This window comes from Bufo gargarizans, chromosome 4 (assembly GCF_014858855.1).
Source record: "Bufo gargarizans isolate SCDJY-AF-19 chromosome 4, ASM1485885v1, whole genome shotgun sequence".
Lineage (NCBI taxonomy): Eukaryota > Metazoa > Chordata > Amphibia > Anura > Bufonidae > Bufo > Bufo gargarizans.
Genome location: NC_058083.1, coordinates 530198255 through 530258111, shown reverse-complemented (window position 1 = coordinate 530258111; position 59857 = coordinate 530198255). Strand labels below are relative to the sequence as shown.

At 46.2% G+C, this 59857-nt stretch overlaps 1 protein-coding gene and 1 long non-coding RNA gene across 2 annotated transcripts; both read left to right on the top strand.

Moving 5' to 3' along the window:
- Positions 1-36904: 36904 nt before the first annotated feature.
- Positions 36905-39934, top strand: LOC122934885. Its single transcript, XR_006388740.1, has 3 exons — positions 36905-36945; positions 39644-39788; positions 39901-39934. It is a non-coding gene; the product is annotated as an uncharacterized LOC122934885 (long non-coding RNA).
- Positions 39935-40035: 101 nt separating this feature from the next.
- LOC122934744 (oocyte zinc finger protein XlCOF6-like) lies at positions 40036-55729 on the top strand. The gene is made up of 5 exons (XM_044290421.1): positions 40036-40068; positions 40152-40275; positions 41420-41517; positions 50275-50332; positions 52134-55729. Exons 2-5 carry the CDS (start codon positions 40191-40193, stop codon positions 54047-54049), a joined length of 2157 nt encoding a protein of 718 aa, XP_044146356.1. The 5' UTR covers positions 40036-40068; positions 40152-40190; the 3' UTR covers positions 54050-55729.
- The last annotated feature ends 4128 nt before the right edge of the window (positions 55730-59857 follow it).

Sequence of the window (59857 nt, the reverse complement as noted above, 5' to 3'; positions counted from 1 at the left end):
AGTCGATTCGCATAATACTTTTTTTGAATACTGTACGGAGCGAGCGCTCCTTACCATATTAGAATGTATTGGCTCCTATGATCCAATGTTATTACTTCGGGAAGTCGCGCGAGACTTCACGTAATAACTTCATAAATTAATTTCTACTGTAAAAAAACATTTCCCGAACTCGGGTTTAGTTTAAGGTACCACTTGGAACCAAATCCGAGTTCGGGAAATGTTTTTTTTACGTGTGTGTGTGTGTGTATATATATATATATATATATATATATATATATATATATGTATAGAAATGATGGAAAATGGGCAGCACTCCCGTCTTTGTCACGCTCCATTGAGAGAGCTGAAATGCATTGCTTTGGGGTGTAAATAAACATCACTGAGATTTCACCACAAGACCGGAGTGCTGCCCATTTTTCATCATTTCTACCTTACTGCTCCTGGTCCAGGAACGTTTGTGGATTTTCACCTGGCATCAAGAGAATGCCAAGAGTGTGCAAAGCAGCAATCAAAGCAAAAGGTGGCTACTTTGAAGAACCTAGAATATGACATTTTTTCAGTTGTTTCACAGTTTTTTGTTATGTATATAATTCCACATGTGTTAATTCATAGTTTTGATGCCTTCAGTGTGAATCTACAATTTTCAGTCATGAAAATAAAGAAAACTCTTTGAATGAGAAGGTGTGTCCAAACTTTTGGTCTGTACTGTATATATATATATATATATATATATATATATATATAAAATCCAAATAAGTATTACGCAGCACTGCTTAGATAAAAAAGTGAAAAAATTTGATATTTATTCAACACATGTTGATAAAGGCAACGTTTCAGCTCTCTCACAGAGCCATTCTCAAGCCAAGTTGGCTTGAGAATGGCTCTGTGTGTTACAATCCTACAGGCTCACCTGAGTCAGAGGACAGCTGGCTGGAGGTGGGAGCCCAGTGGCAAGGACCGCAGGCAGGTTATAGTTGCAGGAAATCAGGCAGAGGCGTAATCGGTTGGCAGGCGGTGGGTCAGGGCAGGCGGCAGTGAGCGTGGTCAGACAATCCGGATCGGGTACGGTGGTAGCAGTTCAGTTGGTAGGGACAAGCAGAAGAGTAGTCGGGGACAATTCCAAGGTCGGCAGCAGTCGAGTTGGTAGCAGTAGCAACAGAGGAACAGGAGTAGATGCAGCAGGATAGACCAGAAGAACAATAACCAGCAGGGATCTGGTGCAAGAGGCTGGGCTTATAAAGAGGAAGTAGCAGGTGCAAGGAATCACAGAGATTAACAAGGCAAGGCTGGAACAAGGTAGATCAAAGAGTTAGTAGAAGGAAAAGTCCAGAAGGGTTGGTAGTCTAGTGGCTAGAGCTACTTCCTGGGACATGGCCGGTCATGGGTTTGAATCCTGACAGTACTCCCCCCCCCCCCTCCAAGGTGACCTCTGGGCACCGCAGATGATGGTTTATCGGGATGTCTTTGGTGGAAAGCTTTTACCAGTCTGGGGGCATGGACATTTTCCTCCGGCTCCCAGGAGTTATCCTCGGGGGAATAGCCCTTCCACCCAACTAGATACTGCAGCCTTCCACGGTGGAGTCTGGAGTCAAGGATCTTGGCCACAATGTATTCCTCCTGGTCTTGTACTCTTACCGGAGGAGGAGGAGGGGGGTGGCGGCCTGAGAAAGTGTTCTCAACATGTGGTTTCAGGAGAGAGCAGTGGAAAACTGGGTGCACTCGGATGGAGTCGGGAAGGTCGAGTCGGAAGGTGACTTCGTTGATTCGAGCCGTGATCTGGAAAGGACCCATGTATTTTTGGCCCAACTTCCGGGAGGGAACCTTTGGGCTTAGGTTTCTGGTGGAGAGCCACACCTTGTCTCCTACCTGGAATTCCGAAGCGGGTTTGCGGTGTTTATCCGCTGCCTGCTTGAAGTGGCTCTGGGCTCGATGTAAATTGTCCAGAATATTTTCCTGTGCCTGGTGTAGACTTGCAAGACGTTCAGCCACAGCTGGGACTGTGGTGGAAATGGGCAAATGAGGGATGAAGGTTGGGTGTAGGCCGGTGTTAGCGTAGAACGGGCTGTATTGGGTAGAATTGTGCTCCGCATTGTTATAGGCAAACTCGGCCGTGGAGAGGTGGTCCAGCCAGTCATCCAGCAGATAGGTGACAAAACAGCGCAAATACTGCTCGAGGATTTGATTTGTTCTCTCGGTCTGCCCATTGGATTGGGGGTGGAATGCAGAAGACAGGTTCACCTTGATCCCAAGGGCTTGACAGAAGTTTCTCCAGAACCTGGAAGTGAACTGTACTCCCCGATCCGAAACTACATCATCCAGGGCCCCATGTAGCCTAAAAACCTCTCGGAGTACCAGATCGGCCGTCTGTTTGGCGGTAGGTAGGCCCTTGCAGGGAATGAAATGGGCCATTTTGGTGAGACGGTCGACGACGACCAGAACGGTGTTCATACCCTTGGAGGGAGGAAGGCCACCCTTGAGAGTAAGGTTTACAGCTCCAGGTGGGTAGGTGAGGAGGTGATCGTTCTCATACCCTTCCTTGAGGGAACCCAGGAGTTGCATACGCTGGGTTTGTGGGTTTGCAACCAAGGGATGCCTAGGATCACCGGAAACTTAGGGGAGGTGATCAGTGAGAAGTGAATGGTTTCCTGATGATCGGGTTTGACGAGGAGTTGAAGATCAGCGGTTTGGTGCGTAACCGGCCCAGAAGAGAGCGGGGTCCCATCGACGGTTTCCAGATCGATGGGGGCTGCCCTGGTTACCAGTGGTATGTTGTTCTCATGGGCGAAGGTCAAGTCCATGAAATTTCCGCCAGCCCCCGAGTCAAGCATTGCAGAGCAGGGAAGCTGTCGTTCCCCAATGGTGATAAGGATGGGTACAATGAAGTGGGACCCGGTACCTGTAATGTCCATGGTTTCAGAGGCCAAGGGTGAGATTGTGGCTTGTTGTAATTCCCGTAATTTAGTGACAGCGATGGTTCGGCAAGTCTTATTGGGGCACTTAATAGCGAAGTGCCCTGGCTCGCCACAGTAAAGGCAGAGGCCTGCGGCCAGTCGTCTCTCCTTTTCAGCAGCCGATAGAGTCTTGCGCAGTGTGTCGACCTGCATTGGTTCGGTGGAGGGTTGGTGAGCCGGCTGAGTCGTTGGAGTGAAAGGGTACGCAGGCCTGTTATCTAAGGACCAGAGTCTTTCTCTCCTCCTTTCCGCAAGTCTCCGGTCAATTCGGATGCACAGTTGGACGAAGTCATCCAGATCGTCTGGGGCGTCTACCCTGGCAAGTTCATCCTTTATAAGTTCGGAGAGTCCGCGGCGAAATTGACTTTTCTGAGCAGCGGGGTTCCAGGTGGTATCCGTGACCCAGCGGCCGAACTCTGAGGTATACTCGGCTACAGAGAGTCTTCCTTGCCGTAGACTGTGCAGCCTAGCCTCGGCAGTCGCGCAGCGGTTAGGGTCGTCGAAAACTTGGCTCATGGCTGCGGTGAAGTTGTCTAGGTTATTTAATAAGGGACTGTGAGATTCCACATATGGGGATGCCCATGCCAGGGCCTCGTCAGTTAGAAGGTTAATGATGAACAGGATCTTCTTTCTGTCTGAGGAAAAGGAGCCCGGCTGCATCTGAAAGTAGATACGGCACTGGTTGAGGAACCCCCGAAACTGGCGCCGATCGCCGTTAAACTTTGACGGGAGAGGCATGCGGGTGTCTGTGACCGCGCCGCGTACGTCCAGTAGTTGACGCTGCAAGTCAATAATTTCCCTCTGTTGGCTCTGGATTGCGCCTTGAAGTTGAGCCATTTCCTTTTGGGCAGAGGTGCCAAACTCCTGAAGTTCGGAGACTTGTTTGCGCAGGGTGGCCATCGCAGACTCCATTATTAGGCTGGTTATTCTGTTACGATCCTACAGGCTCACCTGGGTCAGAGGACAGCTGGCTGGAGGTGGGAGCCCAGTGGCAAGGACCGCAGGCAGGTTGTAGTTGCAGGAAATCAGGCAGAGGCGTAATCGGTTGGCAGGCGGTGGGTCAGGGCAGGCGGCAGTGAGCGTGGTCAGACAATCCGGATCGGGTACGGTGGTAGCAGTTCAGTTGGTATGGACAAGCAGAAGAGTAGTCGGGGACAATTCCAAGGTCGGCAGCAGTCGAGTTGGTAGCAGTAGCAACAGAGGAACAGCAGTAGATGCAGCAGGATCAAGTCCAGAAGAACAATAACCAGCAGGGATCTGGTGCAAGAGGCTGGGCTTATAAAGAGGAAGTAGCATGTGCAAGGAATCACAGAGATTAACAAGGCAAGGTTGGAACAAGGTAGATCAAAGAGTTAGTAGAAGGAAAAGTCCAGAAGGGTTGGTAGTCTATCTTATCAACATGTGTTGAATAAATATCACATTTTTTCACTTTTTTATCTGAGTGCTGCGTTATACTTATTTGGATTGTGTTTGGACCTTAGGACCAAGGTCAATACGCTGGCACCTACATCACCTGAAGCTGGGAGTGCTGCCCTGTGATTTTATATATATTGTGGTAAGGTGAACAGAAAAGTGTATGGTAAAGTCCTGGAAGGGGTGTATATCCCACCCAGCTTCCTCAACTGTGTGAGGTAAATAAAATCCAGAAGGTTAAAATGGTCTCAGCAATGTGTAGGTTGCTGAGGCAGTTTTGTAAAGTTTATGGGCTGGATTTTATTGGACTGGGAGAAGGTAGGATTGGTAGAGGGACCTCCCCAGTCCAGCCCATTCCGGGACAGGTTTTCCCCTAGCCTGAGGGATCCCAGATGAAGCCAGCTAGGATCATCAAGGGGAAATAAAGCACAGTCCAGGCTGTCAGTCTGAGGAGAGGAATGCCTAGAGAAAGTCTGGGAAGCTGGCTGCCCTGCTGGCTAGAGAAGCCAAATTCTCTGTGTGAACTGTGTTCAGTAGGTGAGTTAGGAACTTCACTGTATTAGCCAGGGCCCAGATGGGCAGGTGTTTATTTTAGTTTGGTTGATGTTTTGTGGTGTTGGACCTTCACCTTACCCAGTGAATTATAACTGGGGTTGCCTGTATTACCGGAGTGTAATAAATAAAACAGCATTTGGACTTTAACCCTGTGGTCTGCAAGATAATCTGTCATCGCTGCTCAACTTGAGAGTGTAACCCCTTACAATATATATATATATATATATATATATATAAAAATAAAGAATTCCGCAGCACATCCAAATCGTAAAAAAGTAGAAAAAGGCTTTATTCACCAGACATGCGATGTTTCAATCCTCTCAATGGTATTTTTATCAAGCAGTGACAAAGTGGGCAGTGCAGTTGTCACGGCTGTAAGTGAGCAACAAGAGCCTACACAGTGAATAGCAACTGACCGGACCCAAACTAGGGAGGATAAGGGAGGATAAAGGGTGACCCCTGTCAGACCCTAAATGCTCTCCCTAAGCTGCTAAGCACATGTCCAGATCCAGATGGTGGATCGAGACATGCCCGTGTACCTAAGGCTGATGACCACTGAAACCTCTACAATAGTGGAAGGGGCACGGCCACCGGTGCCCTGCTCAGTACGGTATGGATGGAACCGGGGTCGCCTCGGATCCAGTCAGCAAATAAACAGAAACACACAATGTCTGAACACTTATCTAAAGGAGCTGCAGCTGCAGTGAAAACAGATCCAAAGACAGCAGACAATATCTGAAGTACTTGCTTCAGCAGAACACAGATCCAGTGAAAAGATATCACACAGGTGAAGATACTCAAGCGAGAGATACAGCTCAAATGAAAAGTATAATCCGCACCTCTACAAAGGAGGAGGGGTGATTTAAAGGCAGCGAAATCAAACACAGGAGGGACAGCTGGGAGGAAGGAAACAGAAAGTAAAGACCTCATCACAGGGGCGGAGAAACAGGGCAGAGGGAACTCCTCCAAGCTCTAGTAGTGACATCATCACAGGGGTGGAGAAACAGAGCTGTGAGAACGTCTCAAAGCTCTGGTAGTGACAGTACCCCCCCCCCCCCCTCTACGGGTGGACTCCGGAGACACCCAGGACCCACCTTCTCAGGATGAGCCCTATGAAATGCCCTGATGAGGCGAGTGGCTTTAATGTCCGACACCGGAACCCTCATCCTCTCCTCAGGACCATAACCCTTCCAATGAACGAGGTACTGAAGAGAACCGCGGACAATGCGAGAGTCCACAATTCTGGAAACTTCAAACTCCAGATTGCCATCAACCAAAATCGGAGGAGGAGGCAAAGAGGAGGGTACCGTGGGCTGGACATATGGTTTTAAAAGAGTCCTGTGAAATACATTATGTATCTTCCAAACCCGTGGAAGATCAAGACGGAAGGCAACAGGATTGACGACTGACAAGATTTTATAAGGCCCAATAAACTTGGGACCCAATTTCCAGGAGGGAACCTTCAGTTTAATATTTCTTGTAGACAACCACACCAGATCACCCACATTCAGGTCCGGACCAGGCATACGTCTCTTATCAGCCACACGCTTATATTTCTCACTCATCTTTCTAAGATTACTCTGAATCTTTTGCCAAATGGTAGACAAAGACGAGGAAAATCTCTCCTCCTCAGGCAAACCAGAGGGAGCCCCTCCCGAGAATTTCCCAAACTGCGGATGGAACCCATATGCACCAAAGAATGGTGACTTATCAGAAGATTCCTGACGACGGTTGTTCAGAGCAAACTCAGCAAGAGGGAGAAATGAACACCAATCCTCCTGGTTCTCTGCCACAAAACAGCGCAAATATGTCTCCAGATTCTGGTTGACGCGTTCAGTCTGACCATTCGACTGCGGGTGAAAAGCAGAAGAGAAGGACAGCCGAACCCCCAGGCGAGAACAGAAAGCCTTCCACAAACTGCGTGCCTCTATCGGAAACAATATCCGAAGGAATGCCATGCAATTTAACAATATGGTCGACAAAAGCTTGCGCCAACGTTTTAGCACTGGGTAAACCAGGGAAGGGTACGAAATGAGCCATCTTGCTAAAAAGGTCCACCACCACCAGGATCACCGACTTCCCTGAGGAACAAGGAAGATCCGTGATAAAGTCCATGGAGAGGTGTGTCCAAGGACCGGAAGGTATGGGTAACGGGAGAAGGGGACCTGAAGGCCGTGAACGAGGGACCTTAGCGCGAGCGCACGTCTCACAAGCAGCCACAAAACCCTCCACCGACTTACGAAGAGCCGGCCACCAAAATCTCAGAGCAATGAGATCTACCGTGGCTCTACTCCCGGGGTGACCAGCAAGAACCAGTATCATGATGCTCCTTGAAGAGTTTGTGACGTAACTCAGGAGGCACAAACAACTTCCCAGGAGGACAACGGGCAGGTACCTCAGTCTGGGCAGCCTGGACCTCGGCCTCCAAATCAGAATACAGAGCAGAAACAACCACCCCCTCCGCCAAAATGGGACCCGGGTCCTCAGAGTTTCCTCCTCCTGGAAAACAGCGAGAGAGAGCATCAGCCTTCACATTTTAGATCCCAGGGCGGAATGTAACGACAAAATTGAATCTGGAGAAGAACAGAGACCATCTGGCCTGTCTCGGATTCATACGTCTGGCCGACTCCAAGTATGCCAGATTCTTATGGTCGGTAAAAACTGTGATAGGGTGCCTGGCCCCCTCCAACCAATGGCGCCATTCCTCGAAAGCCAACAACTCCCTATCTCCCACATCATAGTTTCTCTCTACCGGGGAGAGTTTTTTAGAGAAAAAGGCACAGGGTCGCCACTTGGCAGGAGAAGGGCCCTGGGACAAAACCGCACCCACACCCACCTCGGAAGCATCCACCTCAACAATAAAAGGTAAGGAAACATCGGGATGCACCAAGACGGGAGCAGACGCAAAACTCTCTTTAATCTTGGAAAAAGATGCAAGCGCCTCCTCCGACCAACAGGAAAAATCCGCCCCCTTTTTTGTCATGTCAGTGAGGGGTTTGACAACAAAGGAATAATTCAAAATGAACTTTCTGTAATAGTTCGCAAAACCCAGAAAGCGCATCAATGCCTTCTGATTCTCAGGAAGCTCCCACTCCAGCACAGCACGGACCTTCTCCGGATCCATGCGAAAACCAGAAGCAGAGAGGAGAAAACCCAGAAATTGAATCTCCGATACCATAAAAACACATTTCTCCAGCTTGGCGTACAATTTATTCTCCCGCAGAACCTGAAAAAGATGATCCTGATGGGTCTAAACATCAGGAGAGAAAATCAAAATATCATCAAGATACACCAATACAAATTTCCCTATCAAATGGTAGAAAATACTGTTAACAAAATGCTGAAAGACGGCCGGAGCATTCATCAGGCCGAAAGGCATAACGAGATTCTCAAAATGCCCGTTAGGGGTATTAAAGGCTGTTTTCCATTCATCCCCCTCTCTGACCCTGACCAGGTTGTACGCGCCTCTCAAATCCAATTTGGAAAAAACCTTGGCCCCAACAATTTGGTTGAAGAGGTCCGGGATCAGAGGAAGGGGATAGAGATCGCGAATCGTGATACGGTTCAGCTCCCTAAAATCTAGGCAAGGTCTCAGAGAGCCATCTTTCTTTTAAAAAAAAAAAAACAGAGGCAACAGGTGATTTTGAGGGACGAATATGCCCCTTATCGAAACTCTCAGAGATATAAGTTCGCATTGCGATTCTTTCCGGTTGTGAGAGATTGTAGAGGCGTGCTTTTGGCAGCTTGGCGCCGGGAATGAGGTTAATGGGACAGTCAAACTCCCGGTGAGGAGGTAGCTCCTGAACACCGCTCTCGGAAAACACGTCCGAGAAATCAGAGAGAAATGATGGCACCGTTTTAGTAGACACCTCTGCAAAAATCGCTGTGAGACAATTCTCTCTACAAAACTCACTCCACTCATTTATTTGCCTTCCTTGCCAATCAATAATGGGGTTATGTCTAGTGAGCCAGGGTAACCCCAAAACTAGAGGAGAAGGCAATCCGTTAAGGACAAAACAAGATATATCCTCCACATGAGTGTCACCTACCGCTAACCGGATATTGTGAATAATGCCCTTCAGAGATCTCTGTGAGAGTGGAGCAGAGTCAATAGCAAAAACAGGTATATCCTTTTCTAATGTGCAAACCTGAAAACCATGCATGGCTACAAATTGAGTATCAATAAGATTGACAGCCGCTTCACTATCGACAAAAATTTCACAAGAAATGACTTTGCTCCCTAGCGCTACCCTGGCAGAAAGGAGAAAACGGGAACTGCAGGTCAGAGGAAAAGCATCAATTCCTACATCAACTTTGCCCAAAGTAGCAGATGAAGCAGAGTTTGATGATTTACCTTTTGAGGTTTTTCTCTTATTATAACTCTTAGTACAGTTCAAGAATTTCCTAGACGGACAAACATTTGCCAAATGACCTGTGCCCCCACAACAAAAACACACCATTCTCTAAAGACTAAATTCTCTTTTATCAGGGGCAAGTCGACCTAGCTGCATGGGCTCCTCCACAGAGGGAACCGAGAGAGGATGAGGCCCCTGCACACTGAATGAGTCCGCACCACTGCCCCTAGACTGAAAATGGCTGGACAGAGAGGTCTCGTTTCTTTCTCTTAGACGCCTGTCAAGGCGTACCGCCAATGACATGGCAGACTCTAAGGACGTTGGTCTCTCATGGAAAGCAAACGCATCTTTCAATCTCTCTGAGAGACCATGAGAGAACTGACTCCGGAGTGCAGCATCATTCCAACCTGAATCAGCTGCCCATCTCCAAAATTCAGAACAATAAAGCTCCGCAGACAGTTTGTTCTGGCATAAAAAACTTAAGTTAGATTCGGCCAGAGCAACACGATCCGGGTCATCATATGGCCACAAAAAAATCTTTCCACGGATTGAAGGGAGGGATCCCCCGATGGCAACGAAAAAGCCCAAGTCTGAGCATTACCCCTGAGCAGGGAGATGACAATCCTCACCCTCTGTTCCTCATTACCAGAGGAATGGGGACACAAGCAAAAATGGAGTTTGCATGCCTCTCTGAAACGAACAAAATTCTCACTGCCCCAGGAGAATGTTTCCAGAAGTGAGACCTTTGGCTCGCAACAGACTCCATGGGCCGGGGCAGAGCCCAATGCTTGAAGCTGAGTCATAGATTGACGGAGATCCGCTACCTCCAAAGAAAGACCCTGCATGCGGTCAACCAGGTCAGAAAGCGGATCCATGGAGGATAAGGGAGGATAAAGGGTGACCCCTGTTAGACCCTACATGCTCTCCCTAAGCTGCTAAGCACATGTACAGATCCAGATGGTGGATCGAGACATGCCCGCGTACCTAAGGCTGATGACCACTGAAACCCCTACAATAGTGGAAGGGGCACGGCCACCGGTGCCCTGCTCAGTATATGGACGGAACCGGGGTCGCCTTGGATCCGGTCAGCAAAGAAACAGAAACACACAATGTCTGAACACTTAACTGAAGGAGCTGCAGTGAAAATAGATCCAAAGTCAGCAGACAATATCTGAAGTACTTGCTTCAGCAGAACACAGATCCAGTGAAAAGATATCACACAGGTGAAGATACTCAAGCGAGAGATACAGCTCAAATGAAAAGTATAATCTGCACCTCTACAAAGGAGGAGGGGTGATTTAAAGGCAGCGAAATCAAACACAGGAGGGACAGCTGGGAGGAAGGAAACAGAAAGTAAAGACCTCATCACAGGGGCGGAGAAACAGGGCAGAGGGAACTCCTCCAAGCTCTAGTAGTGACATCATCACAGGGGTGGAGAAACAGAGCTGTGAGAACGTCTCAAAGCTCTGGTAGTGACAGCAGTGTACATATTTAAGCAACTTCACATCATTAAACAATCAGCAAGTTAAATACATTCATTAAGGATAATAGATTCAAAAATATTAATACAAACATTATTATCCATATGCTAATACAATCACATCCTGTCTCAGATCTGAATCCAGTGATATAGTGTCGATCCTTCTCATGACAGTTTCAGCATAACCATATATAACACAAAATACTCTAATTGTGGCAATCATAAAGCACAGGTGTAGGTCTTCTTCAAAACCTAAAGTGTACAGGTGTACATTCAGTGAAGTGATGAACTGGGTCACAGGAGCTCACGATGGAGTCAATGCACATGGGTCCCGGCGTCCCTGGCATTACATTGCGCATATCAAAGGACCTTCCCGAATACTCTGATCATGTGATCACCCATTCAGACCGATCGTTCGAATGCGCATGTCCAAGGACCTTGAAACATGTGATCACACCTCCGATCATGTGATTAGATATATCACATAGTCAGAAAGATAATCTAAGATTCTAAGTACTCCACAGTCTTGGATATTGTTGAATGTCCCCCTAGTCTAAACGAGGAGTTCAGCTCATGTGGCTCTTACTGTCATCATAGAGCCACAGGCTAAAATATCCCCCCTGTCCGTCGGATACCATTCCTGGAAATCCAACATGGCAGACCCGGGATCATCCTCTAGATTCCGGGGGCAAACTTATAAGGGTCCATTAAAAAATCTTAGATGTCACCAATCTCTCTGAGATCAATGGCTCCAAATGCCCATCCACATATGAAACCCAAACGTGTAGATAAAACAACTGAACACCACAAGTATCTCATGGCAATGTCGCGCATAGTCAAGTTCATGCGTAAGGTACAAAATACATAATACACAGAAGTCACCTAATGAATCTAATTATTTGCATCTCCACAAGAAAATCTTGCTATACATTGAAGCACAAAATATATAAGGACTTGTAGGATAAATAATTCGGGTCCCCATCATGATTCAGTAAATTGACCTTCCATCGCTCACTCCTGATATAAACAAGCTCAATGTTCACCATAATCCTGAAGGTAATAAAAACAATATATAAGGTCACCCTGTTATATAAACAAGGGGCACTACCACACATAACTCCATATAGAAACAGGCGAGCAGAATCCACAGCGCAATCACTCAGGACAAAAACCAAGGCCTATAATCCACATTTAATCCCTGGGGTCTCAATGTGTTTAATTTGGCAATCCAACGGATCTCACATTTCTTAAGTAAAGCATGTCTATTGCCACCCCTACGCGGAGTGGGAATATGATCAACCAGCATACATTTGAGGTCCCTTTCCTTGTGGCCCATGTCAGTAAAATGTTTTGGGACTGGAAGGTCCATACGTTTTTTACGAATGGTATATCGGTGCTGGTTAATTCTACTTTTAAAATCAACTGAAGTCTCACCAACGTATAATAACTGACATGGGCACCAAAGAATGTATACGACAAATGAAGATTCGCATGTCAAAAAATGCTTGATGTAATATTTTTTCTGTGTCAATGGGTGCAGGAAGAAACTGCCTTTTTGCATATATCGGCATCTAATACAATTTAAACAAGGAAAACTCCCCAATTTGGGGCAACGTAAAAAGGTCTGGCCAGACTCTTTTTGTGGACCTATATCAGTATGAATTAATTTATCTTTAAGGTTCCTGGCTCTCTTATATGACATGAGGGGAGGAAGAAGAAACTCTTCAATCCCCCCCATGTCCACTTTTAAAGACAGGCCAGTGTTTTAAGATAATTTGTCTAACATGTGTACTGTCCTCCGTATAGACAGTAACTAGAGGAATTCTCTTCATTTGTTTGTTATTGTTTTTGTCCCTCTTTGTAAGAAGGTCAATACGTGATTTATCCTGTATAGCGGTAAGATGTTGATCCAGTAAAGCTACAGGATAATCTCTATCTATAAAAGACTGTGTCATACGTTTTAAAGTACCTGACAATTCACCATTGTCGCTCACTATGCGTTTTGCACGGTAAAATTGGCTCAGAGGAAGGGACTTAACCATGGCTCTGGGGTGTGCACTGTTGTAACTTAGTAGTGTGTTGCGATCAGTGGGCTTAGAATATAAGCCCGTTGATAGCACATGATCTCTCAAAGTCACAACAGTGTCCAAAAAATGTATTTGTTCACAGGAATGTTCCAAAGTAAATTTAATTTCTGTATCACTGGTATTCAAAAATTGAAAGAACTCCATGAGTGAGTCCTCTGACCCTGTCCAAATCAAAAAAATATCATCTATGTATCGCCACCACTTCAGAACATGTCGGAAGTGGGGCGATACATAGATGTACATCTCCTCGAGGAAGGAGACCGCCATGTTGGCGTAAGTCGGGGCCACATTAGACCCCATGGCGGTCCCCTTCCTCTGGAGATAAAAATGATCCCCAAATAAAAAATAGTTGCATGTCAGTACCAGATGTAAAGGTTGTAAAATAAAGTCCTGACATTCAGCTGAAAAAGTGGACTGAGTCAAGGCCTTAGTTACCACCAGTGGCGTACCGCCCATAGAGGCAGACCACGCCACTGCTATGGGGCCCGCGGCACTGGGGGGCCCGTAGCGCAGATAAGGCCCCGCCCTCTCATGACCTGCAGCCGGCTATGCGGCTGCTTTTCTCCCCAGGGCCCCCCCCATGTTTAGCTGAATCGCCTCCCAGAGGCGCGGCTAAGGCCCTAGACACCCGCCCCCCTCCTCAGCGCGGCGCTGAGGAGGGGGGCGGGTGTTGAGGACTTAGCTCTGGGAGGCGATTCAGCTAAACATGGAGATGTTAGAGTTTTCATATTTAGGCGGGCACGGCACTAATCAGAGGGGCACCGTTCCTGCATTTGCATACCCTAAGAATCGATTTTTAGAAGAAAGGACAAGACTGACATGGAAAAGAAGAACACAGATGGAAAAAAGGTACTTTATTAAACATGGATCCATGAGAACCTTTTTTCCATCTGTCTTGTTCTTTGGATTGTGAGTCTGGTCATTTCTTCAAAAAATCGATTCTTATGATATGTAAATGACGCTGTAAGGAGCCCAGAGGGGCGTTATTCTTTCTCCACGGTGCCCAGGAACGCCCCTCTGAAGTGCCGTGCCCGGCTAAATTTGAAAACTAATAACGCCTCCAAGTTCATCTAAATCGCCTCCCAAATCCGATCCTCCTCTCGCTGGCATCCCAAATCCCGCGCAGGCGCAGTGCCGGCGATTGCCTGCGCTATGATAAGATGACTGACGGCACTGCGCCTGCGCGGGATTTGGGATGCCGGCGAGAGGAGGATCGGGGTGTTTGCCGCAGAGCGCAGTGCTGAGGAGGGGGGTGTTGAGCACTTAGCCGCGCCTCTGGGAGGCGATTTAGATGAACTTGGAGGCGTTATTAGTTTTCAAACTTAGCCGGGCACGGCACTTCAGAGGGGCGTTCCTGGGCACCGTGGAGAAAGAATAACGCCCCTCTGGGCTCCTTACAGCTTCATTTACATATCAGAAGAATCGATTTTTTGAAGAAATGACAAGACTCACAATCAAAAGAACAAGACAGATGGAAAACAGGTACTCTGTTAAACATGGATTCATGAAAAAAAAATTGGGGGTAAATTGCTAGTGACAGATTCCCTTTAAGGCTACTTTCACACTTGCATTCAGAGCGGATCCGTCTGCATTAACATGAACAAAAAAAAAAAACATTTTTTTTTTTTGTTCATGATAGTGCAAACGGATCCATTTTGACTTTACATTGAAAGTCAATGGGGGACGGATCCGTTTGAAAATTGAGCCATACTGTGTCAACTTCAAACTGATCCGTCCCCATTGACTTACATTGTAAGTCTGGACGGATCCGTTTGCCTCCGCACGGCCAGGCGGACACCCGAACGCTGCAAGCTGCGTTCAGGTGTCCGCCTGCTGAGCGGAGGACAGACGGAGCCATACTGATGCATTCTGAGCGGATCCGCATCCACTCAGAATGCATTAGGGCTGGATGGATCCGTTCGGTGCCGCTTGTGAGAGCCTTCAAACAGAACTCACAAGCGGAGACCCGAACGCAAGTGTGAAAGTAGCCTAACATGGCACCCCAAATAAGGAGACCTGCAGGCTGCAGCAGATATCCCATGTGACAGGTCACCCCCAGGAAACCCCTAACAGTTTCTGTAGGTCATGTATAAATTTATTTAATGGGGGTGTGGCATGGGAGGAGCAAAGTCAGGAAGTGGGAGGGGCCATGGTGGGTAGTGGGCGGGGTTAAGGGGCCCAATTCAGATTTTTGCTATGGGGCCCAGTGATTCCTATGTACGCCTCTGGTTACCACCTCTATACCAAAGTCATGTCTGATTGAAGTATATAAACTGGTGATGTCTAGCGATGCCAAAATGGCATCCGATGATAGGGTGATCTCTGCCAATTTATTAAAAAAATCAGAAGTGTCCTGGATGTAGGACTGAGCTGACAATGCATATTGTCCCAATACCCTATCAAGGAAGATAGAGATATTAGACAGCAGGGATCCACGACCAGAGACAATGGGTCTCCCAGGGGGAATTTTAAGATTTTTATGAATCTTGGGCAATAGGTACAGAAAAGGTGTCATAGGATGTGAAATTGAAAGGAAAGCCTTGAGCTTGTCATCAATGATGCCAGCATTGCTGGCCTCTTGTAGCAAACTCTGTATCTTTCGTTCAATATCCCATCTAGGGTCTGTGTGTAATTTTTGATAAACCTCACAGTCCTCCAACTGTCTATTGGCCTCTGCAATATACTAATGAGTGTCCATGACCACAATCGCACCGCCCTTGTCTGCAGGCTTGATGGTGAGACTGTGGTCATGGATTCGAGGTACAGAAGGTTTTTGTGGTCCATAATCACAGTGACTGGGTGGATTGCCCCCTCTAAAAAGTGACACCATTCTTCAAACGCTAGTTTAATAGCTAATAGTTCCCTATTGCCAATATCATAGTTCTTTTCTGCTGCAGATAGTTTTTTAGAAAAGAAAGCACAAGGACGCCATTTGCCAGGAGACGGACCCTGAGACAGCACAGCCCCCACTCCCACTTCTGACGCATCGACTTCAACAATAAAAGGCTGGGAGACATCAGGTTGGACTAGTACAGGTGCTGAGGTAAACCTCTCTTTTAGAGAGGAAAAAGCAATTTCAGCGGCGTCAGACCATTTAGAAAAATCAGTCCCCTTCCTAGTCATGTCAGTAAGGGGTTTTACAATAACTGAATAATTTTTAATACATTTCCTATAGAAATTTGCGAAGCCCAAGAACCGTTGCAGTGCTTTGAGGTTCTCAGGAAGATCCCAATCTAAAATTGCCTGGACCTTCCTAGGATCCATACGGAAACCTGAAGCAGATAATAAATAACCTAGGAATTGTATCTCCTGAACGGCGAAGACACACTTTTCAATTTTAGAATATAATTTATTCATCCGTAGGACCTGCAGTACTTGTCTGACATGCACCTCATGTGTTTTCAGATCAGATGAATAAATTAAAATATCATCTAGGTATATTACCACAAACCTGCCGATAAGATGACTAAAAATGTCATTAACGAAATGTTGGAAGACAGCAGGAGCATTGGTCAGGCCGAAAGGCATGACTAGATTTACATAATGCCCCTCAGGGGTGTTAAAAGCTGTCTTCCACTCATCCCCTTCCTTGATACGAATCAGATTGTAGGCCCCCCCTAAGATCAAGTTTGGAGAACCACCTAGCACCCGCAATCTGATTAAAAAGGTCAGGAATGAGAGGAAGAGGGTATGGCTCTCGGATGGTTATCCGGTTTAATTCGCGAAAATCTAGGCAAGGACGCAGGCCCCCATCTTTCTTTTTAACGAAGAAAAACCCTGCAGCCACGGGTGAAGAGGAGGGTCTGATGTATCCAGGGGCGTAGCTAAAGGCTCATGGGCCCTGGTGCAAGAGTTCATCTTGGGCCCCCCTTCTCTCAGTGCTTTGTGGCCAGGGGCAGGGAAGCACATACTTGGTGCTGTCTGAGGCAAAAATTGAAACAACAAAATGCCAAATTCTTGATCTAACCACTTCCCTCCAGCCAGAGGTGTAAGTTGACCAGCATGTACTTTCTATAATACCAGTGTCTTCTTATGTGGCACCAGGGTCTTTGGGCCCCCTAAGGCTCCTGGGCCCAGTAGCGACTGCTACCTCTGCACCCCCTATAGCTACGCCCCTGGATGTATCCCTTAGCCAAGCTCTCGGAGATATAATCTTTCATGGCTTGTCTCTCCGGACCCAAAAGATTATATAACCTGGTCTTGGGTAATTTTGCGCCGGGAATAAGGTTAACCGGGCAATCATAAGGACAGTGAGGTGGTAACTTCTGACAACCCTTTTCAGAAAAAACGTCCTCAAAGTCCGAAAGAAATGTAGGTAGGGTAGCAATGGAGGCGACTAAGCAATTGCTATTTAAGCAATTTTCTCTGCAATGCTCACTCCACTCCAATATCTCCCTGGCCTGCCAATCCACCACTGGATTGTGCGCTACCAACCAGGGAAGGCCCAGCACCACCGGAGTGGGAAGCCCCTCCAGAACATAACATGAAAGCATCTCGTTATGGTGGTCCCCTACCCGAAGGTGTAATTTATGGACAATGTGGGTGAGGTTTCTCTGAGACAGAGGAGCAGAATCAATAGTGAAAATGGGAATAGGTCTCTGTAGCGTACAGAGAGACAAACCCATAGTGTGGGCAAAATTGGCATCTATCAAATTTACCCCTGCACCACTGTCTAGAAAAAAAGAAAAAGTCTCCGTCTTAGCGCCAAAAACAACAACCGCTGGCAACATAAATTGCGATGTTCGTATGGAGGAAACATATACCCCCCCGGCTGACATCCTCCACACAGCCTGGGGTTAGTAGTTTTCCGACGGTCTTTTGTTTTTGAGGAAAGAAGGACAGACATTAATGAAATGACCCCTCTCCCCACAGAAAAAACAAACCCCACGGCTACGGCGAACCTCCGGAGGATGGACCTGACGAGTAGTTCCTCCTAGCTGCATAGGCTCGTCTAAGTCCGTACAGACTAACTGCTGCTTGGGAGGGGTTACCAATTGCTCCGGGTCTTTCAATCTGTCCCTAAGACGTCAATCTATTCTGATAGAAGGGGACATAACCGCATCAAGGGAAAAGGGGGTCTCATATAGCGCAAGCGCATCCTTAACCCTTTCGGATAACCCAGAGCAGAACTGACTCCTGAGAGCCGGGTCGTTCCACTGGGTATCCGTAGCCCACCTAAGGAACTCAGAGCAATACTCCTCTACTGGCCGCTCTCCCTGTAGGAGTCTCCGTAATTTTGATTCAGCCAGTGCATCATATATGAGACCCAAGGCACAAAAAAATGCGGGTTCCGTTCCGCCGTCTGTGCCGACGCGATCGTGTATTCATGCTGGGCCGCGCGAGCATCCGCATGCACGCTCGAGAGGAGGTTCGCAAAAGGATACGCGCCCAACGTACACGCATCTTTTTTGCTACGCTGGCCGCTGACGGGGAAAATACCTGTACGTAAATTCTACTAGATTAGAGGACAGGCATGGGTTAAGTGACTAAGGACCAGCCTAGGCCACACAAGTGTCAGGGATTAGGATCATTATATGACCAATGAGGAATAGACACATGGCACTTTGTGATTGGCTAGCAGGTACTTAAAAGGGGATCTCCCTGGCTGGTCAGTGCCCACTGTTCTTTTGACAACCCGGGTGTATGTTGCAGTTCATATTCTCCCAGACTTACCTGTGCATGACCTCTGCCTTCCTCGATTTATCTCTAGACTGCCTCTGGATACCTCATCTTTGCTGAACAGTTTGTCTCGTGTATGACCTTGTGTTGGACCCTGGAAATCCTGACGTCTCATCCCTAGGTACCATGTTACACGGACTAATACTGCGCATAAGAACTTTGGCCTTGTCACTGGCTGTCCTCTTGGTGTTCTGCACCATTACACTGTTCTTGTTATTAGGGTGCAAGTGCTGTTTGATACAGCCAATAACAGTTTATTACAAGGAAATATTTCTACAGTATGTCTTATTTGCCCTTGTGCGGTCCAGTTATATGTTGTAAAGCCCTCTTTGACGTGTATTAGTGGCAACAGAAAACTATATTTGCCGTCCAGCGGTGCAGTTACTGTATATGTTGAAAGCCCTTTTTGCCATGTATTAGGGGCACAAAAGAAAACTATATTTGTCGTTCAGCGGTGCAGTTACAGTATATGTTGAAAGCCCTTTTTACCATGTATTAGGGGCTTTACCAAATCGACAAAAAAAATATATATTTGCAGTTTAGCGGTGCAGTTATATGTTGAAAAGCCTTTTGTGCAGTGTATAAGTGGAAAAAAATAAGGGCCTTTTTGACGTTCAGCGGTGCAGTTATATATTCGTAAGCCCTATGCAAGAACAAAGACTGGAGTACAACAAAAATGCACATCCCAAAAATACCAATGAATAAAAAGCAATGTTTATTAGACAACACTAACACATAGACACATAAAAAATTGTATACAATAGAACTTAGTGTTGGTGAAACGTGAGACCAACACCTAAACAGAGTCCACTAACGTCCAAGAATAAGGACATAGAATTTATGACCCAGCTACATCAATGACCATACATAAAAAATCATTTAAATAATACATCAAAATATAATGTAGCATCAAAAGGATTTAGAAGAGACCAGATCTGGTCAAAATAGGAGAGCCATGACCCACGCGTGGGGCGTCTTTTCTTCATGTGGCACAGGTCCATCTTACCAGCTCTTCTACAGGTCATGGCTCTCATATTTTGACCAGATCTGGTCTCTTCATAATCCTTTTGATGCCACATTATATTTTGATGTAAGATTTATATGTATGTCATTGATGTAGCTGGGTCATATATTATATGTCCTTATTCTTGGACGTTAGTGGACTCTGTTTAGGTGTTGGTCTCATGTTTCACCAACACCAAGTTCTATTGTATACAATTTTTAATGTGTCTATGTGTTAGTGTTGTCTAATAAACATTGCTTTTTATTCATTGGTATTTTTGGGATGTGCATTTTCGTTGTGGTTTTATTGACTGTACTCCAGTCTTTGCTCTTGCATAGTGTACTTTGGACCACTTTTGCACTCTCGATTGTCGATTCATATTTGTGTGCCCCCTCAACTTCATTGTTGCATATTCTGAAGCCCTTTTTGCCGTGTATTACTGGCAAAGGAAAAATATATTTGCCGTTTTTTGGGGCGTTTTAATTTCCTTTTTTTTTTTTTAAATCATCTCTTTATTGAAGTGAGAGGAACCATACAATAAACATGCCAGCAGATGTCATACATGGTACAGAACAATATATATGAATTGCACAGACAGATAGTTCCCCACTCACTTTTTACAATATATTTGTCCCCACCGACCAGGACAAGATACATTGTTGGGGTGTTAGCCCCACTATCTCTCCCCAGACCTCTTCTATTGTCGCTACTGCTTGTTGCCACAGCGAACGTATTTTTGGACACTCCCATATAGCATGCAGGAGCCCAGCCCTTGGGAGATCACACTTGGGGCATTCACGTAAATAATGGGCAGGTGCTTCTCGATACGATAAATTTAAGGCATAAGTCGCCCTATGCATAAGTCTTAGTTGCGATTCTCTCCACTGTTCATTATATGTTGCCCGCCGCCCCAACTCGAGACCCTCCCTCATTTTTTTCCCAATGTTTTGGTCTGACAGTTCACTTTCCCACGGTTTATAGGCCCCTTTTACTAGGCCTATCGTCTGGATATTATGGAGTTTTTGGTGCAGGTCTGCTAGAGACATGGGAGAACCATCTCTGCCTAGCAAAGCAGCAAACCATGCCAGCCTATCCGAGTCACCCAATGAGTTCGCCTGTGCTTTGCAATAGCTTCTAACTTGCTGATAGGGGAGATAATGTGTGTCTGGAAGGTCATACTTTTCTTTCACCTGTTCCCAGGACAGCCACTGGAGACTGTTATGCTGTAGCAGGTCACTGAGTCTCATAATGTTCTTGTTCTTCCATACCTGGAATAAGCTATTCTCCCTGCCTTGGGGAAATGCCGGTAGCGACCACAATGGTAACCTCGGTGATATATAGTAGGGCAGACCATAGATCTTTCTAATCGCCTTCCACGCTATTATGGTGTCTTTTAATAGGACAGCCTGCTTAATTGATGTCGGGATATCCCTTAGCTTGGAGTGCAATAGGGCTTCTAAGTTCTCCCTACCGGCCAGTTCCTTTTCGAATACAATCGCCGAGTAGTGACCTGTTCCCCACACCCAGTCTCGTATGTGTCTAAATAATGACGCCAGGTTATAATGGCGTATATTTGGAAGTTGCAGCCCCCCTTCATACTTTAGCATCGTCAGTTTAGCATAGGCAATACAAGGCTTTTTAGCCTTCCACAGGAAGCGATTAAATGCTCTCTGGATCCTCGTGACATCCGTGTGTTTTAGCAATAGCGGAATTGTTTGGAGAGGATAGAGTAACTTTGGAAAGCTTATCATTTTAATTAGATGTGCTCTACCGCATAGGGACAGGGGTAACTCCTGCCATTTGTCTAATTCCCTTTCTATTTTCAAGAAGAGAGGGGTATAATTTAGTGTGTATATTGAGTTCGGGGTATGCCCTATCTTAATGCCCAGGTAGGTCAGATAGTCCTTCCGAATCTCCACCCCTTTTTTCATTTGGCTCCCCCGGTGAGGTTTATGTCCTAAAAACAGTAACTGGCTCTTGTCCACGTTGATCCTATACCCTGTCACCTTCCCATAAGCAGCTAGTGCTTCTAATATCCTGTTCAGCTGCAGCTCGGGGGCTCCCAGGTATAACAGGATGTCATCAGCAAAACAAATTATTTTTAACTCTCTACTGCCTATTTTGATCCCTTCAAAGATATCTGATCTCAGCAGCCATCTTGCCAGGGGTTCCATTGCCAAATTGAAAAGTAACGGAGATAAGGGGCATCCCTGACGCATTCCTTTGCTGAGTGTAATAGGTTTGGATAAGAAGCCTGGTATATTCACTCTCGCCTGAGGATTGTCGTAAAGCGCCGTCAAGTAGTTCCTAAAATGTCCCCTGATATTAAGCCTGTCTAGCACCATGTCCAGCCATTGCCAGCTAACATTGTCGAACGCCTTCTCGGCATCAATTGCAAGCAACGCTGGACATGGCCCTTCTTTAACCTCCCTATTTGTGCTTAGGGCAGCTGGGACTTTACGAACATTGGTTACCGCTGATCTGCCCTTCATGAATCCTACTTGGTGAGAGCCAATTAGTTCGGGTACACAAATGGCTAACCTATTAGCCAAGATTTTGGATAGGATCTTGACATCCTGATTAATTAAGGATATCGGTCTGTACGCACTTGGCTGAGTTAAGTCCCTTCCCGGTTTCGGGAGAACCTTGATATAGGCCATCTTGCCCGTGCCGGGTAAACTCCCCCCTCCCATAATGCCATTAAACATCCTGGTCAAAGTCGGGACCAATTCTTGGTGCATTGTTTTGTAAAACTCAGCGGGAAACCCATCGGGCCCCGGTGCTTTACAATTTGACAGAGATTTTATGGTCGCCCCTACCTCCTCTTCCCGTATTTCACAGTTTAGAGTTTCTAACACGTCTATAGGTAATCGTGGTAGGTCAACCTGGTCCAAGAGACCCCTTGCTTCCATCGGATCAAAGGAATCACTAGAGTACAACGTCTGGTAGAATTCACCTAGAATTTCTACTATATCTTTTGGTTGGGTACATAACTTCCCTAGCTTATCTTTTAGGGGATGTAACGTTGGTTGCCTAGCAAAGGGGCGCGTTAAGTTGGCTAGTAAACGCCCGGCTTTATTACCCAAGCGAAAGAACTTTGCCCTTTGATAGTCTCTGACCCATTTTTCACGTCTTTCCTGACAATAGTCAAAGTTATGTTTAGCTGTTACCCATAGTAATTTATTTGAGTCAGTGGGATTTTAAAGGAATTCGGTGTACGCTCTCCGTACCTGCACCGTGGCTTCATCAAACTTTTTCCTCTCCTCTCGCTTCTTCCCTATCGTGTATGACATTATTCTGCCTCTCAGTACCGCTTTTGCCGCATCCCAGAATAGGCCCTGATTAGTCATATGATCCGCATTGTCCTGCGCATATTCCCACCACCAACCTTTCAGTCTGTCTATGAATTCCTTGTCTTAGGACAAATTCTCGGGCATTCTCCACGTGTAATCCTGACCTCTGGGAACAGTGTCCATGAGCTCCATTATCACCGGGGCATGGTCCGAGACCAACAGATCAGAAATGTCAATCATCTGAACTCTGGTCAACAATCTTGATGATGTCAAAAGATAGTCGATCCTGGACCATGACCCCTGGGCACACGAGTAATGGGTATATTCCCGGTCTTCGGGATGGTGGTACCGCCATGTATCATGCAGCCCTGTATTCTGTAATAACGGGAGTAACGTCTGGTTTTTATTTTGTTTGATGGCAGTCCCAGGAACCCTCCTCTTCCTATCTTCCTGCTCGCTATGTACTCGATTAAAATCTCTCCCCACCAATAACATTTTCGAGTCTTCCGTCAGGATATCCCTCTCTAACGCCTTATAAAAGACCGCCTGGGAGTCATTTGGGGCATAAACATTGTGCATTACTATCTGCCCTACTGGTGAATCCAGACATAGACGCATCCATCTCCCCTGTTTATCTGTTGACATTGCTAAGATATCATAACGCAGACGTTTATGCAACAGAATGATTATTCCCGCTTTTTTGCCCGTTGAGGGCGAGCCCACCACTTGGCCCACCCATAACCTCTGCATCCTTACAAAGTCCACTTCTTCCAAATGGGTCTCCTGCAGAAATGCAATATCAATTCTAAGTTTTTTAAGATGGCGCAACACTGCCATTCGTTTAGCGGGGGACCGGAGGCCTTTAACATTCCATGTTGCTACTCTCATAGTTGTTTCTTAGTTTAAAGATCTCTGCAGGAGAAACCATTCTGAACAAAAAACCACTGTATCTCACATGGTGACATCTAGATATCTTCGCATCAATTTGTCCCAGACTAGTGAATTGGACTAGAACTATTGGTGGTCCCAGACGGTGCGCCTTCTCAACTATGCATGCACCCCTCAACCCCAAAGCTTGCGGTATCTCCGCCTCACAAATGTCCGCCAGTTGATTCGGAGGGATTGATTCCGGCAAACCGATGATTCGCAGGTTGCTCCTCCTGGAACGGTTTTCCAAATCGTCCATCTTCTCCCTCAGGAACTGATTATTGCGTAGGAGGTCACTGATGCTGTTTTGAGCCCTCCCCAGCTCTTCCTCAACTAGCACCACTCTTTGTTGCACATAGACATAGACATAGAATGTGTCGGCAGATAAGAACCATTTGGCCCATCTAGTCTGCCCAATATATCTGAATCCTATGAATAGTCCCTGGCCCTATCTTATATGAAGGATAGCCTTATGCCTATCCCATGCATGCTTAAACTCCTTCACTGTATTTGCAGCTACCACTTCTGCAGGAAGGCTATTCCATGCATCCACTATTCTCTCAGTTTACTTACTTTTAATCCTTTGCCCCTCTAATTTAAAACTGTGTCCTCTTGTGGTAGTTTTTCTTCTTTTAAATATGCTCTCCTCCTTTACCGAGTTGATTCCCTTTATGTATTTAAAAGTTTCTATCATATCCCCTCTGTCTCTTCTTTCTTCCAAGCTATACATATTAAGGTCCTTTAACCTTTCCTGGTAAGTTTTATCCTGCAATCCATGTACTAGTTTAGTAGCTCTTCTCTGAACTCTCTCTAGATTATTTATATCCTTCTGGAGATATGGCCTCCAGTACTGAGCACAATACTCCAAGTGAGGTCTCACCAGTGTTCTGTACAGCGGCATAAGCACTTCACTCTTTCTACTGCTTATACCTCTCCCTATACATCCAAGCATTCTGCTGGCATTTCGTGCTGCTCTATTACATTGTCTTCCCACCTTTAAGTCTTCTGAAATAATTACTCCTAAATCCCTTGCACCTCGGTGATCTGGGAGGTATGTTGCGCCACTTCATTTTGCAGCTGTTGTAGAGCCGTGGCGACTGTGGCCTCTAGAGAGGCTTTTATATCTGGAGCTAGGAGTTTTGCCACTTCTATGGCCATAGTTTTACACAAGGCTGTTATATCCCCTTTCGGGAGGTGGCCGCATTCCACCTCTTCGTCTTCCGAGCCGGAAGCTTCAGTACTTCTCTGGGTTGACTGAGAAGTCGAGCGGGTAAACCTGTGGCGTTTCTTGGCCACCGGCGCCATCTTGCCCTTGGCTTTCTGATCGTCTCCTGTCGGGAGAGTTGTCTGAACCTCCTTCTGCGAACCGCCTCTGACCACAAATTTTTCCATGGGTGGCCCCCTGTTGTTCTTGGGGGGTTTGTGGGGATAATTCTTAGCCCCAATAAGCGGCGGTTCCACAAATTTCGGGCCGGCCGAGCGGAGCTCCTCTTACTAGCGGCTACCCATGCGCGCGCCGGAACCGGAAGTCCCCTTAATTTCCTTTTTATTTATTTATTTCAGCTAACAGTATATCAGACAGAGAAGTGCCAGGCCCTGCACAGGGGAGTGGCAGAGGCCTAAATGTTTCTGGCGCATGCACTGGTCGCAGCAGGGCCGGTGCAAGGATTTTTGCCAACACAAGCTAAGCTAAATTTTGGCGCCCCCACCCCCCTGTCACATAAATGTCACATTTCTCCCCCGATGTCACATTTCACCCCCTCAATGTCACATTTCTCCCCCTCAATTTCAAATTTCTCCCCCTCAATCTCACATTTCTCCCCCTCAATCTCACATTTCTCCCCCTCCATATCACATTTCTCCCCCTCCATGTCACATCACTCCCTCCTTTTTACATCACCCCCTTCGTGTCACATCACATCACCCCCTTTGTGTCACATTTCTCCCCCCATGGCACATTTCTCCCCCTCCATCGTAATATATTTAAAGAGGACCTTTCATGGGTCCAAACATTGTAAGATAACTATCTGTATATGTAGCACGCCACCCAGGGATCTCCCTGCACTTACTATTATTCATGGGCGCCGCTCCGTTTGCTCGCTGTGGACCCCATTACCATCTCCAGCGCTGTATCATAATTACTACTATTGGAGCAATGGGGCGGAGACATCAGCTTCTCTCCTGGGCGTCCCTTCTCCCTGGCTGCAGCGCGGTCCAATCGCAGCGCAGAGCGTCACAGCCAGGGAGAAGGTGAGGTTTTTTTTTTCTCCCTGGCTGGGACGCTCTGCGCAGTGATTGGTCCCAGGAAAGAAGATGGAGGCAGCATGTCCGGTATATAAAAAACCCTTTAATGGGAACCGCCAAGTGAACAAACGTGCAGCAGGTTGTGACGTTTCGGCTGTTTCACAGCCTTTATCAAACACAATGTGAAATCTAAAATAACCTGTTTAAGTACATTAAAACACACCCACTCACACAAGAGTGGCCAATAACACAGTGAATAAGGTGCTGATGTCATCAAAGATGCGTCCTCTAGTGCTACTACATAGTGTCTCAGTATACACCCACCATAGGTATAAGATCCATTACCCCACATACCTGCATGGCACACATGTTCCTCGGCGTTCCTAGGCCGCCAGCGCGCATGTCAGGGAAGGAGGAGTTACGTCACTACCTGACTAACCCGAGATCCCCTGATCGCGAGCGACTCCGCCCTGGCGATCATCGCGTCATCACAAACATCCCATGTCATGCGCGCCGTTGTCAGAGACTCCCATGAGCCGGTCCGCCCACCTCCACATGATGAGAGCGATCGCCTTACATCCCCACGTCATCAGCGTCAGCAGTCGGATCCTAGATCAAGCGGTGCGGTGGTCAGAACTCACCGCCAACCACACTACATTATCTGGCACAATCGGGGACCGTCTGGAGAGGTGCAGGCAGAGGCTCCCAACCTCCATGTCTCCAGCCGAAACCCGGCCTAGGTGACGTCATGGCCCCGCCTCTCTATCGTCCAACCAGCCCCGTGTTGCCAGAGACGCATCCAGGATCAAACACCGCCCACAACAGTGACGTGTAGCGGGAGACACCCACATTCACAGCAGGGGTGCAGGCAGGAGCGAGCCCCATAATCTATCAGTGTGCCATGATCCAGTGTGGGTTGGAAACAAGTGTAAATATGAATTAATAAAAAACTAAAGTACAATTAAAAAACACTATACAGAGAACCAGTTCAAAGGTCACTCGGAGCAATTACACATTTGTCACAGAGAAGTCTACATTCATTCCAAATGGCTGGAGTGCTCTCATCTCAAAGATCCATTTAAGCTCTTTTTTACGTAGAATCCGATCCTTGTCCCCCCCACGTCTCAGAGGGCCGACAGAATCAATGATTCTAAACCTGAGTTGGTTGACCGAGTGTCCACGTTCCAGGAAGTGCTTCGCCACCGGCTTGTCAATCTGGGCCCTGCGAATATTGCTCTTATGGGAGTTAATACGCTCCCTGGCTTCCATTGTGGTTTCCCCTATGTAAATAAGGCCACAAGGGCATGTGATCATGTATATCACATCCCGTGATCTGCATGTGAAGAAATTTTTAATCCTGTAGGGCTTGCCACTATAAGGATGGGCAAAGGTATCTCCCTTTAACATGTTGCCGCAGTTGCAACAACCAAGGCAGGGAAAGCATCCCAACTTCCTTGGTGCCAGATACCTTTGCCCATCCCCATGCGGCTCACCAACCTCGGTTCTCACCAATTTATCACGTAGGTTGGCCCCTCTCTTGTATGCCATCATAGGGAAGCCCACAAATTTGTCTATCATGGGTAACCCTTTCTGCAAAATATGCCATTCTTTGCGTATAATACGCGCTATGTCACCACTGTTGGTTCCATACGTTGAAACAAACGTGATCCGTTTATGGTCCCTCTCCTTTTTCTTTCCCTGGAACGTGGACTCCCGGTCAACCTCCCCCACCTTTTGAGAGATCCTCTCCACCAATCGTCGTGGATATCCCCTCTCTAGGAACTTCGTCCCCATTTCATCCACCCTTGTCCTAAATAGCTCGTCCCCTGATACCACCCGTCTCACCCTCAGCATCTGGCTCGTCGTGGGTGGTTACTCCTAAACTCTAATAAATTGTTTCTGTCTGTCGGTTTGTGGAAGATGTCGGTTTCAATGTTCCCCTCCCTGAGGTGTACCATCACATCCAAAAATTGTAGAGAGACTGTCGACGCTGTCATGGTGAACCCCAACCCGGGCACCATGCTATTAAGGAACTCAAAGAACTGTTGTAGTTCATCATGAGAGCCTCCCCACACCACAAAAATGTCATTGATGTAGAGCCACCAGCAACGGGCTCTCCCAAAAAGGGGGGATGGCAAAGGTATCTGGCGTGGGGGGGACAAGGATCGGATTCTACGTAAAAAAGAGCTTAAATGGATCTTTGAGATGAAAGCACTCCAGCCATTTGGAATGAATGTAGACTTCTCTGTGACAAATGTGTAATTGCTCCAAGTGACCTTTGAACTGGTTCTCTGTATAGTGTTTTTTAATTGTACTTTGTTTTTTATTAATTCACATTTACACTTGTTTCCAACCCACACTGGATCATGGCACACTGATAGATTATGGGGCTCGCTCCTGCCTGCTCCCCTGCTGTGGATGTGGGTGTCTCCCGCTACACGTCACTGTGGTGGGCGGTGTTGGATCCTGGATGCGTCTCTGGCAACACGGGGCTGGCTGGACGATAGAGAGGCGGGGCCAGGACATCACCTAGGCCGGATATCGGCTGGAGACATGGAGGTTGGGAGCCTTTGCCTGCACCTCTCCGGACGGTACCCGATTGTGCCAGATGATGTAGTGTGGTTGGCGGTGAGTTCGGACCACCACACCGCTTGATCTAGGATCCGACTGCTGACGCTGATGACGTGGGGATGTGAGGCGATCGCTCTCATCACGTGGAGGTGGGCGGACCGGCTCATGGGCGTCCCTGACAACGGCGCGCATGACATGGGATGTTTGTGATGACGCGATGATCGCCAGGGCGGAGTCGCTCGCGATCAGGTGATCTCGGGTTAGTCAGGTAGTGATGTAACTCCTCCTTCCCTGACATGCGCGCTGGCGGCCTAGGAACGCCGAGGAACATGTGTGCCATGCAGGTATGTGGGGTAATGGATCTTATACCTATGGTGGGTGTATACTGAGACACTATGTAGTAGCACTGGAGGACGCATCTTTGATGACATCAGCACCTTATTCACTGTGTTATTGGCCACTCTTGTGTGAGTGGGTGTGTTTTAATGTACTTAAACAGGTTCTTTTAGATTTCACATTGTGTTTGATAAAGGCTGTGGATCAGCCGAAACGTCACAACCTGCTGCACGTTTGTTCACTTGGCGGTTCCCATTAAAGGGTTTTTTATATACCGGACATGCTGCCTCCATCTTCTTTCCTGGGACTGGTTACGCAGGAGCCCTGATGAATCTTGGACTCCAGGTAGGCTGTTGCATACCGGTCGACCTCAAGATCTGGTGAGTGCGATTCCACAACTATTTTTTGCTACGCAGTGATTGGACAGCGCTACAGCCAGGGAGAAGGAACACCCAGGGAGAGAAGCTGAAGTCTCCTCCGTGGTGCAAAGTTAGTAATTAGCATACGGCGCGGGAGACAGTAACGGGGGGCACAGCGGCCGAACGGAGCGGCGCCCAGGGATAATAGTAAGTGCAGTGAGATCCCTTGGCGCCGCGCTACATATACAGATATATATTTTAAAAAAACTTGGCTCGGCGGATTACAGCAGAGTAAAGGGACGTGGCAGCAGGAGTCGCAGTGAGAGGCCTGAGCTCCCGGTGTCATCTAGCGGTCGTGTTTTGACCAGCAACCCAGCGGTTCTCGAATGGTTGACTCAGTCATCCACTTCGTCCCAAGTGACATCAGACACCCCAAGCCAAGAGTCGGTGGGTTCGTCAGACACAACCCTTAGTTGGCATGGCCCGGGAGCAGGCCCTGTGCTCTCACCTGTCCACAACCTGCCTCTGTCCTTTTCTATTCCCTCAGACAGAGAAGTATTGTATGCTGTGGGCTCAGCTCCACTATACAGTGAGGACGAGCTACTAGAGAACAGTCAGCAGCTACTGGCCAGCCAAGATGTGGAGGAGACATCCGCCGCTTCCTCCACTAGGCGGGCAAGTAGTGATGAGTAGAATGGAGTGGGAACTGGTGTTGCGAGCAGTCAGGCTCCTTACCCAGAGACCGTTGAGGAGGACATCAGTGATGTGCAGACAGTACTCGATAATTATGAAGCCAATCGCACTTGGAAGCTGGGTGAAGAAGGGGCTTCATCATGAGGCAGCGGCTGAGCCAGAAAGGTGGTAGTATGGCCAGGAGTCTGCAGGGTGGCAGCAGTGGGAGATAGGAAGCCAAACGTGCCGGGATAGACCACCCACTTCGCAGCAGCCTACCTGCCCGGAATGGTGCATGGGTTCACGGAAGCAGCGGTGGTAGCAGTCAGTCAGTGCAGAGTGTTTGGGGTAAAATCACCTACTCGGCGGTGTGGCAGTTTTTTGTTAAGCCGCCAGAGGAGGTGAACATGGTCATATGTAGAATCTATGGGCAGAAGGTGAAGCGTGTCCAGGGTGCCAATGTTGGCACCACGGCCCTGTTTCAACATATGCAGCGTTACCATAAAGTGGCCTGGGAGAACCGTGGCTCTGATGGGATGGTTCAGCCTGTCACAGCAACCACTGCATCGCCCACCCGATTTCAGACAGTCAAGGCTTCACCACCTCAGATGAAGGGAGCTGTCTGTCCTTCCCATCATCTGCTGGTCCTGATTCTCCTGCTACTCCTACTCCTCGTCAGTCATTCCGTCAGCAATCGATCACCAAAGCAATTGCCAAGGGACAACAGTATGCGTGCATTCATCCAACGGCGCAGAAGCTGAATGTTCTTCTGACTAAGTTGCTGGTGCTGCAGTCCTTCCCTTTCCAAGTGGTGGACTCTACACCTTTCAGAGAACTTATGGCTTGTGCCGACCGAGGTGGAGAGTCCCAAGCCGTCATTTCTTTGCCAAAAAGGCAGTACAAGCCCTGCACACACATGTAGAACGGGTGGGCCAGTCCTTAAGCCTGTCGGTGTCTGCCAAAGTGCATGGCAGCGCCGAAGTGTGGAGCTGTAACTACGGTCAAGGACAATACATGTCCTTTATGGCCCACTGGGTGAATGTGGTTCCTGCACAGCCACACCAGCAACTTGGCCAGGTGACGCTGCTTCCGCCTCCACGTTCTCACGCCGCTGGTCCTGCGACAATGTCCGCCTCTGCCTCCTTATCCTTCACCGTGTCCTCAGCCTCCACTGCAGGGACAATTCCCAGTGCCCTTCCAGCATAACACATGTGCAGGGCTCGGCGGTGTCACACTGATCTGCACCTCGTTTACCTAGGCGAACAGAGTGACACAGGGGAGGAACTGCTCCATGTCCTTTAGCAAGTAATCAAATCCTGGCTTTCTCCGTGACAACTCAAAATCGGAACCATGGTGACCGACAACGGGAAGAAAGTGGTGTCGGTGCTGCGTCTAGGAAGGCGGAGCCATGCGCCCTGCATGGCCACGTGGTTAATATGGTTGTAAAGCAGTTGCTGAAGTCTTCCACCCATCTGCAAGACATCCTAAAAATGGCCAGGAAACTTTGCAGTCACTCGTACACAGCAAAGCACACCCTCCTTGAGCTGCAGCGACAGAACAGCATCCCCCAACATAGGCTGATATGGGACATTTCCACCTGTTGGAATTCCACCCTCCATATGTTGGACCGACTATACGAATAGAGAAAGGTCATAAACTATTTCTTGATGATTCAAGCGGACAGGAGTACTCCCCTGTGTAACTTCGATGTCAGCAAGTGGCAGCTCATGCGTGACACCTGCCGTTTGCTCAGGCCCTTTGAGGAGACTTGATTATTTGTCAGTCGCCAGGACTATGGGATGAACAACATCATTCCGCCACTTCATGTCCTGCAGCAGATGCTGGTAAATCTTGCTGGTCAGGGGACTTGAGACGTGGCGCATAGATCTCATGGCCACATGAACCCTGTGGGGGCTGAACTGGAGGAGGGGGAGAACATTGGAGCACAAGCAATGTGTAGCGAAATGGGTGGTTTTTCTACATAGGTGACAGGAGAGGAGGAGCAGCCTGAGGAGCTACAGGGAGATGAGGAAGTTGAGGCAGAGGACCCAGACACACCGTGGCAGTATGCAGTGGAGATGGAGGCAGGGAGTCCCTCTGAGTCACTTGCACAAATGGCCCGATGCATGCTCATTTGCTTGCATAGTGACAGCCGAATTGTCACCATTCGGCAGAGGTATGACTTCTGGCTCTTCACCTTGTTGGACCCTCGCAATCGGTCTCAAATGGGGGCCTTTTTTTTTACACCCACTGAGGGGGAGAACAAACTGAACTACTAGAGAAATCCTATGTAGTCAGTTGGCCGCTGCCTATCTGCGCCATTGTCCATCCTATCGCAGGTCTGACCGGGGGGACCCTCTGCGCTCACGTTCCACTGCCATGGCTGCTGGGGAGGGGAGGGGTGGCAGGAGCAGTACCAGCTCCATCAGCAGCAGCAGCCGTAGTCTAGAGTCGCTGATGAGCAGCTTTCTTCACCCGCATAGTGTGACACAAGTAGTTAGACATAGAGCAGAACCTGAACCAGCAGGTGGTGGCATACTTGGAGTGCACCCTGCCAGCTGTTATTAAAGATCCGCTGGACTACTGGGCAGCCAAACTGGATTTATGGCCGCACCTGGCCGAGTTTGTCCTGGAAAAGCTGTCCTGCCCAGCCAGTAGTGTTATATCAGAGCTGGTGTTTAGTGCGGCGGGGTCCATAGTTACCCCAAGAAGAACTCGCCTGACCACCCAAAATGTGGAGAGACCGACCTTTGTCAAGATGAATCAGGCGTGGAGCAGCCAGGATTTCCACCCACCAATGCCTAATGCATCAGATTAGATCATCCATGCTGCCTCACCCAAACCTTGACAAAAGAGTCCGGTTTCTTCTGGCTACCTGCCTCAGCTACTATTCTGATGCTGCCACCCTCCTGATGCCACACATCTAATGCCAAGTGCTCCTTCTTACACCTACCTTCATTAGCAGGTTCTGTTAGTGCCACCCACCTCCCCACTCTGTCACCGGGTCACTCTGTGGTCTCCTGATGATGCTGCCACCTCCACACTGTCACCTTGCCACTCTGTGGTCTCCTGATGCTGCTGCTACCTCAACACTATGTCACCTTGCCACTCTGTGGCCTCCTGATGCTGCTGCCACCTCCACACTGTCATTGTGCCACCCTGTGGCCTCCTCCTGATGCTGCTGCTGCCGCTACCTCCACTATCTGTCATTGGGCCACTCTGTAGTCTCCTCATGCTGTTGCCACCCTCCCCACTCTATGACTGGGTTGCTATTGTCCTTGTTTGGCCTTCTTGACATCACCATTTATTTGACCCTTCTTCTGATCTGTCAGAAGGAAGGAAAAATCAGACGCACAACAGATCCTGTCTGTGTAGCAGCTGTAAGGCCTTTATGGTCCCATCAGAATTGGCTTATGATTTGGTAGCCAAAAGCAGGAGTGGGTACAAAAGACAGACGACATACAAATATTCCATTCACGTTCACCTCTGTTTTGGATTCACTCCTGTTTTTTTGGCATTAGCAATACTGATGGATTACTGAGCAAATGCTGACTGAGTGAGGGTGTATGCTCCACAGACAGGATCAGTTTTTTGGGGGGGTTATTGTTCTGATGGATCAGAGGATGGGCAAAATAATCAGTGACGTCAACACAAACTTACTGCTGACACCCTCTCCACTATTTCGGGGGGGGGGGGGGGGGGGGGGCTCTACTTGTATAAGCGTTTAATAGAACAGGTTCTGTAGACATCTATGTGTACGGCATACATATTAGGACATCCTCAGAAATCATCCCAAACTCCCTCCTCCGGCAGGCAAAACATCATCCTCCGGCAGGCAAAACTCTATCAGTCCTCCTCCCTCAGAACAAACTCCCTCCTCCGTCAGACCACACTCCCTCCTACCCCAGACGTCAGCCCAAACTTCCTCCTCCCTCGTCCAAAACTCCCTCCTCCCTCAACGTCAGTAAAAACAAATACCTCCTCCTTCAGCCCTCAGCCCAAACTCCATCAGGTGTCAGGGGTCAAATCTCAGCTGTCAGGGGTCAGACATCAGGCGTCAGACATCAGGCGTCAGCCCTCAGCCAAAACTCCATCAGCCGTTCGCCGTCAGGCATCAGACATCGGGTGTCATCCATCAGCGGTCAGGTGTCAGCCATCAGCCAAGACTCCATCAGCAGTCAGTCGTCAGGGGTCAGGTGTTAGACATCGGGTGTCAGACTTTAGTAGTCTGGGGAGGGGGCGGCACAAACCATAATGTCACGTGTATTACTGCCAGACCTTTTCTTTATGCAACCAAGCCTGGAGGGGACGAGCCTATCATTAAGTCCCCAGGATTTCAGACGGATCTTTATGCCTGGGCAAAGCACTTAGATGCACGGATCCACTACACAGTGGTCACAGACCGAGACCCCCACACTGAGACCAACCATACAAAAAATGTATACAGAAACGGACCAGCAGTAGTACACGTGACATTATGCTTTGTGCCGCCCCCTCCTCAGACAACCAATGTCTGACACCCGATGTTTAACCGCTACAGGACCGCCGTACGCAGGATTGCGTCCTGGCGGCGGCCCTGCTCTTCTGGGTGGACGCATATACACTTGCTCCCGCGATAGCCGAGATTTCCTGTGAACGCGCGCACACAGGCGCGCGCGTTCACAGGAACGGAAGGTAAGCGAGTGGATCTCCAGCCTGCCAGCGGCGATCGTTCGCTGGCAGGCTGGAGATCTGATTTTTTTAACCCCTAACAGGTATATTAGATGCTGTTTTGATAACAGCGTCTAATATACCTGCTACCTGGTCCTCTGGTGGTCCCTTTTGCTTGGATCGACCACCAGAGGACACAGGCAGCTCACTAAAGTAGCACCAAACACCACTACACTACACTACACCCCCCCTGTCACTTATTAACCCTACACTACCCCTGATCACCCCCCTGTCATTGATCACCCCCTTGTCATTGATCACACCCCTGTAAGGCTCCATTCAGACGTCCGTATGATTTTTACGGATCCACGGATACATGGATCGGATCCGCAAAACACATACGGACGTCTGAATGGAGCCTGACAGGGCGGTGATCAATGACAGGGGGGTGATCAGGGAATCTATATGGGTGATCACCCCCCTGTCATTGATCACCTCCTGTAAGGCTCCATTCAGACATTTTTTTTGGCCCAAGTTAGCAGAAATTTGTTTTTTTTTTTGTTTTTTGTTTTTCTTACAAAGTCTCATATTCCACTAACTAAAAAATAAAATCTCACATGAACTCACCATACCCCTCATGGATTTTTTTTTTAGACATTTATATTCCAGACTTCTTCTCACGCTTTAGGGCCCCTAAAATGCCAGGGCAGTATAAATACCCCACATGTGACCCCATTTCGGAAAGAAGACACCCCAAGGTATTCGCTGAGGGGCATATTGAGTCCATGAAAGATTGAAATTTTTGTACCAAGTTAGCGGAAAGTGAGACTTTGTGAGAAAAAAAATAAAATAAATTCTGCTAACTTATGCCCAAAAAAAAAAATTCTATGAACTCGCCATGCCCCTCATTGAATACCTTGGGGTGTCTTCTTTCCAAAGTGGGGTCACATGTGGGGTATTTATACTTCCCTGGCATTTTAGGGGCCCTAAAGCGTGAGAAGAAGTCTGGGATCCAAATGTCTAAAAATGCCCTCCTAAAAGGAATTTGGGCCGCTTTGCGCATCTAGGCTGCAAAAAAGTGTCACACATGTGGTATCGCCGTACTCAGGAGAAGTTGGGGAATGTGTTTTGGGGTGTCATTTTACATATACCCATGCTGGTTGAGATAAATATCTTGGTCAAATGCCAACTTTGTATAAAAAAATGGGAAAAGTTGTTTTTTGCCGAGATATTTCTCTCACCCAGCATGGGTATATGTAAAATGACACCCCAAAACACATTCCCCAACTTCTCCTGAGTACGGCAATACCAGATGTGTGACATTTTTTCGCAGCCTAGGTGGGCAAAGGGGCACACATTCCAAAGTGCACCTTTCGGATTTCACCGGTCATTTTTTACAGATTTTGATTGCAAACTTCTTCTCACACATAGGGGCCCCTAGAATGCCAGGGCAGTATAACTACCCCACAAGTGACCCCGTTTTGGAAAGAAGACACCCCAAGGTATTTTGTGATGGGCATAGTGAGTTCATGGAAGTTTTTATTTTTTGTCACAAGTTAGTGGAATATGAGACTTTGTAAGAAAAAAAAAAAATCATCATTTTCCGCTAACTTGTGACAAAAAAAAAAGTTCTATGAACTCACTATGCCCATCAGCGAATACCTTAGGGTGTCTACTTTCCGAAATGGGGTCATTTGTGGGGTGTTTGTACTGTCTGGGCATTGTAGAATCTCAGGAAACATGACAGGTGTGTACCATAGTGTGTAAACGCTATAACTTTTACCCAAACCATTTTTTTTTACCCAAATTTTTTTTTTTATCAAAGACATGTAGAACAATAAATTTAGCAAAAAATTTATATATAGATGTCGTTTTTTGCAAAATTTTACAACTGAAAGTGAAAAATGTCATTTTTTTGCAAAAAAAATCGTTAAATTTCGATTAATAACAAAAAAAGTAAAAATGTCAGCAGCAATGAAATACCACCAAATAAAAGCTCTATTAGTCAGAAGAAAAGGAGGTAAAATTCATTTGGGTGGTAAGTTGCATGACCGAGCGATAAACGGTGAAAGGAGTGTAGTGCCGAAGTGTAAAAAGTGGCCTGGTCATTAAGGGGGTTTCAGCTAGCGGGGCTGAAGTGGTTAACATCTGACCCCTGACGACTGATGGGGTTTTGGCTGAAGGAGGATTTAGTCACAACCATATTATATCCTAGTGACTTCAGGACCTTTGATGATGTCACGGTCATGTGATCAGTCACATGAGGGGAGGAGTAAAGCAGTGGAGGTTTTTCACTGTTCAGCACTTCCTGTCATGTGACCAGTGTGACGTCATCGCAGGTCCTGCAGCCCCAGGAGGTGAGATCTGCAGGTCAGTTATTGGTCTTGGTTCTGGGTTTATTAGAATAGAGCGGTTCTATAGGTGATATATAGCAGGTCCAGCCAGCAGGGGGCAGCACCGGCCATAGAGAGTCTCTGCTCACAGGAGGGGAGTTCTCCTCAGACATGTCTGCTCCCCCCCTGGAATATTAGGAGACCCCCCAGACCCCTGTAAGAGGGGCTGTTCTCCTGGATTAGAGGGGTCTTCCATCATGTCCCCTTAGTAGTGCCCCCTCACCATAGTGCTGTCCCCTTAGTGCCCCCTCACAATAGTGCTGTCCCCTTAGTAGTGCCCCCTCACCATAGTGCTGTCCCCTTAGTGCCCCCTCACAATAGTGCTGTTCCCTAAAAATAATGTTGCCTTGTTGTTTTTTGGGAGGATTATTGGATTACTTCATGAGAGGGAGAATAAAGCGTATGAGTTGCGGTTATTAGATAAGACTGTCCTTCTGGAATAAAGAGAACGCCGCTGGGGTTGAATGATGACATTTCCATCTTAAAGGGGTTGTGCAGGGGTTTTATATTGAAGACCTTTCCTCAGGATAGGTCATCAGTATCAGATCTGTGAAGGTCCGACCCCCGGCCCCCCGCCAATCAGCTGTTTGAAGAGGAGGCAGCGCTCCATGTGAGTGTCACCTCCTCTTCATTAGACTGCCCGTTGTCTCGGAGGAGCAGTATAATTACTAGAACTCGCTCCATGAACTTGAATGAAGCAAGTAATTGTAATCGCACTACACCGCCGCTACAGGGGAGACGATGGGCGGCGTAATACAGAGGAAGCAGGGCTCGCATGGGGCACAGCCTCCTCTATAACCAGCTGGTCAGCGGGGGGCAGGTGTCGGACCCCCACCGGTCAGATATTGATGTCAATAAAAAAATATATAAAATAAAATAGGAGTTTAGTAGGATACCCTGAGGGTGAAACTCAGAGAGGGGGGGGGGGGGGGGGAGAAGGGCGCCAACAGGATAGAATAAGGTACCTGGAGGAGGATGGATGTGGAAAACTTTAAGCAATCTCTTATAGATGTAAAATAATTACATAAGATTTAATAATATAAATAAATAAAAATAAAAAAAGATATAAATAAAAGAGGTGAACAGTCGGTATCAAGAAAAAAATAAATAGTAAAACAATAATTTTGGGGAAGGCGCCTGAACACTCCCTAATCACACACAGGGAATGTACATAGAAGGGAGATACCAGGACATTTTGCACAGGTGCTTGATGGGGACCCAACACTTTGTCTGACTCCAGTTGAGTGGGGGCCACAATCTTATCAGCGCCTCTGTAGAAAAGAGATTGGTTGGATCTTCCGGTTTATCTCCCTGACACTGCAGGGTCTGAATGAATCCCTGGAATATACTAGTTATTAAAGGGGTCCTCTCACTTCAGTAAGTAGCTTTTATCATGTAGAGAAAGTTAATACAAGTCACTTACTAATGTATTGTTATTATCCATATTGTTTCCTTTGCTGGCTGGATTCATTTTTCCATCACATTATACACTGCTCGTTTCCATGGTTACAGACCACCCTGCAATCCATCAATGGAGGTCGTGCTTCCACAATATAGCAAATAACACTGGCCTATGTGCGCTCCTATGGTCCCGGCCACCAGAGAGGCTGACGCTTTTTCTTGTAGTCTGCAAGCACGACCACCACTGATGGATTGCAGGGTGGTCTGTAACCATGGAAACGAGCTGTGTATAATGTGATGGAAAAATGAATCCAGTCAGCAAAGGAACCAATATGGATAATAACAATACATTAGTAAGTGGCTTGTATTAACTTTCTCTACATGATAAATGCCACTTACTGAAGTTAGACGACCCCTTTAATACAATTGTTTTACATTAAATCCCAGTGACCGAGATACGATCAAAGAAATTAGGAGTCATTATACAGAAACATTACCCAGACCCAGAAGATGGATGAGAGGAAGTGGGGGGTGTCAGAGCTAGCTGAGATCCTGACCCTGATAAAATAACTGCTTCTACAAAGCTTCTGAAGATCACAGGAGCCTCCTGCCTTTCTGTAAGTGTGATTTATCCCTCTTTATCAGCTTTCTGAGCTCCTTAGAAAAAAACATAGTGGAAAGTAAGGGAAGTGAGGTCACTGCGTACAGTACCTGTAGAAGGGAGAATCCCCCTGCTTCTGAGTGACATGCATCTAGCTGTGCAGCTGAAACAAGATAATATGGCTGAAATAAACTTAAGGTAAGCCCAAATATAACAGTTCCTTCACAGACTGTACAAAGAAGCACTGCCATTATCCAAACCTTTTTTGAAAACTCAGGTTCACTTTAAACACAGTCCTGAGACCAAATATGAGTCATTACATTGGAAAACATTCAAATTCTCTCAGGCTGCAGAAAGCATGTCAGATCAAGTGTCTGTGACCTTCCTATCAGTCATCCCATTAATAAAGACATTTACAGTAAAAATAAGATGAGCTCTGTCGGCTGTATGTGGTAGACTGTGATGTGTATCCTGTGTAACACTGTATTCACTGTACAGCAGGAGGCCGGCTGACTGATTTATTATGGTCACCAGTCTGGTGTGTATAAGACACCTCAATAGCTAAGTCACCTCCGTTGTACAATATTGGTAGAGTTTTGTCATTCATAATTTGTGAGACACTTTAGTTCATGTAAGATGTGATTTTGCTCACAATCCTCCTTCTTTCCCTCAGGTTTCTTAGGTTCAGGACTCTCTTCTTTTTAGAGACAATGGTCTTTTCCATCAAGGACCCACCAAGGATGGAGAAGAACAGAGACCACATGGCTGGAAGGATATTAGACCTCACCCTGGAGATCATCTCCTTGATAACTGGAGAGGTGAGAGTCTCACATGACATCACTCTTATCTCTAATAATAAACCAGGGAAATGTCTGGAAAGGTGAAGGATTCTTAGAATCTCTGTAGTGATCGGCGTCTCTCCATACACAGGATTACACAGTAGTGAAGAAGTCGTCTGGTGAGTGTGTGACACCCCGTGTGTCAGGAGGATGGAGCAGGACCCAGAGCCCCATCACCGAGCCTCCACCTCATTCCCTGATACATGAGCAGAAGATCCTAGAACTTACCACCAGGATCACTGAGCTGCTGAGCGGAGAGGTGAGCGCTGCTGGGAATGCTGGGACATTATACAATAACGCCAAGGGAGGGGTCTGGTAATGACTGTGTCCTTGTGTTGTCAGGTTCCTCTAAGGTGTCAGGATGTCGCTGTCTATTTCTCTATGGAGGAGTGGGAGTATTTAGAAGAACACAAGGATCTGTACAAGGACGCCATGATGGAGAATCACCAGTCCCTCACATCACCGGGTAAGAGGAGACCTTCCATGACTGTAGAGGAGAGAACAGTTTTGAATCAGAGTGCGGATGTAGTTGTGCTGTGCCACAGATTTGGCTGAGGCTACTGCTAAAGGAACAGCTAGATTACCCCCGCGCTCCCCTACAGTCCTTACCCTTTAATCCATATGGACATCACTGCAGGGGAACCACCAGGCCACTACATTTGGAAGCAGTCTCTGTTCAGTGGCTGCTGACCCACTGGGATCAAGAGGTACCAATGAAAAGCACCAAGAGATCAGTCAGAACTGTAGCCACAAGACAAGCAAAGACAGGGAGCGTTTGTGCAATGCAGTAAACAGTGCAAAGATCAGAGTAGGCAGCACAGGGTCAGTACTGGAAACAGGCCGCGGTCAGTTCAGGCAGCAATAAGTTAAATCCAGTTAACAGGCAGAGGTGAATAAGGCCGCTTTCAGACGAGCAAGTGTTACGCCCCGGACTCGCAGTGCAGCACCCGTCCTGACCTCCCAGCACTGCCGGGGTCGCATTATACTGATTTATGACGCTATGCAACGCTTACAGTTCTGGAACGTATTAGATAACACTGATAGCATTATGTCAGTGTTATTCAATACATTCCAGACCTCTAAGGGTTACATAGCATCATAAATCAGTATAATGCTTTTCGACCCTGGCAGTGTGGAAGTTCAGGACGGGTGCTACGATGTGAGTCCTCAGCGTCACACTCGCTCATCTGAAAGCAGCCTAAATGTGCAACTGAACTCAAGAGTGGAGCTCCTTGGTAGGAAACTAGCAACTCTAACCTCTTACTCAGGAATCATTCCACAGGGGAGGGAGCCTTAAATATCCCAGGGAGGCTAGCCATAGAGTGGACAGATTAAGGCCACGCATGCTGGTCCTTTAAGAACCAGAGGAAGCGCATGCCCTACAGGCAGACAAAGCCACTGCAGGCCAAGAGCTGGCCACAGATCAGCACGCTGTGGACAGAACAATAAAATGTCATCAGGTATGGACCACCGGAGCAGGGATTTGGGTAAGAGCTCCAACGGCCTACAAGGAACAAAGAGATGTCAGCAGCCACAGACCGGCCGGCATCACAGATTTACTTATCATTGGATATAGACAATGTTTTCAGTCACCGTGTGTTTTCCTACAGATGGATCCAGTCAGAGAAATCCACCAGAGAGATGTCCCAGTCCTCAATATTCCCAGGACTGTCCAGGGGAGAAACCAAATATCCCACTGGATCATCAGGTAGGTGAAGCTGAGGTTTCTACAAATCCTCTACAGACTGATGTAATAGAGCTTTCTACCGACCTCCCCCAGCAGCAGTGGAGTATACTGTACGCTCCATCTACTGACCTCCCCCAGCAGCAGTGGAGTATACTGTACTCTCCATCTACTGACCTCCCCAGCAGCAGTGGAGTATACTGTACGCTCCGTCTACTGACCTCCCCCAGCAGCAGTGGAGTATACTGTACACTCCATCTACTGACCTCCCCCAGCAGCAGTGGAGTATACTGTACGCTCCATCTACTGACCTCCCCCAGCAGCAGTGGAGTATACTGTACGCTCCATCTACTGACCTCCCCCAGCAGCAGTGGAGTATACTGTACTCTCCATCTACTGACCTCCCCCAGGAGCAGTGGAGTATACTGTACGCTCCGTCTACTGACCTCCCCCAGCAGCAGTGGAGTATACTGTACCCTCCGTCTACTGACCTCCCCCAGCAGCAGTGGAGTATACTGTACTCTCCATCTACTGACCTCCTCCAGCAGCAGTGGAGTATACTGTACTCTCCATCTACTGACCTCCCCCAGCAGCAGTGGAGTATACTGTACTCTCCATCTACTGACCTCCCCCAGCAGCAGTGGAGTATACTGTACTCTCCATCTACTGACCTCCTCCAGCAGCAGTGGAGTATACTGTACCCTCCGTCTACTGACCTCCCCCAGCAGCAGTGGAGTATACTGTACTCTCTATCTACTGACCTCCCCCAGCAGCAGTGGAGTATACTGTACGCTCCATCTACTGACCTCCCCCAGCAGCAGTGGAGTATACTGTACACTGTATTTCATGTTATTGTTGTTTGCAAATGGTTTCTGGTGTCAAAAGATTGTATTAATTGTAATTAAATGGAACTTGTCAGCTGAAATTCGGCCTCTAAACTGCCCCCTTTAACCCTTTCCTGACATCCATACATGTACAGTCGTGGCCAAAAGTTTTGAGAATTACATAAATATTGGAAATTGGAAAAGTTGCTGCTTAAGTTTTTATAATAGCAATTTGCATATACTCCAGAATGTTATGAAGAGTGATCAGATGAATTGCATAGTCCTTCTTTGCCATGAAAATTAACTTAATCCCAAAAAAACCTTTCCACTGCATTTCATTGCTGTCATTAAAGGACCTGCTGAGATCATTTCAGTAATCGTCTTGTTAACTCAGGTGAGAATGTTGACGAGCACAAGGCTGGAGATCATTATGTCAGGCTGATTGGGTTAAAATGGCAGACTTGACCTGTTAAAAGGAGGGTGATGCTTGAAATCATTGTTCTTCCATTGTTAACCATGGTGACCTGCAAAGAAACGCGTGCAGCCATCATTGCGTTGCATAAAAATGGCTTCACAGGCAAGGATATTGTGGCTACTAAGATTGCACCTCAATCAACAATTTATAGGATCATCAAGAACTTCAAGGAAAGAGGTTCAATTCTTGTTAAGAAGGCTTCAGGGCGTCCAAGAAAGTCCAGCAAGCGCCAGGATCGTCTCCTAAAGAGGATTCAGCTGCGGGATCGGAGTGCCACCAGTGCAGAGCTTGCTCAGGAATGGCAGCAGGCAGGTGTGAGCGCATCTGCACGCACAGTGAGGCGAAGACTTTTGGAAGATGGCCTGGTGTCAAGAAGGGCAGCAAAGAAGCCACTTCTCTCCAAAAAAAACATCAGGGACAGATTGATCTTCTGCAGAAAATATGGTGAATGGACTGCTGAGGACTGGGGCAAAGTCATATTCTCCGATGAAGCCTCTTTCCGATTGTTTGGGGCATCAGGAAAAAGGCTTGTCCGGAGAAGAAAAGGTGAGCGCTACCATCAGTCCTGTGTCATGCCAACAGTAAAGCATCCTGAAGACCATTCATGTGTGGGGTTGCTTCTCATCCAAGGGAGTGGGCTCACTCACAATTTTGCCCAAAAACACAGCCATGAATAAAGAATGGTACCAAAACACCCTCCAACAGCAACTTCTTCCAACAATCCAACAACAGTTTGGTGAAGAACAATGCATTTTCAGCACGATGGAGCACCGTGCCATAAGGCAAAAGTGATAACTAAGTGGCTCGGGGACCAAAACGTTGACATTTTGGGTCCATGGCCTGGAAACTCCCCAGATCTTAATCCCATTGAGAACTTGTGGTCAATCCTCAAGAGGCGGGTGGACAAACAAAAACCCACTAATTCTGACAAACTCCAAGAAGTGATTATGAAAGAATGGGTTGCTATCAGTCAGGAATTGGCCCAGAAGTTGATTGAGAGCATGCCCAGTCGAATTGCAGAGGTCCTGAAAAAGAAGGGCCAACACTGCAAATACTGACTCTTTGCATAAATGTCATGTAATTGTCGATAAAAGCCTTTGAATGTATGAAGTGCGTGTAATTATATCTCACTACATCACAGAAACAACTGAAACAAAGATCTAAAAGCAGTTTAGCAGCAAACTTTGTGAAAACTAATATTTGTGTCATTCTCAAAACTTTTGGCCACGACTGTAGTATTCTTTACTGAGTAGCACTATATTTTCCCCCTTGTCCGCCGGTTTCACAACAATGCCTTCTTGTGACTGTAGCCATTTCAGTGCTTGCTCCTCACCTCGAGAGATATTGTGGTTAGCTTGGGGGTAAATCAAAGATTTAACCCCTTCAAGCTCCTTTTGGTGGAAGACATCGATGCTATTGCCGGCAGGCGGGGGGGGACAAAATGTGGAGGGGAGACCACCAGTGAATCCCGGAGTAACTCCCACCTCCGGAACGATGTCCAGACTGGTTTCAGCCATCCATTCCAGACAGGAAATCTCTGTCTGATTAAAGTTGGCATGTGTGCTGAAACCTAAAGGGCCAATTGCTGCAGGTCGTTCACCTTCTTTATGTTCGACATGAATCGGGGCTGAGGAGTTATAAATTCTTCTGAGGTTTAAGTTCCTAATAGCTTTGAAAAGATCAATTTCAAAATCTGTTGGGTTGAAGCTCTCCACCAGACTGTAGTTAAGGCCTTGATTGAGGACCCTGACACAGTCGGGCGGTAGCTCTACTCCCGACAGATTTAACACTATGTTTTTGTTTCCTCGAAAGGAATCTCCTCAGCTATCGTCGCCAGGATACTTGTTTGCGCTTGTATCCCTGTTTTCTCGGCCTGCTTCCTTTCATTGCGTTTCCCTCTCCCCCTTCTAATTCTCCTACTAAAGGGGACCCCTCATGGGTTAGTCCTGTGGACTCAAATGGACCGCGGATATGTTGGTCATCAGAAAAACTGGAATCTGAGTCAGAGGTCCAGAAATCGCTTCTCTTCCTCCTTGAAATGCGTTGTTTTCTCTGGGGCTTATTACTACAATTAAAAAACCTTCCAGATTCGTAATCCAGTTTGTCTCTTAGGAATTTCTCTAGTTTTTTTCTTTAATTTCACTCTGAATTACGGTCAGTTTCTTGTCAAGGCGTTTAAAGAAGCTGCTGGACTGACTTTCTGGTAGACGGTTTTGAAGCACGCTTTTAGCTTTTTCTAATTCCATCTGAACCGTAGTGTATTCCTTTTCGTTTCTTTGTAATACCATCTCCAGAATTTGGTTGGAGAAATCAAGGTGCAGTTGTTGCATTCAGAGGTAAAGGCTGTGTCCTCCTGATACTGCGCCATTTCTTTGTAGATCCGGAGACCTCTGGGAACCCGATTACTTTCTTTGTAGGATTTGAGGGAACTTATGGTCCAGTACAAACGGACCTCTTTTTCAGACAATTGTGTTACCCTCGTTTCAAGTGCTTTTGTGCTCAATATTTCAAAAACATCTTTCTGATTGCACTTAAAAAATATGAATCTGAACCCTCTCTGCCCTCTGTAACACCCAAATGCGCCTCCATTTGTTGTGAAATGTCCATGACAGAAGATGAGGATTGTCCTGTATCCATGGTGTATCCAAAAAAGAGAAGATGGAGGCAGCATGACCGGTAAAAATCCCTTTAATGCGGGAACCGCCAAGTGAACAGACGTGCAAGTTTGTGACGTTTCGGCTGCAGCACAGCCTTTATCAAACACAGGTGTTTGATAAAGGCTGTGCTGCAGCCGAAACGTCACAAACTTGCACGTCTGTTCACTTGGCGGTTCCCGCATTAAAGGGATTTTTACCGGTCATGCTGCCTCCATCTTCTCTTTTTTGGATTCTACATTAAGGAGCCCTGATGAATCTTGGACTCCAGGTAGGCTGTTGCATACCGGAAGACCTCAAGTCCTGGTGAGTGCGATTCCACTTTTATATTTTTTGTTACTGTATCCATGGTGTGGCAGTACTGCGATGCCGGGTGCTCTACCAAAAATTATTTTCTGAGCAAAGCACAGTAGTATACAAATAGTAAAGTAAGACGTAGGTTGAGGTGGCACTGCGGCTTCAGATCTGAAGCCGCAGTGCCACCTCAACCTACGTCTTACTTTACTATCATCATAGATAAGACCCAAGGCGCTAAACAATTCATCTAACGACCGGAGGGACGGTGATCCGGTCGGAGAAAAAGCCCAAGATTGGGCGTCCTCTTTTAGCAATGAAATAATCATACCCACACGTTGACACTCATCCCCAGAAGAGTATGGACGCAGCCTAAAGTATAATTTACATGACTCCCTGAACCGGATGAAATTGTCACTACCCCCGGAAAACCTGTCCGGGAGAGCTACCTTCGGTTCAGGGTAGGCCTGGAACCCACCACCGGAACCAGCAGTCTGTGGACTCTGAATCTGCAAAACCATTGCACGGAGGTCTGCTACCTCCAAAGTCAAATTTTGCAGCTGTTGACCAGTGCAGTCATAGCATCCATAGCTGCACAGATCAGAACGAAAAATTTTTTGGTATTGGCTCTGGATAATGTCACAGATGTTGTAGGGGAGAACACCAAAAGACAACAAGAAGGAAGGGAAAAGACACTAGGCCTCACCGCTAGGGAAGTAAAAGGGTCACCACCTGTAAAACCCTGCTCTTGGCCCTAACTCCTATCCGTACGGTACGGGCACCTCTCGATAGTAGAGATGCCGATACACAGGAACCTAGAAAACCCTGGTGGCCCTCAGATGCCCTAATAGTAATGACAGGGCAGAGACAACCAGCTCCTTCCCTGGTGAAGGAACCAGCATCTCACTTAGGCCTAGTAAACAACAAAGGTAGGGGGGAATACAAAACACTAAAAGCGGAACACTTAACTTCTGAGGCTGATGGATGATGGACGAACAGGACTTCACCACGAACCATACTCCAGCTCTTCCAAAAACCAAATGAAGCTTTCCAGAGCAAGGACTGATGGGTAAAGTCAGAATAAATAGGGGGAGGTGAAGGTCACATGATCCACACCTGAACAGGGGGTGTGGACATACCAGCAACACACAGACAAAGTGAAACCAAAAGAGGCTGTCAGATAACTAATGTGCAGATAATCTTTCAGACCTTTTCAAACCTGTCACCGGCATGACAGGATCCATACTGAACGGATACCATTGTTTGCATTTATAGGACAGGACATGGGAGCGGGATCTGTGTGCTGAGGAGGAGGCTGCATCAGAGGAGAAGGGTGATGGTGTGGCTGCAATAAAGAGTGGAGGCAATGTATGGCCAGAGCCAGATCTACTTCTATTTTGATGAGCAGGGGAACTGGTGATGACACTGAAATAGGGTTGCAACGATTAATCGACATTATCGATAATATTCGATAACGGGATTCGTTGTTGACGATTCCTGTTATTGAATAATCGGCCGATTTGTTGCTAAGCGGGCGGGAGCGGGTGGCAGCGTGTAAAACTTATTAGTACACTTCTTAGCAGGCAGGAGGTCGGGTAGGAGGCCGGGTGGCGGCAGCATAACTTACTACGTCGCGCGCCTGCTCCTCCCACTTTATGAATGAAGGTGCAGGCGCATGACGTAGTAAGTTATGCTGCTGCCGCCACCCTTCCAACTGCCCGGCCTCCTGCGATAGTTTAATACTAGTAAGTTAGGGTCTGGAGTGATTTTGCACTATAAGTAGTTTAACATCCCCTACTTAATAGATATGATTAGGTGAGCGGGGCCCGGTGTAATAGAATACAGTGACTGCATCGGGCCCCGCTCCTATTACAAAACCGAAATGCCAGCCCCCACACCTGTATTGGGGGTCATTCACAATCACTACACAGGAACACTGTTATGGGGGGGATCTGTGGATGACACATATGTGTTATCCACAGATCCCCCATAACAGTGCCATCCACAGATGCCCCCATAACAGTGCCAGCCATCCAAAGATCCCCCCCATAACAGTGCCATCCACAGATGCCCCCATAACAGTGCTTGCCATCCACAGATGCCCCATAGCAGTGCCATGATTGCCATCCACAGATCCCCCCATAACAGTGCCATCTACAGATGCCCCCCATACCATTGCCATCTACAGATGCCCCCATAACAGTGCCATCCACATTCCCCCCCCTCCCATAACTCAGCCAGGTAATCAAGATAATAGTAGTAGGGAGGAGTACCAGTCTTAGAATGAGATAGAAAGAATGTGCAATAAATTATAAGCTGTACATCCACACCGTCGGAGCGTCTCTTCTCTGCTACAGGCCACATAGCATGTAAGAAGAGAGCTAGCCTAAGCCCTGACCATGTGGACATGTTGTCTTTTTTACATTGTAATGCAAAATTTTTATAATTATGTAAGTCCTAAAATTGTTTTAATATGGCCTTTGAACATACTTTTTCAAGTAAAATCGTATAAACCCCTTTTTTTGTCATTTTGGTGTTTTTTCCCGATTAATCGATGAAATTATAAAAAACAAATAGATTATTCAAATAATTGTTAGCTGCAGCCCTACACTGAAAACAAGTTTGGCTGCCGCTATCTCTGTGCGAGCAACTCATGTATGGCTGTTTTTCTCCACGAGGCCAACACACAAAACTGATCTGCAGGATTAAAATATGTCATTGACATTCAAACACAAGCATTGGCAACAGAGCTATATTGCAGCACATGAGACGGCATCACCAAATCCAGTGGGAAAATAGAACTGGCCAGCATTCAATAAAGTCTGTCCACTTTCTCCCAGTCTCCTTTGTGACAGCCAGGCCACATCCCCAAGCAGTACAGTGACATTATCATCATCAACTTCTTCTTCTCCTGCTCATACTCCTCCTTTTCTTCTGTTCCATCATGAGACATCGATAACAGAATGTGCGGCCATGGGAAATCTATTCGCAACCAGCAATTAGCTTATGTGCAAACTGAACTCCCACGTGGCCAAGTTGCTGGCAGTGCAGTTGCTGCTGTACCACTTAGTTGGGGTAATTGCAATGCAGTTGCTGCTGTACCACTTAGTTGGGGTAATTGCAGTGCAGTTCCATTCCTTCACCAAAATTTAAGTCACAACTCTCCCTCTGTCTCTGCTACAACAAGTAGAAGAAGCTGCTGCCCCAAACCTGGTGCAGTAAACGGAAATGCACTGTCTTAACAGGTAGGTTCAGTTGTACCTAGATGGCAGGTGGCATTTTCTTACCCAAGCAGGCAAAATTGTCCTACGAGTTTTCAAAACATTAGCTTTGTCAAAATAATTCAGGCACATGGATCCTTGAGGATTTTCACACATTTCCAGCAGATGACAATGAATAGATCTGCCATTGCTGGGTATTTATGATCAGCCCAGTGAGGCGACTGCCTGCCTGTTCATGGTGTTCCATACTGTACTGCAGCTGCTGCTCCACCTGGTGCCATTACTACTACCCCTAAATGGCTGCACATTGCCTGCCTTTTTTGTGAGGTTTCTCATTGCACTGCTGCTCCCAAAAAAGGGAGAATTTTTGCCTACAATACGGGACAATTATTGGAATGTTTTCATTTTAAAAAGCATAACACATGAGACGGCACAGTGTCTTTTTAAATAGGCTGCTTCTTAACATTGTCAAAAACGTTCCAATAGTTGTCCCGTATTGCCCAAATACCCAGAGCTATACAGATCAGTGTCATTTTGACATTATTTAATGTTAGGGTTTAAAAGGGGGAGTGAAGAAAATAAAATTAAAAAGAAACACAAGAGAAATAATATGTGTCCTAGGAGATCTTAGAGTGTGATATACCAGATCTCAGGCCAATCGGAGCACTTGTAATTGAGGTAGAATCGATTCAGCCCCAAATCGAATTCTTGGAGTGATTTTGTCCGAATTGGACCCAAAACAAATTTCAAGAAATTCGCTCATTTCTAAGGCTACTTTCACTTCTGCGCTTTCCCTATCCGTCATAGGATCTCAGTAGCGGGGGAAAACTCTACAGTTTTGTCCCCATTCATTGTCAATGGGGACAAAACTGAACTGAACGAAATGGAGTCACCAGAATGCATTCCGTTCCGTTTGGTTGCATCCCCATCGCGGAAAGAATAACACTGCAAGCAGCATTTTTCTGTCCGCCATGTGGTGTGGAGTAAGACGGATCCGTCATGGCTCACAATGTAAGTCAATGGGGATGGATTTGTTTTCTTGGACATAATAGAAAACTGATCCGTCCCCCATTGACTTTCAATGGTGTTCATGACGGATCTGTCATGGCTATTTCAAAGATAATACAACCGGATCCAAGTGCAGACGGTTGTATTATCTTGACGAAAGCGTTTTTGCTGATCCATAATGGATCCAGCAAAACCGCTGGTGTGAAAGTAGCCGAATTCATGTATTGTTGAAGTGTTTCATTTCCACCTGGACATAAGAAAAACTAGCAGAGGGGTATATTTTTCTCATGTCTTTCATCTTGCAGGAAAGTTCTGGTGAAACGACGAGAGGACTTGAAAAACCCATCTCAGTGTCTGTGAAAGGTAAGAGCCTTCCATAAATCTTTTCTGATTGTAAATGTCTTTATTAATGGGACAATTGATAGGAAGTTCAGAGAAACCTCCTCTTTATCATCATTAATGATACAATTAATATTAATAATTAAGTTATAGCCATAATATCCCTTTATCTTCATTGGCACCGGTAAAATGTGACACAATGTGAATAGATTCAATCACAAACACAAAAATGATTGGAGGGTAAATGCTGATTCAGAATGAAGGTCACATGATACGATAGGCCAAAGAACCTGTAGTATGTGGACCCATGGGGTCCTTCTCCAGTCAGAGTGCTCCAGGTGTCCATACCCCCTCTCAGACAGATTCCCACCTTGTAGGGGAGATCAGTAGTACAGGATGTAAGCATTCAGTCAGATTAGGGCCTGGTCCTAAAGATGAAGGGTAAATAGCCATTGAAATAATAACTGAAAAGTGAAGGCATCTAATGATGTTAAGAGAAAAAAGGGAAGGAGGACACATGCAAATTAGCTGGTAAAAATTGAAAAAAGCTAACCAAACCTGCAGAGATGAAAGTAGATGAAAGTATGATAAGTAATAGGTAGTAGTTCTCTAAAGACTGATCAAAGACAGTTTAAAATAGGTGAACATTTTAGACAAGAGGGAGGCTCTGCAAGAAAAAGTAAATCTGTGCAGTACTCTTACCAAACTAGTCTTCGGTCAGTACAGGCCAGCATCACAGGAGATGTTGCAGGAAGCCCAGCAGGGTAGCAGGGGAAGGTGGAGGAGAGATCAGTTTTGCAGATCAGAGGAGACCAAAGTATTTCTAGACTGATAGGATCTAGCTAAGAAGGAAGTTGCTAAGGAGGGCCAGGCAGCCAAGATTAGTGATGAGCGGCATAAGCAATATTCGTTTTCACGATATTTCGTGAATTTTTCGCATAATATTCGCGATCTCCAGTCATCATTTTCACACAAATCGGCACTAATGATGCGCATTTATTTTTCGCAATACGTGCAACTTCACATTTTATCAGGTCTGAATAGATGTTACTGATTGGTGCACTAATTATTGTTGTGACATCACAGCACTGTGTCTAACAGAGACACTAATCCCTATCACACTACCTAACACCCTGCACTGGAACCTATCTGCTACACTATATCACTATCTAACCTACACTGACTATCTCCCACTAACTCTGTCTGTAGACAAAGCACAATGACACTGCTGTCTCTCTCAGAACTGCAAAAAACAGCAGAAAATGGCTGCTGGGTAGTTTCCTATATAGTAAGGGGTAGGCAACTTTCCTATTGGTTGCTAGTGATGTTGCTAAGCTCTGACAAAGATATTGCAGCCTTCTCATTGGCCCATAAGCAAGAAGCAGTAGTATTGATGAAAAAAAACTAGAATATTCGCAATTGCGAATATATAGCACTTTATTCTAGATTTTCGCGAATTCTCAAAGTGCCGATACTTGCGATAAAAATTTGCGATTAGAATATTTGCGATCAACACTAGCCAAGATCACAGGAGGTAGATCTTGATCCTGAAGGAATCCTGGGTCTGAGAATAAATGAGCGTCACTTATTTCTGACAAAATGGGCAAAGGGAATCGCCAGTGATATAAGATCCCTCAATCCTGAAACAAGTCAACCAATGGTTTTAGAATGACACGTTGCACCAATATGTGGTAGGGAAACGTTTATATCAGTGTATTTATCCAGAGGATTCTACAGGTTATTGAAGATGTAGTGATCACATTTCCTGGTTTTCAATTGTCTCAATTAAGCTGTGAAAATAATATAATATTGTTTCTTTTTCCAGTGGAAGACAGGATGAGCGACTCCTATGGACATCTCCATATATCTTCTCATCATGAAGCAGAAGATAACAATACCATACAAGATGATTTAATAACTCCTAATGTACCCTCAGTCCTTCACAGCAGAGATCTATCCACTGATACCATTGGTCACAAGAAACCTTCATCTAAGCAATTACTGATTGGTAAAACAAGAACTAAACAGAAATGTGGGAATATTTTTTCTAGTTTTAAAAAGAAATCTAATCTTTTTTTGCATGAGAGAAATTGCAGAAATAACAGGTCATTTTCATGCTTGACATGTGGAAAATCTTTTAGCATGAAGTCCATTCTAGTTAGACATCAGAGAACTCACACAGGGGAGAATCCGTATTCATGTCCTGAATGTGGGAAAGGCTTTAACAATCAATCAAATTTTATTCGGCATCGGAGAACTCACACAGGGGAGAAGCCATTTACATGTCTTGAATGTGGAAAGTGCTTTATTCAAAAATCAAATCTTGTTACACATCAGCGAACTCACACAGGGGAGAAGCCATTTTCATGTCTTGAATGTGGAAAATCTTTTAGCATGAAATCCATGCTAGTTGCACATCAGAGAACTCACAAAAGGGAGAATCCATATTCATGTCCTGAATGTGGGAAAGGCTCTATCAGTCAATCAAGTTTTATTCGGCATCAGAGAACTCACACAGGGGAGAAGCCATATTCATGCCCAGAATGTGAGAAATCTTTTATTCTGAAATCTTGTCTTGTTAGACATCAGAGAACTCATACAGGTGAGAAGCCATTTCTATGTCTTGAATGTGGAAAGTGCTTTAGTCGGAAATCAAATCTTGTTGCCCATCAGAGAACTCACACAGGAGAGAAGCTATATTCATGTCCTGAATGTGGGAAAGGCTTTAACAGTCAATATAATTTTTCTCAGCATCAGAGAACTCATACAGGAGAGAAGCCATTTTCATGTCTTGAATGCGGGAAATGCTTTAGTTGTAAGACATATCTTGTTACACATCAGAGAACTCACACAGGAGAGAAGCCATTTGTGTGTCCTGAATGTGGGAAGTGTTTTGATGTGAAGTCATTGCTTATACAACATCAAAGAATTCACAAAAAAAAGAATCAATTTTCATGTTCAGAATGTGGGAAATGTTTTAGTCAGAAATCACATCTTGTTCGACATCAGAGAATTCACACAGGAGAGAAGCGATTTATGTGTCTTGAATGTGGTAAGTATTTTGGTGCGAAATCAATGCTTCTAAAACATACAAGAAGTCACACAGGAGAGAAGCCATTTTCATCTTTAGAATGTGTGCAACCTTTTAGCCAGAAATCACATTATGTCGAACATGAAAAACTCCACTTAGAGGAGAAGCCATTTTCATGTTCACAATGTGGGAAATGCTTTAAGACTCAAACAAATTTTTTTCGGCATCAGAGAACTCATACAGGTGAGAAGCCATTTCTATGTCTTGAATGTGGAAAGTGCTTTAGTCAGAAATCACATCTTGTTGCACATCAGAGCACTCACATAGGAGCACATCAGAGAACTGAAAGAGGAGAGAAGCCATTTATGTGTCCTGAATGTGGGAAGTATTTTACGGTGAGATCAATGCTTAACTATCATCTAAGAAGTCACACAGGGGAGAAGCCATTTCCATGTCTTGAATGCGGAAAATGTTTTGGTCGGAAATCACATCTTGTTAGACATCAGAGAAGTCACACAGGGGAGAAGCCATTTATGTGTTCTGATTGTGGGAAGTGTTTTGGTGTGAAATCAGTGCTTATAAAACATCTAAGAAGTCACACAGGAGAGAAGCCATTTTCATGTCTTGAATGCGGGAAATGTTTTAGTCAGAAATCAAATCTTGTTAGACATCAGAGAACTCACACAGGGGAAAAGCCATTTGTGTTCTGAATGTGGGAAGTGTTTTGGTATGATATCATTGGTTATAAGACATCTAAGAAGTCACACAAGAAGGAAGCCATTTTAATGTTCAGAATGTGGGAAACGTTTTAGCCAGAAATCAAATCTTGTGAAACATCTGAGAACCCACTTATGAGAGAAGCCATTTTCATGTATTGAATGCGGTAAATCTTTTGATATAAAGCAAATCTTTTTAGACATCAGAGAACTCACACAAGGGAGAAGCAATTTTCATGTTCAGAATGTGGGAAATGTTTCACCTGTCAAGCAAGTGTTGTTCGACATCACATCATTGTGAGACCTGCTGCCTATTTATGTTTTCTGTATAACTTAAAACGGTTGGCCAGTTTCCCATATTAATGACCTATCCTCAGGAAAGTGAGTCGACCAGTATGCACCGATATTGAGAACATGTAGAACTCTTGGAACAGACTTTAGTCAAGACATGCTTGAATTTGATCGATAGATGCCCAGTACTGACAGACTGCCGAAGGAGAGACATTGCTACTCTCTCCCTGTTAACTGTACATGGCTTCAGAGGGAGGGTATAATGGATATCTTTGCATGTGATCAAACCCCCTTCCACCATTAATCAGACAGCATACTTGCAAAACGGTAAAAGGAGCTCTATGGGCAATATTGAACCTTTAAAGTCTGGACTGAAAATGCAGCCTGTTTGTGGTCCTGAAGTGAACTGAGCAAGGCTCGGACTGGCCCACAGGGGTACATGTGAATCCACCGGTGGGCCCCTAGTCTCCCACCCCTTGCATAAGTGGCACATAACACAGTAGACTTGCTGCACTACATACATATATTCAATGTACAGCACCTCAGCCAGCCTATGTTCATATAACAAACTTCATAGATAATTAAAGAAACTCCCCAGTTTATTATTATAGACAGGATCAGATGGCTGAGATGTCTTCTAAGTATAGAGGAAAGCTAGCCAGTATCCTCTTTTCCCCAGGACCTACCTTCTCAAAATTGCTGTGTGAGCAGGTAATATTTGAATGTATCTGTACAATGGACCCTAGGCACCCCAGTCCAACATTTAGCTGTGCGTACACTATAAACCCTCCCAATGTGTCGATTGCTGCTAAATGCGGTGTCATCGTGGCCATAACAGATGACAGTCACAAATACTTGTGCTGGATGTGATTTATCAGTTGCTACTTTAAATGTGGATATGATCCCTAGAGCTGAAGATTAGGAGAACCCTATATCAGAATATTAATTGTTTTACTAGATAGCCCAAGAGTGATGTCTCTATCTGAATAAATCCTCTACTAAAGGTGGATATTACTGGTGTAATATGGGGCACTTTTCACTTTTAATCTTTCATAAAATATGCTTAAATTTTCAACCTAACATGGAAATTCATTTGCTGAGTTGCAATCTACTACCATGGAATGGACAAGCTCTAGGATTCAGTTTGCCTATTAATGTGCCTTATAGGGTGGATTGTTCGCTATTATTAATAGAGTTTCACTCTGCGTTAATCATCCTGTTCTCTTCCTATGGCATAATATCATAATGGGCAGCACGTGGCTGACTAAGGACAACATCTGCATGGAGTTTGTACTTTCTCCCCGTGTTTGCTCCAGGTAAAGAGTGATGATAATGTCTGTAAAGCGCTGTGGAATATAGTAGCGCTATATAAGTGCAAAAAATAAATATGTATAATATATTAAGAGTGATCTTTTATTATTGTTCATTATATTTCTTGTTTTTATACATAATATATATCTTATTGTCAGTTTTCTTAAATAAAAAATAAAATAAAAAATGTCCTTGAAACATCAAAAATTATATAGAACTGACCAGCCCAATCTGTCCATAAGAGTGCAATAATCAGTGGGTGTGGAACCACTGTGTCCACCAAACGGTTTGTCTTCGGGCTACACCTATGATTGTTATCCTGGCAGTCCCCTGGTATTCACACCTTAACCCTTATACAGGGATCTGGAATTCACTATAGGGGTGCCACCAGGCTACTACCTCCTGGAGTAAGTCCTGTTTGGTAGACAGATGACCCACGGGCATCAGAAACACTGGTTCGTGGCAGTGAGGGATCAGGTAAAATTTGCAAATCTGAGAATCAAGTCCAAAGGTTAGCCAGGCGGCTCAGAGTAGATATATTGATTGGGCACATGTCGGGCGGCAGAGGGTCAGAATCCGGGAATCAAGTAAAGTTTGAACCTGGACAGACAAGCAGATTATAGCACAGACACTGGGAAACCCTCTGTCCGAGTAACAAGAAAGCAGCAGACATAACAAAAAGGAAAGATCCATAGAGGCGTAATGGACCTACAGTTGTCTTGATATTTGCTCAGCGAAGTTTGAACCCCAAAATAAATACAGATATTAGTTTAACAAATTAGCATATATAAGAGTAGGTGTTCGTAAAGTCTAGGCCTCATGTAATGGCAGTAGGCTGTAAGACAAGCTTTAGCTGATGCCAGCAGTGGACTCTCCCAGCCCAAGTCGCAGTCAACGACTTAGTCTTAGATTGGCAGTGGCTGCTCTAAAACATGTATCAAACACAAGGCCCGCACGTTTATTTTTTACGGCCCGCCAGTGATATGGGTGGTTGATGAGAAATAAGGCCCGTAATATGTGTAAGTAGTGCTGCAAGAGTGTGACTCCTATGAGCAGCACGCTGTTGCAGTGTAGTCACTATGCTCACGTATATGTACACTCGCCAATCCCATCTCGGCCGCTTAACAATTACATCGACTCAGTGTGCCGCGGCTCTGCCTCCATGATATTTAGTGGTGCCAGAGCCGGTCGACATGATTGCTGAGTGCCGGGACAGGATCGATGAGCACATATCATTGCCAGGCGCTATTTTATTTTTGTGCCCGCATTGAGCAGGAATGGAGAAGGTAAATTATACAGGGATCTGGAATTCACTATAGGGGTGCCACCAGGCAGCTACCTCCCAGAGTAGTCCTGTTTGGTAGACAGCTGACCCACAGGAGTCAGAAACACCGGTGCGTGGCAGTGCGGGATCAGGCAAAACTTGTAACAGGCCAAGGTCAGGGCAGCAGAGTTTGTAAAAATCTGAGAAACAAGTCCAAAGGTTAGGCAGGCCGCTCAGAGTCGATATGTTGATTAGGCACAGATCGGGCATCAGAGGGTCAGAATCCGGGAATCAAGTAAAGTTTGAACCTGGACAGACAAGCAGATTATAGCACAGACACTGGGCAACCCTCTGTCTGCTCAAAGTAATAAGAAAGCAGCAGACATAACAAGAAGGAAAGGTCCATAGAGGCGCATGGACCTACAGTTGTCTTGATACTTGCTCAGAGAAGTTTGAACCCCAAAATGAATAGAGATATTAGTTTTACAAATTAGCATGTATAAGAGTAGGTCTAGGTAAAGTCTAGGAAGCACATAGTCCTCATGAAATGGCAGTAGGCTGTAAGACAAGCTGTAGCTGATGACGTAGTCTTGGATTGACAGTGGCCGCTCTAAAACATGTGTCAAACACAAGGCCCGCAGCCTTGTTTTTTGTGGCCCACCAGTGATATAAGTGGCTGCTGAGAAATAAGGCCCGTAATATGTGTAAGTAGTGCTGCAACAGTGGGACTCCTATGAGCAGCACGCTGTTGCAGTGTAGTCACTATGCTCACATATATGTACACTCCCCAATCCCATCTCGGCCACTTAATTACATCGACTCAGCGTGCTGCAGCTCCACCTCCATGATATTTAGTGGTGCCAGAGGCGGTCGACATGATTGCTGAGTGGCCGGGGCAGGATCGATGAGCACATATCATTACCAGGCGCTATTTTCTTTTTGTGCCCGCATTGAGCAGGAATGGAGGAGGTAAATACAACTGGTAGCAGCCAGCTCTCTGAGGGCAAAATGGCAGCAGGCTATTTTGGGCCGGTGTGGTAGCAGGATCTTTGTGTGTGTGTGTGTGTAGGGGGGGGGGGGGGGATGGTTCTGATGACAACCTCTATGTTGTTTTATGGATTGCTACAATCTTCTTGCTAATTCTGCCCCAGTCAGGCATGTAGAGCGGCGCCCCTGCACTTACTGTTATACCTGGGCGCCACTCCGTTCTCCCGTAATTGCCTCCGGTATCTTTACAGTTAGGCTCCACCCAGGGGAACCTGCCGGCGTCTCCTTCTCCCATGCTGCAGTGCTGGCCAATCACAGCGCTCAGCTCATAGCCCGAGAGGCTTTTTTCTCTCTCAGGCTATGAGCTGAGCGCTGTCATTGGCCAGCGCTACAGCCTGGGAGAATGAGCCGACGGCAGGTTCCCCTGGGTGGAGCCTAACTATGAAGATACCGGAGGCAATTACGGGAGAACGGAGCGGCGCCCAGGTATAACAGTAAGTGCAGGGGGGTCCCTGGGCGCCGCTCTACATGCCTGTATAGTTACTTTAGAAGTTTAATTCTGGTGAAAGGTCCTCTTTAAAGGCACCTTCCCCTGAGGGAAAATACCTGAGCATTAAGAACTGCAAAGTCAGCAAGTCAACTGTAAACTTACACCACGTAGGTTGAAGTGTGTTCAGAACAAAAGCCCAGAACCATCACTTCTTGTCCAATGACAGATATTTTGGAGATGGGAACAGGTGTGTGGCACATGGAACCCTCCATCAAGTCACTAAAAAAAATGATGTCACACTCACCAGTGGGTCTCCTAACATTAGAGGGGACTGAAACTACAATGTGAGCTGGAAACAATCGTGTATGGACTGTCTAAAAAGTTAATAAAGCTTTCCCACCCTGTGTAATTGTGTGTTTCCTAGAAGACACCTCCCCCCATTCTTTCTTCATTATAAATGAGAGCTTTTTAATAAACAACTTGATGCAGGTGTGGACTGCATCTATTTCAGCACTTACCTACAAAGGAATGAACATTATGGAGTGGATACCTGAGGTGGAATCCACATTCCAGACCTTCAAGCAGACCTCCTCAGCCTCGATTTTGCATTGCCTGTATGTCTGTAAGCAGCTCTTCTTAGAGGTAGATGCATTCTTTTTGGGAGCTGGAGCTTCATCCGAAGTCGATTCGCATAATACTTTGTTTGAATACTGTACAGAGCGAGCGCTCCTTACAGTATTAGAATGAATTGGCTTCTATGATCCAATGTTATTACTTTGCGAAGTCTCGCGAGATTTTCACGTAATAACTTCATAAATTAATTTCTACTGTAAAAAAACATTTCCCGAACTCGGGTTTAGTTCCAAGGTACCACTTGGAACCAAATCCAAGTTTGGGAAATGTTTTTTTTACGTGTGTATATATATATATATATATATATATACATATATACATACATACATACACACACACACACACAATACCCTTATACATATATATATAAAATATAATAAATGGCAGCACCAACCTTGAAGTTTGAAAATCGGGTGCAAGCTCCAGTGGGAATAGCGTCCCAGGATAATACGAATGAAAAATAGAGCAGCACTCCAGTAAAGTGAAAAAAGAAAGCTGTTTATTCACCCAGTGGTGATGCAACGTTTCGGCTCCAACATGAAGCATTCATGTTGGAACCGAAACGTTGCGTCACCACTGGGTGAATAAAAAACACTTCAAAAGCAAAACCTTATACATAAAGTAAGTTGCACTTCATAGAGATTCCTCATCTTGTTTCTTAACACATTAAATAAACAATGGAAATACGTATTTTTCAATGGTCTTCGATGGCCTCTGTCTCATGATAACACTGTAATGTACAGTGGATATAAAAAGTCTGCACACCTCTGTTAATATGTCAGGTTTCTGTGATGTAAAAAATGAGACAAAGATAAATCATTTCAGA

Bases quoted from the DNA above. Each gene is read 5' to 3' on its own strand.
- LOC122934744 (XM_044290421.1), top strand. From the start codon at position 40,191: ATGGAGGAGTGGGAGTATTTAGAAGAACACAAGGATCTGTACAAGGAC. The intron at 40,276-41,419 runs GTAAGAGGAGAC...GTTTTCCTACAG, and splicing joins CCAGTCCCTCACATCACCGG to ATGGATCCAGTCAGAGAAAT. The intron at 50,333-52,133 runs GTAAGAGCCTTC...TTCTTTTTCCAG, and splicing joins CATCTCAGTGTCTGTGAAAG to TGGAAGACAGGATGAGCGAC.